The 72,089-nt window shown below is 37.0% G+C and overlaps 1 protein-coding gene and 1 long non-coding RNA gene across 2 annotated transcripts; one reads left to right on the top strand and one right to left on the bottom strand.

Annotated features, from left to right (window-relative positions):
- Positions 1-21,788: 21,788 nt before the first annotated feature.
- ASIC5 (acid sensing ion channel subunit family member 5) lies at positions 21,789-68,476 on the bottom strand. Its single transcript, XM_002745297.7, has 10 exons — positions 68,343-68,476; positions 65,342-65,648; positions 55,030-55,267; positions 53,157-53,282; positions 43,846-43,995; positions 34,303-34,450; positions 30,832-30,888; positions 29,221-29,389; positions 24,069-24,160; positions 21,789-22,567 (listed from the first exon to the last, which is right to left on the bottom strand). The coding sequence occupies exons 1-10, from the start codon at positions 68,380-68,382 to the stop codon at positions 22,380-22,382; spliced, it is 1,515 nt and encodes a 504-aa protein (XP_002745343.3). The 5' UTR covers positions 68,383-68,476; the 3' UTR covers positions 21,789-22,379.
- LOC128931548 (uncharacterized) lies at positions 44,883-51,704 on the top strand. Its single transcript, XR_008480022.2, has 2 exons — positions 44,883-45,395; positions 49,970-51,704. It is a non-coding gene; the product is annotated as an uncharacterized LOC128931548 (long non-coding RNA).
- Positions 68,477-72,089: the final 3,613 nt, after the last annotated feature.

Raw genomic sequence — 72,089 nt, 5'->3', positions numbered from 1 at the left:
ATGATATGTTCTATTTTCTTTGTCATTGAAGGGAAAACTGATTTGCTTACTTCCCTCACAGGGAAAAAACTTTTTTTTTTTTTTTTTTAACCTCCCTCACTAATGGCTTGTAGAACCTCTAGAGGGCAGCAGAGAACGTTGTTTGTAATTGAAGTCTAGAAAAGAAGTGAAAGGACATAGATTTTCTCAGGAGAGTTCATCTTTTTGTCTCCCAACTGTCGCTTCCTGTGTGCAACCTTAAATGCACTCCTTCCACTCTTCCTCAAGTTCAAAGGAATATAATAAAAATAGTTATTTCTACCCATTATGACCATTCGAATAGCATGAAATCTATCCACACGTATCTTGTTAAGAAATGTCACCCAAATATTTCCTGCGAATTCTGCAGGAAGCTAAAACATTTGCTATAACAAACCATTTGTAATAGGAACAGTTGTCTTGCACAATAATTTTAGAAGCAAGCTAAGTTGCATGTAGCTCATGTAGAAAGTTATTAAATACAGATAGGATACTATAAACTTATAAGGATAAAATTGGGAAAAACATCCAGTAATTTAATAATAAATGCATTTGTGATTCTTCCTTGCTACTTCTACCATATCAGAGAGGAGAAATATAGTGTGCTTTAACAAAACAAAATTTAACAAAAACCAAAACACTGAACAGAGAATCAAGAGCCTGAGTCCAGTTCTGGTAAGGAAATCTTGTGGTCTTTATAAGTCACTTAACTTTACAACTCAGTTACCCAGTCTGAAAAAAGGAGCTGGTTACAGTGATATTCAAAGTTAATTACTGCTCCAAATTTCTATCATTTTGTTGGTAACAATTCCAGAGTTTTGTCTCCAAGGCATTCTAACCAAAACGACTCCATCTTTATAGAGGCTGTGTAAAATGAGCCTGAGAGCTGCTGGACTGCATTCCCAGGAGGTTGGACATTCTTAGTCACAGAACGTCTGTAGTTAAGAGAATAGGTTAATAATGTTTACCAAACAGACCCAGGACTTAACAGACCCAGGAAATGTCCAGATGTCCAAATATCTTAGGAACAAAAGCATTCTTAAATTAAGAATACATTTTGCTTTAAAGATTCTTGTAGAAGACATTAGTTAAACAAAGATTCAGCTGATAAAACATCATGCAGTAAAGAAGTAAGCCAAAACCCACCAAAACCAAGATGGCAATGAAAGACACGTCTGGTCATCTTCACTGTTTGTTATATGTTAATTATAATAAATTAGTCTGTTAAAAGACATTCCTACTAGCACCATGGCAGTTTACAAACACCATGACAATATTGGAAGTTACTCTATATGGTCTGAAAAGGGGAGTAACTCTCAGTCCTGGGAATTCTCCTCTTCTTTCTTGGAAAATTCATGAATATTCCACCCATTGTTTAGCATTTAATCCAGAAATAACCGTAAGTTTACTCAGTCCAGCAGCCATGCCACTGCTTAATGGAGTAGCCATTCTTTTGCTCCTTTACTTTCTTAATAAACCTGTTTTCACTGTACTCTGTGGACTCACCCCAAATTCTTTCTTCAAGAACCCTCTCTTGCAGTCTAGATGAAGATCCTTTTCCAGTAACCCTTGTGCTAGGATTTTGGCCTGAACCTTTTGGGAACACAGTCCAAAGTTTTGACAACCTAGTCGTGTTGAGTAGATCAACTGAAAGACTGGAAAGCTGACTTCTACGAAATAAGCAAATCTGAGGCAAACACCTGGTGAGGGCTTTTAACTCCAAGCTAAAATCAAAATGACTGAGTCCTGATTAGTGTATAAGAGTATTAATGTATGTATTTCTACTAAAAATGTGCCCTATAATATTAAATTATATTAGCTAAATTTAAGTGTTTAATGAACAGTCAGATTTTTGATGACCTGAAAACAAGGAGAGAATATATGTCTCTATTTCAGTTATATGTCTTCACACAGTTGCTGTGGTACAGTCTATCCCAAATAGGGCTTAAATATAGGGGCCGTACGTGGTGGTTCACGCCTGTAAACAGAGTACTTTGGGAGGCCAAGGTGCAAATCACTTGAGGTTGGGGGTTTGAAACCAGCCTGGCCAACATGGTGCAAACCTGTCTCTACTAAATACAAAAATTATCCAGGTGCTGTGGTGGGCACCTGTGATCCCAGATACTCAGAAGGCTGAGGCAGGAGAATTACTTGAGCCTGGGAGGTGGAGGTTGCTGTGAGCCAAGATGACACCCCTGCACTCTAGCCTGTGCGTCAGAGCAAGTCTGTCTCAAAAACAAAAAAACTGAGGATAGGATGTGTCAGTGAGCATTATGCATAGATTAGGTTTTTTTTAAAATGTTATTCTTTTGAAATTTATTTCCTGATTGTGTAAAGTAGTGACCACAGTTGCTTAACAGTTTGAGATCATTAGGGAGAAAGGAGTCACATAAAAGTAAAGTCTTAACTTACAAAACACTTTTAACCTGTTATGAATACCGTCCCTTTTGTGATTTTCCACACCACATGAATAAATTTTAATATATTAATAATTTTTATATACCCGTAAATAGGATACCATCATATTGTTCTGAACAACAGCACCTAAATCTGACACTGTGACTACATATAATTTTGGACACATGAGAACAAATAGCATAATCAAAGAGATTTTGTTTATTTTTGTGTAAAAATCATTACAATCTAAGACAGGCAAGGGTGAAACCAGACCCTGAGTCCTCTGCTCCTGGGCAAGTGGGGCTCTGAAGAGGAGGGGACAGGGGAGTCCCTGAGGAGTTTGTGTCCTGGGATCCGAGATGAAGTGAGGGCAGGGCCTGAAGAAAAATACAAGTCTCAGGAAACATGTAGATTTCAAATTGATCTGACAAAAAAGCCTAGTGGCCTGTCCAAAGAAGCCGGTAGCTGGAAGCGTTAGAGGCAGGAACATTTCCGAGTTACGTGTGATTGGCGTTGGAAGCCTTTTGCACAGCGCTAGTTTGTGTGTGCAATGATAGTTTTGGCACCTGTTTAATAATTGTATATCTTCAATTGTAAGTATTGGACAGGATATTGAATAATGGGTGGTTGCAATTCCTTAATATATTTGCGTAACTATTTTTTCCTCTAAATCACAATGTTTTTAAGTCTGTTTAGAAAACTGCAAAGGTCTAATGAAAATACAATGTGAGGCCCAAACATAAGTCACATATGACATGGAGATTTTTAAATTTTAAAAATTTCTAGTAGCCACACTTCAAAAGTAGAAAGAAACCAGTAACATTGACTTTAATAATGTTTTATTTAACCCAGTATAAGCAAAATATTATCATTTTACAGGTAATACACTTGAAATCATTAATTAAATATTTTACATTCTTTATTTCATCCTAACTCTTTAAAATCGGTGTGTATTTTATATTTTGCAGCATATCTGACTTCAGACCAGCCACATTTCAAGTGCTCAGTGGTCTCATGAAGCTAGTACCTATCATATTGGACAGTGCAGGTCTAGATATACAGACTATTGACTGAATCTTTCATTCAAAACAATCATCTTAGATACTTGATTGTTGTGTTGCCTCCTTACCAGAAAATTAGATGAACCTTGCTATTTATAAAACCCACACAAGTAGCTGAATAGTTGAAGTGGTTATTAAATGAAGAAAAAAGAGTATATGCAGGTTTATACTTTTTATCTGATTTATAAGACGTAATTCTAAATAGAATGTTTCTTTTGAACTTTAATATTCTATATACTATGACATAATACAAATGGTGGTAAAAAGAGTAATAAAGGAAAATGAGTTCTACATGAGGTATTTCTCAAATAACATTTACGTAAAAGAAATTGTACTATCTTATAATTTGTTAACATTAGCAACTGCATGATTTGAGAAGATAAAGGATATTACATTTTCACCTGACAATTCTTTTGCTCTTCTGCAATCTTTTAATGAGAAGCAATTATAAAGCACTAAGAAGCACCTATTATCTTTTGACAAAGTTAAGACTCTTTATAAAGATCTAGTTCAGCAATCAGTTACCGCCCACCTCATATTTCTTTTTTTCATTTGTATTCCTGTTAAAGATTGTTCTTCCCCTGCCAACCTAACTTACTTTTTCGCACCTGCCATTAATATTACCAAAGTATTAACTGAAAAAGAATTATGCAAAAGGTGACTACGAAAAGATTTGTACCCTTGAATACACACGAACAATTTTTACTAGATGTGTGCTTGGTAAAGTATATTGGAATGATCAGAATCCTTCAGTCCTCAGGAGGAGCAAATGTTCCTATCATACTGACCATATGTTCTTTTGTAAATTTACCAAAAGTTCTTCCTGATTCATGAACATCTGAAATTCAGAACTCTTTGTATACAGCTTTCTGGATTTCTTGACATGTAAAGCATTTTTACAAAGAGTTTGTTTAAAGATAGTGTTAATACTATAATAAAAGTTATAAAACTTGCTTTTAAAATATATATTTCATTGAATATTGTGCTGTATTATAACTGACCATTAAACAATAGGCATGAGAGTTGAGATCCCTGGTGCCCCCCAGGGTCACAACTACCAGCGTGGTGATCAGGGAGCAATCCTAAAATTACTACAAGCTGAATGGTGATTTGAACATTTTACGTGTTTAATCCTTGCAGCAATTTTTTATGTATATACTCTTATTATCACCTCCATTTTACTTGTGAGGAAACTGGAGCACATAAAGTTTGGGGAACTGCCCAAATGTTAAACATAGAGTGAGTGGGTAAAGCCCATATCCATACCCAGACAAATGGATTCCAGAGCCCAAGCTTCCAACCAGGATGCTCTGATGTATCTCACAGCACATTAAGCAAGCAACTGGCAAGTGATATACATCTGATGGGGGTTTTAACATCAGATGAGTGTGTGTCAGGTACCAAAGTTCTAGTTAGGCAAGCAGGCAAGGAGTATGAAGAAGATATGGCAGGTGGTATTGACCCTAAACTTTACAACTAACTCTGAATAAAAGGATGTGGAAGCCTGGGGCACAAGCAGTGGGGGCTGAAGCATGGAAGGTGAACACACTCCCCTAAGGATGGATTATAAGACAGCATTTATGAAGGCTACACCAGGAGAACCCATTTGTTGTACAGGAGGAAAGACATCTTGCTACTAATTCGCCCCTCTATGTATAAAAGGCTTACATTCTTCTGCCTGAAACCCAGATTAGTTCTAGAGTTTTCAGATGTCGAGATTGATGAACTCCCAACAGCAAACCGTGATGGCTGCACAAGTAGGGAAAGGATGGCCTTGACCGTATCATTCCATTAAGACATCTGCTAAGAGAGCAGACCTGCTGGTTATGGAGGCAATCCTCCATGAAAGTAGTCAGCCTTACTCTTCCTCACCCTGCCACCATGACTAGCATTATAATCTTACTGTATGGGCTTCTGAGCAAGGGAATTCGGGGCAGGGAGGGGGCTGTTTCTAAGGCTTATAACAGGTTCTTCTAGAAACATAGAGGACATTTTTCAGCTTTCCCAATCTAAGTTGGTCTGTGTTTCCATAGTATCTGAGTATAAGACCATTGCTATTCTTCTCTCTGTTATAATTTTAATGATTTACATTAAATCATGAAAGAGAATTTAATGTAACAAGAATGTCTTCTTGTCAAATAGACTCTGGGAGAAGTCAGGTCAGAGACTGTACATCCACTCATGAGCCCCAGCAGCCAATTCCAGAGCCTTGCCACACAGAATTGTTCAGAATTGTCGGGTATGCTTCCTCCAAACACTGGAGAACAGTTGGTGAGGAAGAATGGCATTTTTACAATGTGTGAAGTATCTGTGTTTTTCACTTGATGGTTGTTCTTTGCACAGGATGCAGATTTATTTATTGGAATGGCCTTCCCATCACATACATGTGCACATCCATGGCTGATACCATGTTGTAGTTTTTAACAAAGCATTGTTGAATTCTGAAGGATAATATCAGAAGGGAATAGCTGTACAGAATATAAAACACTCGATTAAAAATTCTTCTGCCTGTAATCCCAGGACTTTGGGAGGCGGAGGCAGGCCAAGAGATCAAGACCACCCTGGCCATCATGGTGAAACCCCGTCTCTACTAAAACTACAAACATTAGCTGGGTGTGGTGGTGGATAGTTCCAACTACTCAGGAGGCTGAGGCAGGAGAATTGCTTGAACCCAGGAGGCCGAGGTTGCAATGAGCTGAGATCATGCTACTGCCCTCCAGTCTAGCAACAGAATGAGACTCGATTTCAAAAAGAAAGAAAAAATTGTTCTCAAGTTTCTAAATTCTCCTGGCTCTATTCAATCACATGGAGTCTCAGTGTCAGCCAAAAGACACCTCAGCGAGTCTTTTCTTTCTTTTTTTTTCTTTTTTTGAGATGGAGTTTCGCTCTTGTTACCCAGGCTGGAGTGCAATGGCGCGATCTCGGCTCACCGCAACCTCTGCCTCCTGGGCTCAAGCAATTCTCCTGCCTCAGCCTCCCAAGTAGCTGGGACTACAGGTGTGCACCACGACGCCCAGCTAATTTTTGTATTTTTAGTAGAGACGGGGTTTCACCTTGTTGACCAGGATGGTCTCGATCTCTTGACCTCGTGATAGACCTGCCTCGGCCTCCCAAAGTGCTGGGATTATAGACGTGAGTCACCGCGCCTGGCCGCAAGGAGTCTTTTCTATCTTCACTTTTCACCGAGTTCCATTACCTCTAAATCCCTCTTGGTCTACCTAGAGGTACCATCAGTTTTCTTGCATTATTGATGTCTAGAACATATCACAATTTATTACGAAGTTGAGGGAATCATTTTTAAATTGTTAGCAATTATCCTTACTATCAAATAATAAGACATTGTTGATATATTTCAAGACATCTCAGAATTCAAACACAATGTATGCACTTTCTTCTAAATGGTGCCATTAAAGAGAATGTGATTTGCATATGTTTGCCATAAGCAACAACCGCTCTAAGAGAAAAGGAAAAGTATCTTGCCCCCTGGTTTTCACGTAGTCTTTTAGGAATTACACAGTATTTATATGAGATTGTATGTTTATCCACATTTTAATGACTAGATTTAATTGATTTAAAATTACTATCAATATATTATGTTAATCATTAAAATATCATTACATTATTTAAAATCATTTAGAAAGTTTTGCTCCTTTTAAAACTAAAGCATGAATTAAGCTGAATAACAACAAAAAAGTATCAATATTTATTTTTTTTTTATTTTTTTTATTTTTTAATTTTTATTGGATTTTAGGTTTTGGGGTACATGAGCAGAGCATGCAAGACAGTTGCGTAGGTACACACATGGCAGTGTGCTTTGCTTTTCTTCTCCCCTTCACCCACATTTGGCATTTCTCCCCAGGCTATACCTCCCCTCCTCCCCCTCCCACTGGCCCTCCCCTTTTCCCCCCAATAGACCCCAGTGTTTAGTACTCCCCTTTCTGTGTCCATGTGTTCTCATTTTTCATCACCCACCTATGAGTGAGAATATGTGGTGTTTCATTTTCTGTTCTTGTGTCAGTTTGCTGAGGATGATGTTCTCCAGATTCATCCATGTCCCTACAAATGACACAAACTCATCATTTCTGATTGCTGCATAATATTCCATGGGGTATATGTGCCACATTTTTCCAATCCAGTCTATTATCAATGGGCATTTGGGTTGATTCCAGGTCTTTGCTATTGTATCAATATTTTACCATCACTGACATCATTGAATAATACTGTTTCCATAATCGAAAAGCATCATTTTCCCAAGTGTAAGTTATTTATGCTGCCAAGTTCTACTGAAAACAAATATCAAATGTCACCAAAATATAAAATCCTCATCCATTCTGCTATATCAGATTGCAAGAGAAGAAAGGACCTGATTCACTTGGTGATTCATCTAAATCTGACTTCAGCAGTAAAATTAAATAATGACCATATTGGATTATAACCCATATTATTAAGAAAATTTCCTGAACTCATACTTATGTAAGCAAATGACTGAAATGATAAATAAATGAGGGAGAAAGTTCAACTTTTCCTTACAGAATGATTTCAATAAAAGTAATTATGGACAGATTAGTACTTGTGGCGAGGGAAAGAGAAAATTTGGAGAGTTGGAGTAATGGATCTAAGATGGAGTGAAATTAACCAATAGGTACCTAGAACTAAACTATTCTATATCTTTGTGAGATTCCCTTTACCATAAAAAGTGGTTTGTGTACTTAAAAACAGTTCTTTGTTACACCATCCTTGGTATAATAGAAAAGTTTCTTTTTCTCAAAGTATTCTCAGGGAATAACCCCATGCTTGTAGCATGCTTGTAGTTACAGTTTTTTCCCCTGTTTATATTTTTGTGTAAAAGATCACACAATATTGAGTCCTCCTCTTTTTCACTCAATATCATAGTTCAGCATTTTTCCATGTATTAAGAATTTTCATAGAGTAAATGTATAATGTTCACATAAAATTTCATCCTGTAGGTGGACCATGATTTTCTCAACCATTTTAGCACAGCCAGACATCGACACTCAGAAGCTGAGGATGGATTGGCTAGGGAGACAGAGCCCATTTTTCTTGCGAGTTTTAGTTGCCTGGGTGGTACAGCCCTAATACACAAAAGCAAGACATACGTGGTCATTCAGCACATATTAATTGAGCTCCCACAGTGTGCCAGACTCTGAGCTGACAGCATGAGTCAGATTGATGGAAAATAAAAAATGCTCCTTGCCTTCAGAGGGCTTACTTTCTAGCAGAGAGAGACAGAAAATACACCATAAATTTATAAGGTTGGTGGTAAAGCAATTGGTTTCTTGCCATTAAAAGTAATTTGCACCAATCTAATAACATAAAAGTAAATTAAGTGATAGAGGATGATGCATTCTATGTAGAAGAAATTAAGAATAGAGGAAGGGAGATCAGGAGTGCAGGAATGGGGCGAGGCTAATTGCAATTTGGAAATTGGGAGCTGGGGCTGGCCTCGATGAAGGATGAAGGTGATGACTGAGCAAACACTGGAATGCTGTGAGGTAGGTACTGCAACTACTCGAAAGAAAAGCAACTAAGGGAAAACCTGCCAATATTTGGGCTCGACTCTCAGCATGTCATTCATAGGTTATGGTGTTCTCATGGTCATTCTGGTTGAAGAAAGACCATTTGATATTCTAGAGATGATGCATGCAAACATTTAAAACCTTTGAAGAATAAAGTGCACCAAGGAGACTATTAATATGACTTTCAGGAGGATGATACCAAGAGTTTAGAATATGTTCCTTATCCAGCATGCCTATAAACCAAACCCCCTACAATTAAGTACATTAAAGAGCAAGCCAGATGAAGCGTCTAAAAAAATATATATATATATATATTTGGGCTCATGACAGGTTCCAGTCACTTGTGTTCCAGAAACCAAAAGAAGAGTGTACAAGGAGCATCCAAGCCTTTTAGTACCTGCTAGCTTAGTTTTAAGAAAGAAAATGTATGTCCCAGAGAAACTGGCAATTCACAGTTGTCCCTCAATCCAATGCAGATATTTGAAATACTCTACATGCATTGCTATTCTCAGCCATAAAACTTTTTTATGCCTTTTGCAGTTGTCTGCTCCCTGTCTCCTGGTAATGGTTTTTGATGACTATGAATTATTTCATCATATGGCTTATCCACAACTTTTTAATAATGCTTCTTTTGTTGGATATTTGGATTAATTCTAATTTTTCATTACTATAAGCAATGCTACAATGATATGCTTGCTTATATAAATTATTTTTAAAGAATATGAAAATACTAAGAACTGGCCAGATGTGATGGCTCATGCCTGTAATCCCAGCAGTTTACAAGGCTGAGGCAGGAGGATTGCTTGAGTCAACAGGTTCAAGGCTGCAGTGAGCTATGATCACACCCCTGCACTCCAGCCTAGGTGACAGAGACTCTCAAAAAACCAAAAGCTGTATTTACAGTTAACAAGTTGACAACACAGGAAAATGGACATACTCCTAAACTACTAATTTGTCTTTAACTGTGTGAAGGGTAATGCGGAAATACATGAAAAACACATTAAACATTATCAAGATATCCTTGAAATGTATTCTCTGAAAATAATATAAAATGGGCAAAACATTTTGTGATTAAGAGTGTTCATTGCAGTATGATTTGCAATATTAAAAAATGAAAACAAATTTAACATAAAGATTGTTGAATAAATTAGTGCTATATCAACATATATTTTGAATTATATGGAAAAATTATCATAGGTAGTACATTGTGTGTACAATATTGTATACGTGTAGTATATATATTTTTGGCATATTTGTATTTTTTGGTGTCTGGTGGTGTGATGTTTGTTTTTATAAACACTTTAAAATACACTTGTAATAGAGATATAAGTATTCTGTTAATGTACTCAGTATTTTTTGTTCTTTTAGTTCCATTTCTTTTGTAATGTTTATTATGGCTAAGCATTTACTAATGAATTGGTGTCCAGGGGGGATTTTTCTTCTTGTCTTGTAGACTTTTTGACCACCTTTGACCAAATAGAGTCATATATTCTGTATATTAGAGATATTTGTGCAGGTAGTTCTTTGTCCCCAGCATGCCCGGGTCACTAAGCTTGATTTTTTTCTACACTCGTCTGTATCATACCTATAAGACCATGCATCATACAACTGTCTAGGTGCAACCAATAGGTACCTAGAACTAAACAACTATTTGCACCAATATATTCTGTATATTAGAGATATTTGTGCAGGGAAAGACAGTTGTCTTTCCCTTCTCCAAGTCATGTTAATAGTGCGTGCTTACAGACACTTTAAGAGAATCAAGCACAAGACAACAATCACATGATTTCCAAAGTAGGGGTAGCTACTTGGTTTTCTTCCTCCCTCTCTTTTTATTCTCTCTCTCTTTTTTTTCTGCTATCTTTCCCTTGTTTGCTATACATTTTTATATCTCTATGTTATTTTAATCTAAATGTTGTAGTTTAAAATAACATATTCATCTGGGCGCTGCTTCTGTTCTATATAGCCTTGGCTAGAGTCACTCATTCAGCTATATTTAGCTGGCAACTGTCCAAGAAGACTTCAGCCATTTGTTAAATATCTCAATACTCCCCCATATGACCTTTTTAACTGTATGTGACCTAAACATGGCAGCTGGATCCAAGTATTTCAAAGGGACAAGTCCTTAAATGCAAGCTCTTAATGAGCCCCTACATTACATTTGACCCACTTGGTCAAAACCAATCACAATGCCAAGCACAATGTGTAAGAGAACTACTGAAGGGTATGAATACTGGGAGGTATGGTTCATTGGGCATCACCAATGTAAAAGTCTACAAAATAATATTTCTTACTAATGGACCCCAGAATGTGCCCAGCTCCCAATGTTGTGACATACATGTCTCTTCATGTTTTTATGTGAGAATTCCTGCAAGAATGGCTAAAGTCTTCTTGGACAGGTGCCAGCTAAATATATTTGAATGTGTGACTCTAGCCAAGGCTATATGGAACAGAAGCACCTTTCTGACCACCTCATGCAAGAAACTGCTGTAACTCTTTCTTAATTTGTGGTAGGGTGAAGGTCTTGGATAAGAATTCAAAAATTCCTATAATCTGTTCATTCTCTTTTGATCCGAAAGGACCTCTGATTACTCAATTTAATTCCCCTTCCAATTCTTCTAAGCTAATCTTCTTGCTGTTTTGCAAACAAACTATGCAAATACAAACCTGCTGCTGCCAGCATTTGCTTTCAAGCTTCCTTCTCTTTATTTATCCAAGTTCTAACGATCCAGTCTACAGGATTCAACTGTGTTGAGAGACTCAAAATCTTTGGTAATTATTTCTCTTTTCTCTAAACTATTTTTTACAATAAACAGTCTGAAAATAAATCATGTATTGCCTTTCGTTTTATTTTCTTTCTTCTTTGTAAAAAAATTTTTAATGTGAGGGCTTGTTTCCCAAGTAGAAAGAAACAAGGATATAGTACCTTTCTGTTGTAAGCAATTACCCTTTGAATAAAGTGCATAGCAGGATAAGGACATAACCTGAAGGTGGCTTTGACTTGTTGTTAATGACAGAGAGAGGAGACAGCCAAGGATGCCCCAGCGAAACCTCCGCCTTCAAGCCTAAAACAGCCTAAAGGCTGAAAAAGCGGACTGCTGGCCTGCGCATTTACGACTGATTCTTTTTGAATAATACCCACCTGCACACTGGGAAGATCGGCTGGAGCGGCGGGACGTTTCAGCGCCTTTTGCAGAGGGGAGGAGCCTGGCTTCTCTGGTTCCTGGGTAGTGTCCTGGATTCAGTCTGTGAGATGAGGGTCTGCTAACTGGAAACCCTCTCGCTTTGCTGAGAGTCTTTTTTCCTTTTAGCCCAATTAATTTCATTCTCCCTTCATCCTTCAAAGTGTCTGCGTATCTAACTTTTCCTGGTCTTGTGACAAGGACTCGGTTTTTTCTACATTAATAAAGGCAGAAACTCTGCCAGCGATTTAGAAAAACATATGACTTTATTCAAGACATCTTAGTGGTAACTAACAGAAACATGTATAACCGAATTGTATGCTGTGGTTTGTTAGCCTATGAATTTATAAATGTCATTTAAAATTGACATTTGAATCATTTGAGTTATTTTTAAAATTTACTTACAGTCTTCTTTCTGCAGGTATTTAATTAGTGCAGATGTATAACTCTGATGAAATAATAGATTTGCATAAAAGTTGCTGGACACTATTATAGGAGTCATTACTGAACCAGTTTTGAAAATTGTTGTGCAACTTTAGCAGTGTTTAATGTTTTCTCTTACTTGTCCTTTACTCCTACTTCCAACTCGGGTAAAATTTATCTCAGTTGATTCTAATGAAAATTTTAGATGCAAATCTCTTCTCATCTGACTTCTGTTCCTCCCATTTCCTCTCCTTTACTCTGATTTTGGAAATAGGCATTCCATTGAGACCCTTTTAATTCTTGCTAAATCTTGAGACTTAAGGAAACTTCCTATCACTTAAAATCTAAAGGTAATGTCTTACATGTCAACATTCACTCTTTCTTCAGATGAACAGTGAAGCTCTACTAGGCTTTCAGAATGTTAGTAATGGATGACTTAGTAAGATAAGCAACAAAGTAGATTCAATAGTCCTTACATTAGGCATCTTTTCTAAAGCTGGCCATTTATTTCTTGCTCACTACATACATTTATTTGCTTTCTGAATTATTTCAAATATTTGTTCTTTTGTCTGTTCATTATAAAAAAAAGTTCATAAACCTCTGAGGATCACTATTCATAGAAAAATAGTTAAAACACAACTCATTCACCAACACTTATCTGGAATCTATTCTTATTTAGAACACTCTTTCCCCAGTATCTGTGACATTTGCTGTGATTACTCTTCTTACGCCACAACAAAACAAGCAATGTAAGAAGCTGGTCAATATCTGTATTAGGTAGATTGGCCAATATCGACCTGAAAGTCGTGCAATATACCCTCCATCATGTCACAGGGGAAAGAGTGACTGTCCATTCATCCTAATGACTCTTCTGGCATCACAATTTCTGTGGCAGGTTTACTATCCTCTGAATCCAGTCAGAATTACACAGATACCTGGTAATCTTTCAGCTGCAGCTTCTTCCTACTTTTTCATGACTTCCTCTTCTCTAAGACATCTCCAATTCCATCCTCCCCTTCAATGCCTACTGAGCTCTTAAAACAAAAAGTACAAACTAGTTTGGAAAAATTTTTAAAACTCTCACAAGATAATGAGGAATTTCTGAATTTCAATTTGACAATATGTAGTCAAGGTAAAGATGCATCTACCAAAAAATTTTATTAATTTCACTTCCAGGTAAATACCAAAAGGAAATGTATACAGAATTTTATTGCCTTATCTTTGTTATAAGTGGAAATTTGGAACTATGTAAATATACATTCACAGGAGAAAATCAATCAGTCAATCATGGTATATGTATGGACGTAATTTAATGCAACAATTTAATAAGCCAGATCTTTATTTGTTAACATGAATGCACTATAAACAGGTAAAAGTGAAAAGTAGGTTTCAGACTAATGTACATACCATGATTTCATACACATAAAATCAGATGGAAATATGCCAAAATATAATGCTGATTAAATTTGAATAGTGGTTATGTGGCTGTTCATTTCATTACTTTCTTAAATTTTCCAAATTAAAAAAAAAAGTTTAGTAACCAAAAAGAAAAAGTATTGATTGCATGTTTTCAATTTTCTGTTAATCTTTTAAAAAATGCATTCAATGATCTAATTTAACCTATTGACTTATTAATATTTTAATAATTTTCAGTAAAAATTTTAAGTACTACTCAAATGCTTTATTATGTTTACTCAGAAAAGAAATAGAGATTGAAGAAGCTGAGAGATAACAGGGAAGACATAAGCTTCAGCAATGGCAAACTATAGATATTTCCCTGAAAGGGAATAATATCACTGAACAAGGGGAGGAATTAGATGAAATACGGAGGAACGCATCATCATGGTAAGTTTGTGAAACAGAGAAAGAACTGGCTAAATAAGTGTATTGGGAAAGAAGTTTAAAAATGATGCTGGCTCTATAAAATACAGAGCTTATAAAAGATGATAAGAAATTAGTAAGTGTAAGGTGACTTGATTTAAGAGAAATGTCATGATTCAAGACATATTAAAGAAGCATTATTCTAGCACTATACTCCTATAAATTGTTGAGAAGTATATTGTTGAGGGGTGATGTGATTTTCTAAGACACTTGTTAAATTCCAGATATGAAGACACGGATTAAGATGGTCACAGTGAGAAAAGAGAGAAAATGTCCAAGGAGAAATGGCAGGGTTTTGTGGTTAGAGACAGAATACTCAGTCTCAGCAATGAAGAATCCACACCAAGGGCATAAGCGCTCTCATGACCACCATGAATAGCTTCTGATGTGCTAAGAACACTCTGCCCTCAGGACATGCAGTCATGAAAGACAGTACTTAATCCCTCAGTTCTGAGGTCTCTCCAGCTTTTCTCTGCTGCCGGCCGTAGGAAGCCTCAGAGTGCTTGACTTGGTCTTGTTTTTAGTGGAACTGTAGCTCAAATACTACACTGCTCAATAATTATTCTTAAAATGAAGATGCAGGTGCCTTCTACTATTCAGAGTCCTGGGTCTGATTCTTATTTGTCTTGATTCTGAGCTAAGTCTACTCCTGAAAGTTTCTGAGTTCTAGAGGCAATGTGTGCTCAAGGCTGGAGGCAAGGCTGAAGAATCCATTTTTAGCCTTTACCACTATCTCTCAGCTATATATTCTCTCGGCATTTCTTATAATTCTTGTTGTGGTAACTTCTACTATATTTCATGCACAGACATAGACATACTGAAACATGGAGGACTGCCAACTCTTGTATTATCTGATGAGGTGGAAGAATTTCCTCTCCAAAATATGCTAACCATGACCAAAAATTTCACAGGTCTTTTTGATAATTCTTTACCACTTAAACTACTTATTTCCTTCCTTTATCCATTTTTTGCCTGCCTTTGAGTAGGTTTTGGTAGGGGTATTTAACTGCAGATACAGCTTTTCCAAACTTAAATTTATTTTTTCCTTGGCCAATCACTGTCCATAGATATCCAGCAACAAGATTTTCAGGTACTTCTTTTCACAAACACATCTTCATTCTAGGATTATTGTCTACTCCTTTCACTCCTTTCATTTATATTTAGGTCTATAAATACAACCAGAACTCTTTTATTATAACACATAACTTCAGTGGAGAGATTAAATTTTTGCTTTATATACCACACCTCAGTTGATGCCATCATGTTATTTCCCAAACCTTCCGGCACAGATTTTCTGTATAAAATGCATTTCCTGCTACTATGATAGTTACCAGAGGCCACTGCTCATGAAACTTCAGGTTCCATCTGCAATAGGGGGAGCATAACCATAACTCAGCCTTCAAGAAAGAAATCTTTTCAACAACACAAGATTCTAGATGTATTGGTCCGTTATCACACTGCTGATAAAGACACACACGAGACTGGGGAAAAAAAGAGGTTTAACTGGACTTACAGTTCCATGTGGCCTCAGAAACATGGTGGGAGGCAAAAGGCACGTCTCTCTTTTTTTTTTTTTTTGAGACAGTATCGTGCCCTGTCGCCCATGCTGGAGTGTAGTGGCACAACCTCAGCTCACTACCATGCCTGGCTAATTTTTGTATTTTTGTTCAGACGTGGTTTTACCATATTGGCCAGGATGGTCTCGAACTCCTGACCTTGTAATCTGTCTGCCTCGGCCTCTCAAAGTGCTGGGATTACAGGTGTAAGCCACTCTGCCCGACCAAAAGACACTTCTTACATGGCCTCAGCAAGAGAAAAAATGAGGAAGATACAAAAGCGGCAATCCCTGATTAAACCATCAGATCACGTGAGACTTATTCACAACCACCAGAACACTATAGGGGAAACTGCCCCCATGATTCATATTATCTCCCATCAGGTCCCTCCCACAACACATGGGAATAATGGGAGTACAATTCAAGATGAGATTTGGGTGGGACACAGAACCAAATTATATTACCAGATATCCTTATGAAGCACTGACCATCTGCCTCCCAACCAATTGAACGTACAATGGGAAAAATTCCTCGTTCATTCTCAGCACTCTGACCAGGAAATACCAATGTTACATGAGTGTTCTTACCAGAGAATCACTGACATTGGTTTAGTCTGTACATAGTATTCCTACAAATGTACTCCTCTAGCCTGAGTCTCTATCATCTTGAACCACTCCCTCCCCACTTTTTTTTTCTTTTTCTTTTTGAGTTGGAGTCTCACTCTCTTTCTTGCCCAAGATGGAGGGCAATGGTACAATCCCGGCTCACTGCAACTTCTGCCTCCCAGATTGAAGCAATTATCCTGCCTCACCGTCCTGAGTAGCTGGAATTACAGGCACCCACACCACTTCTGGCTAATTTTTTTTATTTTTAGTAGACATAGGTTTTCACCATGGTGGCGAGGCTGGTCTGCAACTCCTGACCCCAGATGATCCACCGGCCTCGGCCTCCCAAAGTGTTGGGATTGTAGGCGTGAGTCACAGTGCCCAGCATAAATACACTTATAAAAGAAGTTTTAGGTTGACAAAAAAAAAAAGTGTGAAAAGTAGAAAGTTCCCTAAACCCCCCCAACACCCCTACCCCACAGTTTCCTCTATTATTAACATCCTGCATTAATGTGGCACTTTTGCTGCAATCAGTGAGCCAATATTGATACCTTATTACGAATTAAAATCCATAGTTTACATTAGGATTCACTCTTTGAGTTGTATATTCTATGGATTTTGACAAATGCATAATGACATGTATCTAACATCAGACTATCACACAGACTAGTTTCACTGCCCCTAGAATCCTTCGTGCTTCATCTATTCGTTTTTCTCTCCTTCCCTCAAGCTCCTGTCAATCACTGATGTTTCAAAATTCTTTATGGTTCCATAGTTTTGTCCTCCCTGGAATGCTATATCGTTGGAATCATATGGTATGTAGCCTTTTCAGGTTGGCATCTTTCACACAGCAATATGCCTTTAAGGATTGTTCACATCTTTTCATGGGTTGATAATTCATTTATTTTTATGTTGCTGCCCTTTCCTTACAATCAAGATATTATTACATCCTTCCTGGCTGAGGATACATGCTGTTTCCCAGGATGCTGGGAAGTGAATGCTCCATTAGTGCATTAGGGACATAGAAATATCTATTGTCCCTTGTATCTGTACATTATCTTCTCAGGCAGCTTCCCGTAATGCTGGGTTCTCTGGGGTCTTTATGAATACTCTGTGGGTGAATCACCAGTCTGGCTATACAGACATATGAATATGATCAGCATAACCTGAGGAAAAATACCCAAATGATGATTCCAATCTGCTTTTCTTTTAGGTGGGTCATCAAGGGATGCTGATTGATATAGTTTCTTCAAATAACTCAGAGTTGTTTCGTTAACAGTTTGCCTTCAGGTCACTTCTCCATTTCCAGGGTAAGCAAATCCAGGGTTTGTCTCAGCATGGATCCTGACCTATACCCCAACTTGAGAGAATTAAATGTCTTAATTATCTTGCTCTGAGGCACTCTCTCAGGAAAAGAAAAATAACATCCTTTCCCATTTGTCATTTATGGGCTCTCTTACTATCTCTCAGTTTCTCCCTTTCCATTTTCACCTGTCTTATCTCAGATTTGTCCTCTTCAGGTGAGACTTTTCTGGTTCAGTCATTCTATCATCTACAGGCAAGTAGCAGAAACAGCTGTCCTTGAACATCACCTTTTGTCCACTTTTAAGAAGGAGTACAGTTGGAAGGGTAAAGATTATAGAACTATTTACCAGAGGCAGTGGGCCAGCATTTCCAGCCTCTGTTAGCCACATGATGTGGAGACCTCAGTTGCTCTATCTGTTCCCTTAGGAATATTCATACTTTCTGAAGAATTGGTGTAATGTTTGCATGGTGATTCTTCCCAGGATGCAGGACACGCAGTGATCCCAGATCTGGTACAACTCGATGCAGTAAAATAAAAAGAATTTTTTTTTTTTTTTTTTTTTAGACAAGAGTTTTGCTCTTGTTGCTCAGGCTGAAGTGCAATGGTACAATCTTGGCTCACTGCAATTTCCGCCTCTCAGGTTTAAGTGATTCTCCTTACTCAGCCTCCTGAGTAGCTGAGACTACAGGCGCCCACTACCATGCCCAGCTAATTGTGTATTTTTAGTAGAGACAGGGTTTCTCCATATTAGTCAGGCTGGTCTTGAACTCCTGATCTCAGGTGATCCACCCGCCTCAGCCTCCCAAAGTGCTGGGATTACAGGCGTGAGCCATGGCATGCAGCCAAGAAGGATGTTTTTGAGGTGAGAAAGTCAGAGATTATCCTCAGACCTTTATCTTCATCCCCATATCCCAGAAACCTTTTCAAAGGTATTTCTCTGAGGGAATGTGTTCTCTTTCCGGGTCCATGAGGGAATGTAGTTTTAAGGGCAAGAATTTCCCAAAGCCATGCCCGCACTCCCATCTCTCTCCATCTGGGAGATTCAACAGTTTATGTTTGAATTTTGAGGGCACCGGAAGAAACTAAAAGTTAATCACTCCAGCAGAAGTTCTTTTTTTTTTTTTTTTTTTTTGAGATGGAGTTTCGCTCTTGTTACCCAGGCTGGAGTGCAATGGCGCGATCTCGGCTCACCGCTACCTCCGCCTCCTGGGTTCAGGCAATTCTCCTGCCTCAGCCTCCTGAGTAGCTGGGATTACAGGCACGCGCCACCATGCCCAGATAATTTTTCGTATTTTTAGTAGAGACGGGGTTTCACCATGTTGACCAGGATGGTCTCGATCTCTTGACCTCGTGATCCACCCTCCTCGGCCTCCCAAAGTGCTGGGATTACAGGCTTGAGTCACCGCGCCCAGTCTCCAGCAGAAGTTCTAAGGAACTCCTTTCATTGGCCCAGGGTGTTGGAGAAGGTGGGGGTTTCTCCCAGAATAAAAGTCCATGCTCCATCACCTGTGCAGGATTTCCAACTTTCTGGAATCCTGGGATTTCCCCTCTGGAATCCCCTTCCACACTCTTACTAGAAGCCTTTCTCTTCTCCTTTCCTTCTCTTTTCTCTACATAAATAAAATCACCTTTCTGCAACAGTTTTCTGGGTCCGATATTTTACTTTGCGAGCATAAGGTGCAGCTGAAGCGGCCCCACTGCTTATTCTTTAAGAGGTTGGAGGCCAAGAACCTACAACATTTGAGAAGAAACCCAGTTACACCTCCTTCACTGTCCCTCAAATTAGGATAAGGTATTTACTCAGGAGTCAGCTCAGTTCTTCATGTCTCTAGCACATCCATATTTTAGTAAAGGTGTTTTGATTCCAGTTTGAGGATGGTAGGCGATATATTAAGATACTTAATATTAAGCTTCTTACCTCATGTTGGTACATACTAATAGCAGTGGCATGTCACCTTATCAATAAAATGCAGTTGGTGGGAACCAAACTGATCGACAATCTGTTTTTCCAAACCTTTAAGGAGGCTTAAATTTTAATAATCTCCATTCTCAGCTAGATAGCTCTTCCATGACATCAACCCCATTTTATGTCTTTCAAACAAAATAGTTGCCCCTTGGACAATGTAGGTTTGAACTTTACTGCTCCACTTAAATAATGAATTTTCTTTTACCTCTACCACCCCTGAGATGGCGAGACCAATCCCTGCCCTGTCTCCTCCTCCCCAGCCTACTCAACATGAAGAAGACAGGATGGAGAGCTTCATAAAGATCCATGTCCACTTAATGAATAGTAAATGTGTTTTCTTCATGATTTTCTTAATAACGTTTTCTTTTCTCTAGCTCACTTTATTGTAAGAATACAGTGTATAATACATATAACATAGGAAGTATGTGTTAATTGACTGTTGGTGTTATTGGTAAGGCTTCCAGGCAACAGTAGGCTATTAGTTAAGTTTTGGGTGAGTCTATAATGATATGTGGACTTTCCACTGCACAAGGCTTGGTGCTCCTAATCATTGTATTGTTAAAGGGTCAACTGTACATGTATTTGTTGTTTTCTTAACACAGGAACATTGGAAGATAAATTAGTGAGCCATGTGTGATACTTAATGTTTCTTATAATATAGACTTCCTCAAGTTCAAAAAAATAGGAGTTTTCTCTATTATACTCTGTTCTTGACTCACTTCATGTTAGATACAATGAAATTTGTGGAGTCCTTTATGAATCACTGAAAATGCAAACTGCTTTAAGATTTTTCAATATATTGAATAAAAGGGGAAAGAATAGTATCTTCTAGTTTAGCTTATTAAGGGGTGTCCAACCTTTTGACTTCCCTGGACGACATTGAAAGAAGAGCTGTCTCGGGCCACACATAAAATACTCTAACACTAATGGTAACTGATGAGCTGGAAAAAAAAGATCCATGCATAATTTTCATGATCTCCACCACTACAGATAAGCAAGAAAGTTCTTACATTCAAAGGGTTGCACGTGGCTATAACTAGAATCAATATTTGGATAAGTAGGCCAGGCACGGAGGCTCATACCTGTAATTCCAGCTATGAAATTGGGTGGCTGAGGTGGGTGAATCACTTGAGGTCAGGAATTTGAGACCAGCCTGGCCAACACGGTGAAACCCCATTTCTACTAAAAATACAAAAATTAGCCATGTTTGTGGTGGGTGTCTGTAATCCCAGTTATTTGAGAGGCAGAGGTAGGAGAATTGCTTGAACCAAGAGGCAGATGTTGCAGCACAGGTTGTAATGGCTGAGATCACACCACTACACTTTATTCCAGGCAAAAGAGCAAGACTCCAACTCAAAAAAAAAGTGGGTAAGTAGAGGAATTGTAATAAAGTTGGAAGCTGCACACCACATCTGTGGGAGAATTTCTCCAGAATATTTACCCAAGATTGGGATTTCTGAGTCATGAGATATTCGTATTCCTAATGTTACTACCATCAAACTGTACTGGCCTCATTCCCATGGAACTAGCACTTGCTTATCTTTAAGCTGGAAAACAATATTAGGAGTTTTAGAAGTTATTCTTTTGTACCTGAAAGAAATTGCAATAGCACTGAAAATAAATTAGGAGATAGAATTCTTTCACTTGATTATTATTTTTTTGTTTTTATGACTTGATCATTATCTCTTAAATATGTTTGAGAAGTCCCCAAAAAGTCACCATTAATTGAATATTCTGAGAGACCAAAAGTAGGTCTACTACCTGAGGGAAAGGGAAAACACTGAAACTCTTAAATTTCCTCTCTGGACTAAATATGTAAATAGAAGTACTTGGGGAAAAAATGAGAAAACGTCATGTACTTTCAACATAATACAGATTTAATTTATTTTCAGTTATATTTATGTTAAGTACCACCTGCATGGGAAACATAAATTTCTGTCTCTCCAAAAGTCATTTACAATAGAAAACACCAGATAAAAGGAGGAAAAAAGTATGTTGAATCTTAGTGAAAATAAAAATTCTTTAAAACTCTATAAAGCATAAATTATACATATTATTTCTTGAATAAAGAAATATATTGTCTTTTCACATACAGTTTATTGGGTCTAGTTTACATAGTCATAAAGAATGTCTTTTTTTCACTACACTAATATTCATTCATTGAAAACAGTATGTAAGATGTCCGTTACATAATCTTGACTGTTCTAAGTGCAGGGAACACAAAGGTGAAAAAGATAGTGCCTATTTCCTTATTTCTAATATATGTATAAATATACATACATACAGAGACAAATAGAAAGGCAGAAATATTTATAAAAAGATATATATCATTAATGGCTTTTATTGAACTCTCAAAACTATAACAAAGTGACATAACAATGAATTAGTCATGATAAATCTGAAGGTATCATGAAGGGAAAAGCACATTATTTTAGCCTAAATGAATATCAGCACTCCTCTATCCTATTTTTATTTCCCAGATGCTGAGGTGGAGGAGTCCACTGGGTCATATCAGGTATCTTCAGTAAAAAGAAAATGCATATCCAGTAGAAACTGGTGACTATGTATTCAATAATTTCTATGATTGTGATCAGACTGGCCCCACAAAATAGACCCAGCTGACCACCAAGATCTGCTGTAATAAAACCAATTTAAAAAAATTAAATGTCATTATTTTTCATAAAAAGCAAATTGAACATTATTAGAAGTTAAATTAGTTGAAGCAAAACATAATCATAAATGATATGAAGAGAGATTAATGGTATTATTTTAACATTTGATATGAATAAGGCTATAGCAATTGATAAAATCGAAGTAATACTCATACAAATCATCATAAAAAGCAGAGAAGAAAAGCAAACATAAAATCTGATTCCAAACATATAACTCAAAGATTTTGGAGGATATAAAATTTAGGTAAATTCATTAGAGAGCCTAGATAATTACAAACTCGTTTCTAGGTGTTAAGTGAGGAGTAGAAACGTGCCATCCAGGTGGCACCACTGGATGATGATGCTTTCCAGAAAATTGATTTCCAGGCAAGTTGTGACACCAAGTGTCAAAACTTTATTTCTGTTTATGCATTCATATTTTTCCTTTATCCAAAATATATTAACACAGCATTGCTTTTTTTGATATTTTAAAATTTATATTTCCTGTTTGGGATTTTTTTATGGTGGTGAAATAGATATGACATAAAATTTACCATTTTAACCATTTTTAAGCATACAGTACTGTGGCATTAAATACATTCATGTTGTTATGCAGCCATTCCATTATCTTCATCTATTTCCACGACATTTTCATCTTCCCTAACTGAAAGTCTGTATGCATTAAACTCTAACTCCTCACTCTTCCTCTCCTTGGCCCATGACAACCACCATTTTACTTTCTGCCTCTGAATCTGACTACTCCTGCAGTGCTTTCATAAATAGATTAGATTATCAATATTATCTCATTGCCCTGGGCCATTCTTAGGACCATTCTGCCTTTGTAACATGTGATAATGAAGTATAGGCTTCTCCAAGAGCTTTGGTGAATTTGCATATTTCGTCCATATTCAGGGTCTCAGCTGCAATGTCTGACTGCTGTCACTTTTGTGTGAGTCTAAGGCCTTCTGTCTCCGACATGGAGGTGGCTTCCTCTAAGATGTGGTGAGATGTAGGAAATCGGCCATTTTATTTTTTAAGGTCTGTGTGGGGAAGGCAAATGAGCAGGCACTGCTTGTAAACAAAATGCCCAATTTTGCTTCCTCAGGTTCTTCTTTTTAAGCCACTCTGGGGTGGAGCCCTGTTTCGAGGTATGAGGTGGCTGAAACATTCTACAAGACTCACTTCGTGAGGGATCTGAAGGTAAAGTTTGATGTAAATGTGGGTATGAGATGAAACGCCACCAGCATTGTTTTAAATAAAAGTCCATGTGAGTTTGTGTAGTGTTTTCTAGGGAGTGGAAATCTGTCAGATTTAAATAGCAGCTGAATGAAGTTCAATTGATTTTCAGTGGTTTTAGCTTGTCAGTGGGACAAGAAGTTCAATTGATTCTTGTCCTTCACTGACAAGCTAAACTTTAAATGTGAAAGAAAAAAAAAAAACTGATGACATTTTTTTAAAAATAAAAAGCAATTAAATGACACTTACCAAGTAACTCAGACACACTCACTGCCTTTTGTTGCTGGGTTATCTTATAGTTTAGGTCACTATAATTAATTTCAATTTTTACAAGATTCTCCCTAGGGATAAAAAAGTAGTGTTAATACAGCTTAAGATTGTCAGCATTACTTTTAATTCCCATCAAATAAAAGTAATATTCATTTTGGTTTTAAATACTACTTAATGCTAAACTGGACACATAATTGTTTTTAATATTAATCACGATTAGCAGGATTTAGAAGGCATTTTTGTCATGTGGTTTTTAAGAAAAAGTAATTTTCCCCAATAATTTTTCTGCATCTCATTCCTGAGAAACTAGAAAAAGATATGAAATGTAAATATCTACTGAATAGACTAAAGTATTTACAAACATTTAAACATGTGTTTAATTTTCATTCAAATCTTGGTTCTGTCTTTTGTTATTTACAGGACCTTCAAGAAATCATGCTGGATTTTTTGAGCCCTGGTTTCCTCATGAGTAGTCAGGATTTTACAGTTGAGCTCATAGAGTTGTAGCGAGGTGAAATTAAATTATGTATATGCAAAATTGACACAAAATTGAGTGTTTGATGAATAATAATTATTAACTATATGTTATTAACATACTTAGGCAAAGACTCTATTTTCTTAATGTCTATTAGAAATTTTTATATGTGACCAGAGCAGGTGAACATCTTTTAAACACTAACAGCTCATTACACGGTCTTGGAAACCCTCAGTTTCTCTATCTCCAGCCCAGTCTCCTACCTTGAACTTCAATACTATATTCAGTTCATTCTTATGTTTCTACTTGGATGCCTAATACATGTTTCAACTTTCACATGTTCCAAGTCAAATGCTTCATATTTTCCCTATTTATACTGTAAATTTTCACATTCCATAGCCAATCCATCAGGAAATCCCATTTTTTTGTGTTACCTTCAAAATATATCGGGACTCCTATGACCTCTCACCCCATTCAATACTACCATCTTTGCCCAAGCCTTCATGACCTCTCACCTGGATTTTTGCAATAGTTTGTTAACTGGTCTTTCTGTTTCCTACTTTAATGCACCCCCACTTCAACAAGTAAACACCCTCTATTCTGCACATGGTAACCAAAATATATACATGCATCTTGTCAAACCATGTCACTTTTCTCCCAACTCCACTGCCCACTCCATGCAGAATTCTTAATATACTGTAAGTCAAACTCCTCCATGGAGTTTTGAGAGCCACTACTCTAGGTCTTTGCTCCACTGTCACCTTCTCAGGAAGGACTTTCCTGACCATAATCCACAACACTGAGAACAACCCTCCTTGACCCTGGCTTCCCCAGACTGCTTTTCTCTGCTGCTCTCCCACAGGGCTTAGCACCATCTGACATGACTGTATATAGTGATCACCCAGTTATATCCCAGTGGACAGAAGCCCAGCAAGGCAGAATTTTTGTCTTTTACACACGGATGCATCCCTAATGCCTAGAATACTCCTGAATCCTAACAAATAATAAGTTGCTCCTTAGATATATGTAAAATGGACAAATAAGGGAGCAAATTAAAGATGAAACCAATAAATGAATGAATCGATATTACCCTCACAGTAATATAAGCTGAAGCAGAAACCAAGCACCTCATGATTTTAAAACGGCAATAACGATTGCCATTAAGAATGAATACTATTAACAGAGTTTCCTGGAATTATGTAGTGGTCTTTAATACATCTAAGGAACATGGCTGTAAATCACTCTCCTTGTTGTTTACAGCCTTTGAAATCAATAATTCCAAGTATACTTAATTCAAAATACATCATTAGTATGTTTACTTAATTTCCATTGGTTTAACCCTGGGTAACAGGAGAATGTACATGTTGAAGTAGATAATCGTGGGGTATAGTAATATTTACAAGTGATAAAACAGTTGCCTAAGTAACAGAAATAATAAAGTTGTTTTGGAAGTCCAGACATTTTAGTAATATTCCAATCTCTTTGGCTTCCATTGTGCTCCTAATTTGCATGTACACTGATAATACTGTTTAATTTCCCAAGCACAACATTCATAATCATTTCCAAGCATTATCTGCCTGTGATTTTGAAACAGATAAATTCTTCCCCTGCAAAAATATTGTGCTATTTGCTCAACTTCTCTCAGGCGGTTGTTTTGTCCAGTCATTCAGGTCTCACTGAATCTGTGCTTCATGGCAATAGTGAAATTGTTCAGAATTCAAGAGAATTTAAGTCCAAAAATATTTGTGTCAAGAGAGGCACACTTACAAAATAAAAACTGAATTTTTAATTGTATCACAAAATATTTTTTAAAAAGCTTCCAGATGCGTGAACATTAGTGCTGCATTAGGGGAATGAGCTAATTTGGCATAGAGAAAATAATTTTAGGCTGGATGTGGTGGCTCACATCTGTAATCCAAGCATTTTGGAGGCCAAGGTGGGTAGATCACCTGAGGTCAGGAGTTCAGGATCAGCCTGAGCAACATGGTGAAATCCCGTCTTAAAAAAAAAAAAAGAAAGAAAACAATTTTACACAATTTTTGTTTCAAAATTTGTTAAGTTAAAACAGAACAATTTAAAAAATTTACTTGTTTTACTAATGAAGTTGCCCTAACTTCAGACACAATTTACCGCTATCTTCAAGGGTAAACTCCACACTGCCTGCTAGAGTTAAGCTAAGCCCCTCAACATTTTGGGGTCCAGCAGCTGCCACATGAGACCCTGGATTGGCCGTGGAGTAGCATTTATTTCTGTCCTAGGAAGTCACATGTACAGCTTCATGATGAAGTTAAAGGTTGCTTCTTTTTAAATGACTGCTGCTAGCATTTCACATTTGCCGTCCTGACAAACTGCATTTGTGTCTTCTGATTTACCACTCTCTGATTTCTCGTACCTTTGCACACACCAGTTTCTTGATTATATGTATGACTTCTAACTGTCTGTATGTAGGAGTTGGGCAACTCCTGAGTCCAGCCACCTTTGTTTAGCTGCCCACCTTAGTCTTCCTGGTAATGGCCTCCACTATTTAAAACCGTGTAAGGTCCTTACATGTATATTATGTGACAGGATTAATTGGAGAACTATTCATAATTATATGGACAGGAGACAGAAAAATACTGGGTAGAAGAGGGCGGTTTCCTGGCAAGGCCCTCCCTCAGCCCTGGATACCCCTGGCCCTAAATGACAACAGACATTTCTGTTTTTGCACCCAAAAAGTTTCCTTTTGGCCCACCACACCCCCTAATCTTCCCCCATATGAAACCCAAATCCCAAGATCCAGAAGAGACCAGCTGACCAGTAGATCTCCAAACAAGCAATGGCGAAACGATGAGGCAGAGAAAGAGAGGAGGAGGGAGATCTGAACGCCAAGGGGAGTTTGGCCAGGAGTGTTCAGAGAAGAGTCTAGCCATAAGCAGCTCAACTCCACAGAAAGATCACAATCCCACTCCACCCCCGCTTCTGGCTCCCCATCCATCTCACTGAGAGCCACCTCCAGCACTACCTAAAACCTTGCACTCATCCTTCAAGCCTGTGTGTAATCTGATTCTTCTGAGACACTGGGCAAGAGCTCGGGATACAGAAGGCTGTCACACTGGCCCTCTGCCCTTGCAATAAGGCAGAGGATCCATTGAGCTTATTAACAAGCCGTCTGTACACAGCAAAGATGAAAGAGCTTTGTAACACTGGGGCTGCAGGCACCCACCCCTAGACACTACAATGGGGTCTTCAGAGCCCAAAGCACTCCCCCTGGTCTCTGCACCTGCCAGTCTGCATGCTCCCCATAGGGGTTTGAGCTGCGGGGTTACTAAACAGGCCAGCAACACCCTTTTCCACATTCTGCAAGGGGAATCAGGGAACTCTTCCATTTCAAGAATATCTGAGTTTTGGAAACAAACAAACAACAGCAACAAAAATAAAATAGCATTCCTTAAGATCCTCTTGTTTCCTACATGGTTTTCTTTTCTGATTCACCAATATGTCTCCAAAATCATGCCTACTTTCTCTACATATTAAATAATTATGAAACTCAGGAAATTTCTATCAACTGAAAGACACAGGAAGTGCTCTTCTGAGTCATATTTAAATATATCAGGAACAATATGAAAAGCAAATAAGTTTCCCACATTAAAACAAAATATATAAATAGATGTCTGTGCTGGAGCCGGAAGTGTAAACAACACAGCTGTGAATTTTGCAGCAGTTTATCATTTTATCTGCTCTGTGAAATCACTCCATTAGTCCTGTTTTGATGAAAATACATTTTCTTTCTGATCTGTAAAGACCATTTTATTACCTTGGTGTTTACATGGGAATATCTTTTTTATTTTATTAAAGTAAGTGCAAGGCTAACATTGGAATTAAAGCATGCATTCCAAATTATGTATATGTCTGTGAAAATGTAAATCAACCTGAAGTTAGTCAATATTTTTACTTTAATAAATTTAACTACAGATACCAATACACTATATTGCTGCTTCATGTCCTAGTCCAAAAATACAAAGAAACAAACAGAAATGCTAAAGTTGCTTCCCTATTAAAAAAAGTAGTTCTTTATAAAGCTTGATTTGTAATTTTAAGAGGCAGTACAGTGTAGCAGAAAGAGAACTAATTTAATTCTCAGTTAATCAGGGCACTTGGAATCATGCGTCTGGGTTGCAAGTACATGGGGACCAGAGTCAAAGTTCTTGGGCATAACTTCTTTCCATGCTCCTATCTTCGCAGAACCATTTCCTAAAATACAATGTCCTTCAGTTTCCTCTTCTGTAAAATTAGAATATTAATTTTTTTCATCTACCTTGTACAGTTATTAGAAGACTCAAAGTGTATAATGTAAAGGTAAGGAGTTTTCATATTTTAAGGCATCCATTCATTGTTATCATTCAACATTATTATTTTCCCTAGTTTGGGCAATAAAGATTTGATCATGAGCAAATTACTCAAACAAGCATCATTTTCCTTTTCATACAATTAAAGTAAGGAGTTGAAAGATATGATTTTATCTACTTTAAAAATTCCATGCTTTCATTGTTAATTCAGTGACAAAAGCCATTGCCTCCCTTGATTGATTAGAATTTTATTTCCTGAGTCTATGAGATTTTTTAATAAAGAAAAATAATCTTTGTTAATTATCAATAATTTAAAAGACAGTAAGGTTACCTGATGTATTTCCGGCTTTGATTCAACTTCTTGGAAAGATAGTTTAAAGCTTTTTGACTTGGAAAAGAGGAATAAGAAATAGTGGCAGGGTATTCTGTTTCTTCACAAGAAACAGGGCAGCTAGAATTATGTGTTCCCACTGTACATAACTCCTTAAGTTCAATGTGGTCTGAAATGAAAACCAGGACAGGGGATTCAGAGAAAAGAAATATTTCATCATGGGTAGGATAGTCTTACAAAGTTTATCATTTCACTTTCAATGTTAAAAAAAGTGGTTACCAAGTCCTATCACTACCCTTTGGACCACCTCGCAGTGCCCATTTTCTCTGCTCCTTGCTCGTGGTAGATACTCAGGTTCTTGTTTTTCGTTTGCTTTTGATACTGAAACCCTTTGTTCTAATGAACCAGGTGTTTACTAAGACCTCCTGGTTACTCACAGACTTTGGGTGTGTTTCCTGGACGCTTCACTTTGACATCTCTAGGAGATAACTTTTGCGTCCATCTGCTAGTTTTTTAGCACTGCTGGTAATGACCACCACTCTTCCCCTACACTCACATGCACTCACACACTCCCATACACACATAGGCTCACATACACATACACACACACTCACATATATATACTCTCATATACATAATACTCTCTCTCACACACAAACACACACACTCTTCTGACCCCATTATCCCACAACAGTCCCTCCTGAACTGCATTTGTGGTATTTTTCCCCAACCTCTCTCTCCAGCCTCCAACAGGGATAAAAAATCAGAAGAAATCTGGCAACATCATTTCAAATCTATTTGTTAGTAATGTGGCTTTTGCCTGTGATCTATTTAATAAAAAAAAAAAAGATTCCTTCTATCTATAGCCATACCTTGACATATTTTAGAACCATTGAAAGGAAAGTTTTAAATCTATTCCTGCTATCCTGGAGATATTTCCACAATGGGTTATAAGAGCAAGTTTCATAGAATGGTATATACTGGAATTCCATCTTAATAAAACAACCAAATGACTTAAAGTGGAGGTATATATGTGGAGAAGGTTATGGTAGGATATACAAGAGTGTTAGCATCGGTTACACGTTAAGGTAAGAGTTATGAAAGCAAAGAAAGGGGGTGCTCTTTAATAAGAACTTGTCCCCAATAACTATAGCATGCACAATTATAATTCCATTAATGAAAAAATTTTATATGCCATGTACATGCAATGAAATGAATGAATGAAGGATTATTCCCAAACAATCAGAGAATTCTCAGTAATAAAACTTCTACTTACTTTTACATGATTTCTTTTCTATTCTATAGTAGTTGAACTATTCACAAGAAACACATTTTATTTGTGTAACAATAAAAAACAACTAGGATATTTTGATTATAAAAAAGATCAAAACTTAAAAGTTCAGATGTGTCTTAGTATCAGAGAGTTTTTGTTTGTTTGTGTGCAATGCCTGTGTTTGTTAGCTACTATTTAAAAACACTCTTAAAAAGATCTTCTCTTATATTCTATATTCTGTTTAATTTCCGGGCTATCTATAGTTTAACTTAATGTCCTGTATTACTTTGAGCAACTTTAACGTAAATCCTGAAAATAAAAATAAATTAAGAACTTACCAAGTGCAGGAGAAACACAGCTGTAGTACTTCTGTAGGTCACATTCTATTCCATTTCCTTAAAAACAATATAAAGACTTCATAAAATGGATGATCTGATGACAAAAATACCTTTCTTATCTACATCTATCCATCCATTCGTCCACCCACCCATTCATCTATATGAACAGTTATTCCTTCATAAGCAAAACTATGGAACCAAGTTAGTACCCAATGACAATATCTGTTGGGAGGAAGAATAATGCTTTTTTTTTTCTATACTTCTTTCTATCTGTCTCTATCATTCTAAAATCTTTAAGTGGGAATAATAATTTCAAAATTTAAGTAAATTTCAAATTTAAAATTACTTTCATAGTTCTCATTTCATTTGATGCTGTTCACAGTCCTGCGATATAAGAATCTTCATTTTATAGGTAAAGAAACTAAGGCTCAGAAAGTGGCTTGCTCAAGACCACACAGTTAGGGGGACCCTGGCATATTCTGTATATCTTCCATCCTGCTCCCTCTATCCATTTACACACACACACACACACACACACACACTCTCTCTCTCTCTCTCTCTCTTGCTCTCTCTCTCAATGGACGGCCATTCCAGAGGTAGGATGGGGGCAGGTAAGTACCAATATTTAAGCACCCATCATAGATTGTGAGATAAGTAGTAAAATCACTATGTATCAGAGCTGGGTTTACTCCTAGGGCTGATTCTATAGCCTTAATCTTTTAACCTTAATACAGTATTTGTCTATTGCTATAATCCATGTGGCTCAGCAGTTAGCCACAATGTTTAGTCAGTAATCCAGAAAATAACCAAAATAACCAAAGAAAATAACCAAACCAAAGGAAAATAACCAAAGTAAGGTTTGTCTAACTCTAAGGAAGTGCTCTTTATAAATAAACTGAAATAATTTTTAAAAAAAATCTGCTTTCAACACTGAGTTAGGAAAAAGCCTCATTTTTCTGGATTATTTCCTGCTCTGGCAATAATATTTCTTCCTTTATAAAGAACAATTCAGAAAACAAAACAAAAACAAAAATGGTAGTAGATGGAACACAGAAAAAAAAAGAAAACCAAACAAAAGAACAATAACATTTTGGAAATAACCGATATCTGAAAAGCTGTTTTAGAGATTGCTTCCTCCGTTAGTGGAATTACCTTAGCGAATTCATTTACTGCTTAAAAGCTTCCATTTCTTCATATATCAGTACACTTAAAAGGATATGTGAGAATCTAACGAAATAAGATCATATTCCAGAATACATTTGGTATATCCTAAAGTTTATGCAGATATCATTCTTTGTGTTTTATATAGCACCTTGCCTAGTTTCTGGTCCACTTTAGCCAATAGGTTTTTGTTTAATAATAATAAAATTTTAAATTATAAACATTATTCTGCATGAAACAATTCAGACTTCTTTCCAGTAACTTTGCCAGTAAAATTAGGAATGAGAAATTAGAGCCAGAGCCATCAGTTTTATACAGAGCAACAGTTTTTGGAGGGGCTAAGACCATTACTCTCGATATTAGAAAGAAGGAAGTGATGATTCTGGAAATCTGAAAAAATAATAAAACCACTTTTGCAAAGATTTATAATTGAGACAATTATTACAGTGAACGAGATTTGACCGAACTGACTCTATCTTGTTTCTAACCTCCACACTGTCCTTGTTCACTCCTGGGCGTAAGCTAAAGTAACTTTGGGAGGAACTTAGTTTATAGTTTAGTTCTGAAACAAAGACAATAACAGCCCTTTCTCAAAACAAACCCCCTTCCTGCCTGGGGAGTAGACTGCTTTTGTAGGGCTAACAGATTAGCCACAAGATTAAAAATTATCATGGAAGGAGTCATGCAGCCGGAGGCTGCAAGATTCTAAACCTCCCCAAATTGCTCCTGGTGATAACATCACTATTGTAAAAGCTAAGATTAGTGCTTGGGATATTTTGCACACCCTGTACTCCAGAGATCAGCTGACACCACCCAGATCAAAAAACTGACCCATCTGATTTTCTGACCCCCACCCAGGAACTGACTCAGCAAAAAAGTACAGCTTCAATTCCATATGATCTTATCTCTCATCTGACCAATCAGAACCCCTGATTCACTGGTCCCTGGCCCCCGACCCACCAAATTATCCTTAATAACTCTGATCCTAATACTCAGGGAGACTGATTTGAGTCATAATAAAACTCCAGTCTCTGTCACAGCCAGCTCTGCATGAATTACTTTTTCTCTATTGCAATTCTTCTGTCTTGATAAATCAGCTCTGCTAGGCAGCCAGCAAGGTGAACCCATTGGGCAGTTACAATAGTTTGGCAGGTAGATTGTGTAACAACCACGTCTCTTTCTAGATATGCTGTGGGAGGGGGTTGTAAGAGACCTGAATAAAAATATATGACATTTATACAGACTATATTCTGTGCCAGGCATTATTTGAATCACTTACATACTCCTTTCATTCTTACAACAACCCCATAAGATGGGATTATTATCCTCTCCTCCATTTGAAAGCAAGAGAGAGAGGTCAGGTCACTTGTTCAAGATCACCAGGGGGAGAAATTGTGGAGCTGGCTTGAGCAGCATGGGGTTATCACCAGGAGCAATTTGGGGAGGTTTAGAATCTTGCAGCCTCCAGCTGCATGACTCCTTCCATGATAATTTTTAATCTTGTGGCTAATCTGTTAGCCCTACAAAGGCAGTCTACTCCCCAGGCAGGAACCGGGTTTGTTTTGAGAAAGGCCTGTTATTGTCTTTGTTTCAGAACTAAACTATAAACCAGCTCTTATTCACGCTGCTCCATTGTTTCCTTGAATGCTTGCTTCTCACTCATTGTTCTGGAAAAATTGCAAATTGTATGCAAAGGAGGCCTGAAGTTCCTTTTACCTTCACAAAAAAAACAACTTTCCAACGGCGAAAACTTCAGGCTGGGTAAGACACATCCATGGCCGAATTTTTCTTTCAAAATTGCGAAAACCCTGATGTGCTGTTTTAGATACTTGAGACTATCAAATTTTAGCCTTTGAGAATAAGTATCGGGGCTCCACCCTGATAACACATTTTCTTTTCCAGAAATCTCTGCTATGATTTTATAATGTAAAATTTGTCAGCTGAAGTTGTACTTGGCAAATGAATGATCTTCCTGTGTAGAATTTCATAAGAATGGAAACCAATTTAGTGATATGTTGATTTTCTATGTTTCAAATTAGGTAAGTAGAAACATAAAATTCAAAAAAAAATTTAGGACTAAACTTCTGGTGACTTTGTCATTAGCTGTAATTTTAGGCTATAAAGAGAAGGAACAGGCTTAAGAATATATTAATTTTTTCTGTGAATGGGTCAGTTGCATTTGTAGTTACATTTAATAATATTTAATATTCCATTTGTATTTCAATACTCGATTTCTCCCTGACCTTTCATAACCCTCTAAGAAACACTTAACTACCTAGTTAAGTAAGGGGGCAGTTAGTCTTTATTTACCAGGAAGGAGAAAAGGCAAACATCCGCACTGTTTTTTTATGTGCTGGGCTTTGCATTCCTTCAAGCAACCGGAAGTGCTGTAGCTGCTGAAATTCTGCAGCTTGATGTTAGGATTGCATTCTCCCCAAGGGTATTCTTGATGAACTGTCTTAAGATAAAGATAAATACTTGGTTCAGGAGATTCGTTTACATCAGTCCACTCATTTTCCATTAAGAAGTTGATATACATATTTATTTCACCCTCAGAGCTCTTTGATTTTGTCTATTTTGCCTACTCTATTTGAGGAAGAAAATAAAATTAAAGACAGACTTGAAATGGAATAAGTAGCAGTTAACATTAGGGCTGGGTCATTAGTAAAGATCACAGTAAGCAAAAATAAGTAACCCCTCCCAGCTTAGCCCAACTAACTGCACCTGAAAACTTATCTCACAGCCCGCATTCCAGGCTAGTCATAAAACCTGTATTTAGAGAAAGTAGAGGCAAAGCAGACCTGGTCTCTCTACACAGACAGACCCTCTCTCTACATAGATAAGAGCACTAGAGCATATCTTTAGGTCTGCAGCCCACACATACTTCTGCAATTCCTGTTCTTCTGATCTCCTTGGGTGTTCTCCTCAACCTTTTGACCCTCTACCGTGTGAGACTAAGGGAGCCTCCTGACTAAGCATCACCCGAACATCCCGTAGAAGGACCCTGCTAGACCAGCCTGGGAGGAAACTGTGTAATTGTGCCTCATGAGGGTGGAGGAGGGAAGCAATAAACCAAAATGGGAAATGAGTCAAAACTTCCACCTACTCCTTTGGAGTGTATGCTGAACAATTTCAGAAAACGCTTTTCTGGGGAATATGGTGTAAAGTTGTTTCTTCAGAAGTTAAGGACTCTGTGAGCTGGAGCGGCCAGCCTTTGGAGTTGGTTGGCCACCAGAGGACACTTTTGACTGTAAAACGACTTTGAAATAGTAACAGGGGTGTCAGGCCAGTCCAGGCATCCAGATCAATTTCTGTACATTGACTCTTGGTTAAGTATTATCCAGACACGACTCAAGTGGCCTGCCCCATGCATGGCTGACTATTGTAAGACACTGGTCGCCCATGGAGGTCCAAAGGAAGTCAGAAAACCTGTAACACATGAGACCTCAAAGAAACAAAATTCCCAGGGAGCCAAGACAACCCCATTTTCCAAGCTCCCCCAGAGAAGAGACTTCTCCTCCCTGTGCCTCCATATCTCCATCCCTAGACAGGAAGAGGGGCAAATGTCTTTTGAGGAAACAAGTTCAGAAAGTAGCGGGGCTCAAGCATCGCCCCAGAGGGAGGAACTCTTGCTGTCCAAGTTCAAGGGGATAGGCTGGACAAAGAAACAGGGCATCTTCCATCTGGCCACACCTGTGCCCTGCAGATGCCAGAAAACTTGGGCTCAAGTTTATCTTGATGAACAGGGCCAGGTGAGAGGAGGGGAGCCAGTCTACTCCTACTTGACCTTCTCCACCACTGATCTCTTAAATTGGAAACATCACAACCCTTTGTACACAGAAAAGCCTTGGGTAGTAATTGATACAATAGGGTCAGTTTGTTTATAACTCTATTCAGTACAGAAGAAAGACATAGAGTGGTGCGAGCAGCTCTCCAGTGGTTGGAAAACAATGTGCCTGAAGGCACAAATGACCCACAGTACTATGTGGAAGCCCACTTCCCTGATGCTGACACAAATTGGGACCCTGATAACCCAATCAATATGAACATTTACAAAGATATAGGGAAGAACTTATAAATGGAATAGTCAGGAAGGAGATCGGCAATGAATATAGGGAAAATTTCGGAAGTCCTGCAAAAGATTGAGGAGAATCCTAGCCAGTTTTATGAAAGACTGTGAGGCTTACAGGCTTTATATTCCTTTTGACCCTGAGGCTGCTGATAATCAAAGACTGGTAAATGCTGCCTTTGTTAGTCAGTCACAGAACAACATCAGACAGAAGCTTCAGAAATTAGAAGGGGTTGATGGCAAGAATGCCACTGAGCTGATATCAATAGCTACTCAAGTGTTCATAAACCGTAATCAGGAAAAGGAAAAAAGGCAAAACGAAAACGAAAAGAAAAGGCTGAGGTAGTGGCTGCAGCACAGGCTAAAATACTAGTTGCTGCCCTAGCTAGCAGAGAAGGTAACTTTGGAAGAGGGCGAGGACACAGCTGTGGCCAAGACCAAGGGAGAGACTGAGTGAAGCAGGAGGCCAATTCAAACTAGGAAGAAACCAATGTGCAATTTGCAAGAAAGAAGGTCATTGGAAAAGAGACTGCCGTAATAAGGACAAAATCAATAGCCAAGCACAAGTGGGTAAAAGAGGGAGCGCAGTCCGTACATGTGCCGATGACTAATAGGCAAATGACGGACAGCCTCTGTGTCTTAGGAACTGATAGCCCTTGTGTTTTAAAGTCAGATAGCAACTTAATTGGTCTAGCCGGGATGGAAACTAATACAGACTGAAACAGACTCGGCTCCATTTCTTTGGGTCCCCAGGAGCCCATGCTCAAAATGATTGTAGGGGGCCAATAAGTAAATTTTATGGTAGACACAGGTGCTGAACATTCAGTAGTAACTCAGCCAATTGGGGCACTGACTGAAAACTAGGCTACAATTATTGGAGCCACTGGAATATCAGAAAGAAGACCCTTTTGTAGTTCCAAAAGATGTGCAATTGCTCATCGGGAAATTCAACGTGAATTCTTATACTAACCTGACTGCCCAGTGTCTCTCTTAGGTAAGGACCTATGAATTCTTATACTAACCTGACTGCCCAGTGTCTCTCTTAGGTAAGGACCTACTCTCAAAATTATAGGCACAAATCTTTACTCCCCAAGGAAATGTGATTTTAAGGCTAGGTTAACCCAAAGCTGTGCTACTGACTCTCACTCACCCAAAGGCTGAGCAATAGAGGCTATTCATGCCATCTAGACAGCTTCCCTTCCTGACTGGAGGGCACACAGCAAGTGAAGTAGATAGGCTGGTTATTAAATAACCCGGAGTCTGGGCGGAAGACAACCCTCCTGGGCCGGCAATTAACCAGGCACCAGTCTTTGTGGAGCTACTCCCAAGAGCTTCCCCAGTATAAGTTCACCAATACCCAATTTTTACAGATGCCATAATAGGCATCTGGGACATAGAGCGCGGCTTTATAAGCACGGAATTCTTGTAAGATGTAAGTCACCTTGGAATCACCTCTTCTACCAGCACGGAAGCCGTCTGGTGAATACAGGCCTGTACAGGACCTCCGTGCTGTTAACAAAGCTGTGGTCACAATTCACCCAGTAATACCTAACCCGTCCACCTTGTTTGGGCAGATTCCTGCCAGGGCTACCTAGTTTACATGCTTAGATCTAAAGGATGCCTTCTTTTGTCTTAGACTAGCTCTTGCGAGTCAACCCATTTTTGTCTTCCACTGGGGAGAAAGCCTGTATACGTGGACTTGACTTCCTCAAGGATTCAAAAATTCCTGTACCATTTTTGAGAAAGCCCTAGCCTCAGACCTCAGTGCTTTTGTTCCACCTAACAATGAGTGTGTTCTTTAGTACGTAGATGACCTTTTATTTGCAGCCCCTACGAAACAGAGCTGCCTAAGAGGCACAGAAAATCTCCTTTACCTTTTGTGGGAGGCCGGATATAAAGTTTCAAAGGAAAAGGCTGGCATTTGTTTACAAAGGCTTAGGTATTTAGGTTTTATAATATGCCAGGGTAAAAGAGAACTTGGCCGTGAACGAAAACAAGCAGGGTTTATCGGTATATGCTAGTGTTCGTTTTTACCTACTCTGGGTGGGTAGAAGCTTTCCCCACTCAAACTAAAAAGGCCAGGGAGGTAACTAGAGCATTATTATTATCTTTTTGAGATGGAGTCTCACCCTGTAGCCCAGGCTGGAGTGCATTGGCATGATCTCGGCTCACTGCAACCTCCACCTGGCAGGTCCCAGTTCAGGCAATTCTCCTACCTCAGCCTCCCAAGAAGCTGGGATTACAGGCACAAGCCATCATGCCCAACTAATTTTTGTATTTTTTTGGTAGAGACAGGGTTTCACCATGTTGGCCAGTCTGGTCTTGAACTCCTGACCTCATGATCCATCTGCCTCGGCCTCCCAAAACTCTGGGATTATAGGCATGAGCCACTGTGCCCCACCACTAGAGCATTATTAAAAGACATTATTCCTAGATTTGGGCTGCCCATGACTCTTGGGTCTGACAGTGGGCCAGCATTTATAGCCAAAATTGTCCAGAGTCTTTCTTGATTACTAAAAATTTATTGGAAATTACACACTGCCTACTGCCCGCAGAGCTCAGGGAAGGTAAAGCAGATGAATAGGACATTAAAATAGCTGGTAAAGGAATTCTGCCAAGAGACTCATTTACACTGGGATCAGGTTTTGCCCATGTTTCTACTCTGAGTCAGGTGCACCCCAACAGACAAGCTGGCTTTTCAGTTTATGAAATTCTGTTCAAGAGACCACCTCCCCTTATTACCCAAATAAAGGGTGACCTCAAAGAGATAGGGGAATTAACATAAAAAAAACAAATACAAGCATTAGGTGTGGCCATGAACCAGGTGCAGAGCTGGGTGCAAGAAAGAATACCTCATTTAAACCAGAAGGCTGTTTGGGTTAAGAAATGGAACCCAACCACACTCGGACCCACGTAAGACGGGCCCTTTATTGTAATCCCGTCTACCCTTACTGTTGTTAAGGTTGCTGAAGTTACGCCCTGGATCGATCACAGCTGATTAAAGCCAGCGACAGCCCAAGACAAGTGGACTAGCAGACCAGATCCAGAGCACCCCACCAGGCTGACTTTGAGGCACAATGTCAACAAAAACCAGGACCAAGACCAACCCAGTTCCGTTTCAAATGTGACGAATCTGAGGACTCATCAAGCCCTGCTCTAGTCACACAACTGGAAGCTGACTAGTCAACACATGGCCGAAGCTTGAGGAGTCTTTATTGGATAAGTAAATGTGGACTGAAATCTTAACACTTGATACTATGCTAGCAATATTTGCTGTTCTGCTGTCATGCTGTCATTGCTGCTGTTCCTTGAAGGACATTCCTTGCCCATGCCTAGTGTAAAAATGTTGCTTTCTGTTTTGCTCATGTTAGCCTTTATGGCAAACTTAGTAAGGGGGGATGTTTTGAATGAATGCCCTGTGTGCACCCATACTACATGGATAGGGAGCACACACGTTAAAACTGTTATATAGCAAACCCATTATGAGTGTACAGGGACCCACCCTAGAAACCTGCATATAGAGTAAAACTACCTATTCAATTTGTGACTCTGGTGAGGAACAGCCTTATGTATGCTATGATCCTAAACTTCTATCCAGAACTTGGTTTGAGCTCCATGGAGGATCAAAAAATGGAATCCCCTATGACATACCTTGGGTATCCCCTTCTCACCAAGGAAGCATATCCTCATACTTAGATGCTTGTCAAATAATGCAAACACTTCTTAAAAATCAGAAGATAGTTGTAGCCCAATCTTGTTAACCCCAAATTTTAGAAAAATCATAGGTGCATTTTGGATTAGGAATGCCATACCCTGGTATGATTATGACAACTGTGAAGTCGGAGATGAAGGGAAAATCTACAATCACGTAAATTTCACTATTTTAGACCCAAACTCGCGTATTTGGACCACAGGCATTGAGGAACCAGTTGGGTATAGCAATTTTTCTAAGGTAGATAAGAAAATGCTGAAAAAAAGAAGGTTAAACCTTATATATCTTAATGAATGGGCACAAGAAGGTATTGTTTTTCTATATTGTCAAAAAGACCTGAGCTCATCAATCCCAACGGCAATTTTGAGTTTTTAAGTCACTTAATGAACATTTTAAACAAGCAATTCCTGAGCCACCCTCTGCTACTAAAAACCTATTAGTTAGCTGAAAATATAGCAGGAAATCTGGGGTTTACCTCATATTACCTATGTGGAGAAACTAACATGGGGAACCAGTGGTCTTGGGAGGCAAAGGAATTGCTACCCCAAGATAATTACAGCTTAACCCTTCCTGCCTCAAACTCTACAGAGCTGTCATCTACCAAGTCCAGTACCTGGCTTCTAAAGGCTTCCATCATGGGAAGGTACTGTGTTGCCCATTGGGGAGCCATCTACACTAGCCCAGTAGGGGGACTAGCATGTCTAGGATAGCAGTATTACAATGAAACTATAGGGAAGACCCTATGACAGAGAGAAACAAACAGGGTAAGCGCAGTTCCAAACCACCTAGATTTAACCCATTTTCCAGGTTTCCATCTTTGAACCATTCCTGCTACCAACTAGAGGCACCAAATGCTTGGCAGGCACTCGTGGGCCTTTATTGGATTTGTGGTCAACGGGCTTATCAGCAGCTGCCAGAAAAATGGACAGGAGCTTGTGTGTTGCGAATTATTAGGCCGTCATTTTTCTTGCTCCCCCTAAAACACAAAGAAGTTTTAGGATACCCCATTTATGATGAATTCAAAAATAGAAGTAAGTGGGCAGTAAGCTCAAAAATGGATATACAAATTGGGAACTGGAAAGACACAGACTGGCCCCCAGAAAGAATAATTGATTATTATGGTCCAGCTACTTGGGCACAGGATGGAATGTGGGGATATCACACTCCCGTCTATATGATAAACCACATGATTAGGTTACAGGCAGTCATAACCAATGAATCATCCAGAGTTTTAGACTTTAGACTTGCTAGTCATACAGAGATGAGAAATGCAATACACTGGAATAGGCTAGCACTAGACTATCTCCTGGCCTCAGAAGGAGGAGTTTGTCAAAGTTTAACCTCACTAACTGCTATTTAGAAATTGATAGCGAGGACAGGAAATCACCGCTAGGATACAAATACTAGACCATATCTTAGTCCAAACCTGGAAAGGATGGTCTCTGGACTCTCTTTTTGGTGAATGATTTTCATCTTTCAGTGGCTTTAAAAACCCTTATAGGAAGTGTGGCTCTTATATTGAATGGATGCTTCATACTTCCTTGTCTCTTACTCTTTTATTTAGAAGTATATGATCAGCCATTGAGGCAGTAGTGCCTAGGCACACTACCACCCAAATAATGGCTTTAACTAAATATCAGCCCTTGTCCTCAGAAGAAGAGAACTGACATGGTGAAGAGACAGGTGACTATAGTACCAATGTAAAACTCCTCTAAGGGTATTTTCCTTCCTCATACTCTGCCTTCTTTTGTTCTGTTTCTGAATCATATGAGGTCCAGATGCACAGGTAAAGAGCTTTAGGCCAAATCATTAAGTTTAACCATTAAGTGTTGTAACCTAATGAAGCAGCTTGTTAAAGTATAACCCAGCTCCAGTCTTGTCTTCCACACTAAGCAAAAGCCTTCAACAATAATACTATGCGCCCTTAAGGCCCCAGATGGATGGCTGGTTAGTCAATGCCAGGTAAGACCCCCCAGAAAGGGGGGTGACCTAGGACAGACACAGCCGCAGAGAGACCAACAGGAGACAAAGGAGTTTGCCTATTCCCGCAGTCAGGATGTCCAAAAACAGATGACAGCAGGAGAAGGTACACTGGCAAGCTAGCTTTGCACTGGAGCAAATGAACAGTAACACCTCAATGACAGGCTGACCGCTTCATCCTGTCATCGTGTGAATTGTAAAGAAAGTCTCAAAAAAAAAAAAAAAGAACAGAAAAAGAGAAAAGCTTTCTAGTAATAAAATCCTTTTGAAGAAAGCTTTGAAGGGGAAAATAAAATTAAAGACAGACTTGCAATTGAATAAGTAATAGTTAACATTAGGACTAGGTCATTAGGAAAAATCATAGTAAGCAAAAATAAGTAACCCCTTCCAGCTTAGCCCAACTAAGAGACCCTCTCTCTGCATAGATAAGAGCACCAGAGCATATCTTTAGGGCGCCTGCACATACTTCTGCAATTCTGTTGTTCGGAACTCCTTGGGTGTTCTCCTCAACCTTTTGACCCCCTACCTTTGCTGCAAGGCTATAGAGTTAAATAACCCCCAAAGCCCAAGGTAGTAAAACCTGATTAACTGTCTATGTCAGAAACATGTTTCCTGCCTTGTTTTCTCATGCCTCAAATTGCATAAAAGTAATGCGTTCTCTTTGTTCAAGGCTGGCGGCCATTACAGGCAGTGAGGCCACCGTCAGCCGGAGCTCCAATAAAGATCATGCCTGTAATCCAAGCACTTTGGAGGCCAAGGCGGGCGGATCACCTGAAGTTGGGAGTTCAAGACCAGCCTGACCAACATGGTGAAACCCCGTCTTTATATATAAAAGAAAAAAAAAAAGAAATGTTCTTGTGTCTCTTGGTCTCTCTGCATTTCTCAGCTTGAATTCCTGCAACATATTGACCTGAAATTCCCCGAAGCTAAGTATAATAGTGGTCCTTAAATATATATTCTAAATGTGAATTAATAAAGTCAGACACACTGAGTATGCTAAAAATCAACTAATATAAGGAAAAGAATGATCATTTATGTAAATGTTATATTAGTGTAGTAATCAGCTCACCTACAAAACAGCAACCAAAATCACATTTTTAAAACATCCTTGAATGAGCAACTGTTATGTGCCGGGTGACATATAGTATTGCAGAACTTTCTCCTTAGTTCAGCTAAAACAGGGTCCTTGTCACACGACCAGAAAAGATGAGGCTCGTGGACACACAGAAGGGTGAGTAAAATGGAATTTATTGGGTGAAATGGAAAAAGGAAAAATAACTCTCAGCTAAGTAAGAGAGAGTCCTGCTGGTAGGTTTCCCACCTCACCGATGGAATCTCAGGTCACCACACAGGAACAGGAGAAGGCAGGCTTCTCCCCACTGCAAACGGTGCAAACTTCCCAAGCCTCCACCCCTTCCTCCCAGTGTGCAGGTGGGCATTATTCAGAAAAAATCAGTCGGGAAAGGGCAGGCTTCATCTGGGACAAACAGTCCAGTCTGTCAGGCTTCAAGCTGTTTCAGGCTTGAAGGCGGGATTTCACCGGGGACCTTTGGCTGTCTCCTGTGTCTATCAATGGTAAGTGCTTTCTTTATGGTACTTCACTTAAACTTCATTACTATGAAAGGAAAACATTACCCCTGCCCCGTTTGTGCAGTGAGGAGATGCAAATTCAGGAAGCTAATCAAAGAAGTTACTGAGCAAATAAGTGGCCGGCAAACAGAAACGGGCCAGTCTCACCTGACTCCAAGTTTCCTGCTTTTCCCACTAATTTTCTCCTTCCCAGATAGTCTCATTGAAGAATCACAGCTCAGCAACTTAGGTGCCTCTTTATACTTACAGACCCTTTCCACTTCTGCTAAAACGTACAGTTACTTTGATTTGATAGGCTTCCCAGCTTTCACTTACATAGTTTGTTTCTACTGAACATGTACCTTCAGATAAAGGAAAATAATCTGAAATACAATTTTGGAATTTCAGTGGTGCTCTACAGGCATGGGAGAGTGGAATTTCTAGTGAAAAGTATTATTTATATGTTTCATGCATTCACCACCCCACCTAATTCCCTCAGGCTCAATTTCTCTGGAGTATTTACCTTCACTTGGCGGATAGTTACCCTTGTGTGCATTCCCACAGGTGACAACAAGCCTAATCCATCAAATTGTGGCACCTTCCTTGGTGAGTGGATAACAAAGATGATCCCAGCATCAACGAAACCAAGAGCTGGGCTATCAGTGAATGCCTCCTGAAACAAAAATACATTTTTGTTCAAATTGCAAATTGACCATATCAGTTCTATACAAGTTTAGGATTTCGTTTTATCATCTTATGATAGCATTAGACTAATCCTAAATATTTTATGTCATATTTCAATCTCTTTTTGTGTAAAGTATATGAGAATTAAATATCTAAGACATACTTCACTAGTTGAATCTGCTAAAGGAAAATATTTTGGGTCCCTTCAAGCTGGGAACTGCTCAGGGCAGTCCTGAAATAATTGAGACCTGTCTCATCATTTTTCTCAATTGACATCTGGTCACTACGAAGGGATCCTGAGTAAAGGGGACCTGACCTGCAGCAGCTAGCCTATGGGTGCTTCGTACCAGCTTGGGCACCTTATAGCCCAAACCAGTTGGATGATTGCTGAAGTCCAGGACCTCTTTCCTCCAGGGATCCCTGATCTTCCAGCGTTTTTCAGCTGGGGGTCTGAGGTTCATTCACTGTTAAAAAAAACTCTTTTTTTTGTGAGAGTTGCCACTTGCTTCCATCAAGGAAGACAAGCCTGCCTGCTTCTGCATCGGCAGAGAGCAGTTTTCAGCTTTGGCCCCATCACTAGGTAAGAAAACTGTTTTGGGATTCTGTCTTGCGAATTCTTTTCAAACAACTAAAGTTAGCATTAACAACCAGCTGGTGTTAATTACTGCTTACACTTAGCGCACTCAGAAATCATAAAATTTGTGTGATCGTTGTTAATTCTGCTTAACAGTTTCATTGTTTGTTTCTATCTTGTTGGGTTTGTGTGTGTGTTTTGGCTCTTTCCCTCATTGGATGTGACCAACTCAGAACACTCTAGCGCAAGAGTATGGAATTTTCCACTCCAAAGAAATAGAGCACCTTGCTCCCTTAAGCCTTCTGGAGCATTTTCAGGCAACTGAGAATCATATGAGGGTGTTTGGAAGGAACGCTCCCTAAGACATGAAGTGGCTGTAAATAAGTATCCACCTCAGAGGAACATACTGATGGGCTAATATCAGTTGGTAGGTGCATATTAGGAGCTGACTCCTCCTGCACTTGAGCCCCTGACACACTGTGCCAGGTAGCTGCAACACAGGTGAACTAGACTCGTTCAGGGATAACAGCTTTGAAACGGTAGGTCTGCTAGCAGCACATTTCGGGTCTGACAGACGTCCCGACTTGGTCAAATCCAAATGGGAACTGGAAATGTTGGAGAACAAGGCCTCTGAAGTGGGAAGAAAACAGCCATCAAACGGAAAAAAGAAAAGAAAAGAAAAGAAAGATATTTGATTTTGACTACAAAGGGATTTTATTTACATAACAAAGCCAACTTTTTGCCAGCCAGATCAAAAGTGAAAGAGCAACGACTGTACTTCTGAAATAGCAGCATTTTGTCCTAGCTGAAATATGGTAAGGAGATCTAAAAATACATTTTTTTAAAGGAGCTCAATGGTTCAAAGTCGACTTAATTAAAAGGCTAACATCCAAGATGTGTCTTGTTTATGCATACATGTGTGCATGTTTATATTTAAAAGACCTTCAGGTTTTGGGGATTTTTGTTTGTTTTCTCTCCTAAGATTTTGTTGTGGTTTTTTTTTTGAGCAAAAAAAAATTTTTTTTCTTCAGTTGACTGAATTCTGTTTTCCCCTGATTTTTTGATTCAAATAGTTATTGCAACAGAGACTACTCTTGGGTTTTTAAGGAATAGTGTAGTTTAGACACCCAGAAATGTCTTGGTTAAAAAAAAAATTTTAAGTGCACTGTAAAAGCATCACGTGATCTAACTTCAAAATAATTCTACTTTTTTTTGGAGACCCAGGATTCAATGTGAGCTCTGCCCAGAGCTTAGAGATCCAGTTAAAATGTAAATAGTTTCTATCTAAATAGAATCGGTCTCCTTATACAATACTATGATATATTTCTATAATTTTAGGTTAGATTTGGCTTAAAGTTAAATAAAAGCATCTCTCTCTAGCACCACCATACTTTTTCTCTCTGTACCTTATGATATAAATTTTGCTGTTTTATTTTCACCTGAGTTGTTTCCTTTAATACGCAAATTTAAGACTATTTAGCTAACTACTAGTACCTAGGGTTGTAAAACAGGTTATTGAGAATCTAAAAGTCTAAGACAGGAAACAAAAATAACAAAAGGATCTTTCTTCGTGAATCTATAAAATGTACTTCCATCTGCATACCTAATATGTCTATGTATTTATATGTTGTGTACACAATGTTTCACTACTGAAAATACATAAAAAAGCTCTAATTAATTGGCTTAAAGAAAAATAAAAGCGTTTAAATCAAATCTTTTATCAGGAAAAATGAAAAACTAGTCAAATGCTTTTTCAAGTTTATGTAACTTAAGTAAAATCTTTAATAAAAAAAAAGCTAGCTTGAAAATTACTGGTAAAGTAATATCGGAAATGTCTTAAGAATTGCCAACATACTTTTTTTTATATTTATTAATCAGACAATCTCAAACTTATCCCTGCCAAATGCTATAATGTTTCAAAATTGACATAGGGGTTACAAAACTATAAACCCAGACTCAAACAGAATGATCACTGCTTGTATAATTTTTAATAAATAAGACATTGATATTGGTTTAATAAAAATAGCTGCATCTTAAATTTTGTAAGATTACCATAACTTCTAATCCTGTGGCTTTAGGCAGTCTAGTCTACAGGGAGTAAGGAGGTTTGTTTGGGAATAGACTGTTACTGTCATGGTTTCAAAGCCAAACTATAAATTAGCTCCTCCCAAAGTCCAGGAATGGACAAGGACAGCTTGGAGGTTAGAAACAAGATGGAGTCAGTTAGGTGATATCTTTTTCACTGCCTCACATATACTTTTGCAATGGCAGTTTCACAATTTTAAATCATGACTATCACAGTTTTCATAAATAACCAGATGAACAATTAAAATTAAATAATTAGGTAAGGGATAAATACTTGTAGACAAACTTGTCATAATTTAGAATATAACATTATATTTAATAGTAGATATTTCATTGTTTGGATATTTTTTCAATAAATATATATTATAGAAAAACGTTCTTGCTAAAAAAGTGTGTCCTTTCTTTAAAAAGGTAAATAAATTTTGTCTAATTCAAAGCTTATTTAAAGGTTATGTATAAAACAAGGTAAAGAGAACAGGACAATAAAAAAAGATGTAAAGAAAGTTACAAGAATAAAGAGGGTTTTTTTGTGGTAAAGCAGCTTAAAGAGAAATAAGTTTATATGAGAAAGAATCTTGTATGGTAGATTTATTCCTAAAATAAAATGACTGGTTATTTATGAAACAGAATATGTGGCCAGGAGCAGTGGCTCACACCTATAATCCCAGCATTGTGGGCGGCAAACGCAGACAGATCACCTGAGGTCAGGAGTTTGAGACCAGCCTGACCAACATGGCAACATTCCATCTCTACTAAAAATACAAAAAATTAGATGGGTGTGGTGATGAGCACCTTTAATCCCAACTACTTGGGAGGCTGAACTGGGAGAATGGTTCAAACCCAGGAGGCAGAGGTTGCAGTGAACTGAGATCACACCATTGTGCTCCAGCCTGGGTGAGAGAGTGAGTCTCTGTCTCAAAAAAAAAAAAAAGAAATAAATAAAGAGAATATGTTCAGGACAAACCAGAGTCCAAAGCATGTCATGAATAATTGGTGTAAGTCACAGTAAGAATTTATTTAAAAAAAACTTTAGGCCGGGCATGGTGGCTCACGCCTGTAATCCAAGTACTTTGGAGGCCAAGGCGGGTAGATCACCTGAGGTCGGGAGTTTATGACCAGCCTGACCAACATGGTGAAACCCTATCTTTATAAATAATAATAATAAACTTTAATATGATCAAGTTGTCATATTATTATTAAGTTTTGGTTTGTTTAGAAAAAAACAGATAAAAAATGTTTGTTTTAAAATTAAAGTTATTACATTCATGTATCTTTCTGTATGTGCTTTTAAAGTCTTTGTGACATTAAGTTACAGGGCTTTGACTTCTGGTTCTAAAAAGGGCACTAAGTCCTACTAAATCTTAAACACTGACAGCAATTAAAGACTTATCTTCAGGCCCCAGAGAAGATGCCAATCAAAATAAAATGCATTCCTGGCCAGGCACAGGAACTCATGCCTATAATTCCAGGATTTTGGGAGGCTGAGGTGGGTGGATCACCTAAGGTCAGGAGTTTGAGATCAGCCTGGCCAACGTGGTGAAACCCATCTTTACTAAAAATAAAAAAAAATTAGCTGGTGTCGTGGGATACGCCTGTAGTTCCAGCTACTTGGGAGGCTGAAGCATGAGAATCACTTGAACCTGGGCAGCGGAGGTTGCAGTGAGCTGAGATCATGCCACTGCACTCCAGTCTGAGTGACAGACTGAAACTCCATCTCGATTAAAAAAAAAATGAATGAAATAAAGGAAAGAAAGAAAGAAAGAAAGAAAGAAAGAAAGAAAGAAAATTCTGTTATTTTCAACAGTAGTCCCCAACATTTTTGGTACCAGGGACAGGTTTGGCAGGGGAGGGGTGAAAGGGGAGGGGATGGTTTGGGAATGATTCAAGTACATTACATTTATTGTGCACTTTATTTCTATGACTATTACATTGTATTATATGATAAAGTAATTATACAACTCAAAAGAAAAAAAAGAAACAAAATAAAATAAAAATAAAATGCATTCTTGAGACATAGGGCTAGAAATTAAAGGCCATTCAACTCCTCAAGGCCTAGGGACTATTGAGGAAGAGATGAGTATGTGCAATTGTAATGGCTGATTTTAAGAGACAAAATAAATTCAGTTTCTCTATAAATTAATCATGAATGTCAAAGGCACACTAATGCAAAACCAGCATATGGACTCCTGTGTCAGATTAACAAGATTTTCTTGAAGCATTAACCAACTCCTTAATTAAAGGTCAGAGAGATTATAAAAAGGCTTATGGAACTTATATTTTATGATAAATATTAAATTTTATAGATTTACAAAATTCTGAATAACTAATATAATTGGCTTTATGCTGTTTTTAGTAGGGCTTCTTATTTGGAAAATTAAGTCTCCTCTCTCAAAGAATGAAGGTGTTCCTTTTTTTTTTTAATTCTTGAGTTATCACTTTTGTTAAATGAATGACTTTATAATGATCCTTAATCCTATTTCATAATATCAAATGTTTTAAACCTTTGATATTTGACAGTCTTTCTGAAATCAAATTATCAATTATGTCTTCTTCTAACCTAATTAATCCTTTAAGATATTAGCTTTCCTAAAGTCCAAAAATGACATAATTTGGCTTATTTGGTATAAAAATTATACAGGAAGGATTATCAAATATGAAATGGTGTTTGGTTTTCTTTGGGCTGTATTTTTATAAATATGCTATTGGTATGTGCTTCAGAATTATGGGAAACGCCTTAATTCTGATATGACAGTGTACATTATCAATAATAATAATAATTTTTATATTAAAATTATTGTATGCCATCAAGGTAACACATTTCCTTGTCAATTGTGCCTTTGACTATGGCTGCCCTAAAATTTATTATCATCCATGGACAATTGTTGTCATGTTTTGGTCCTCTTTAGAAGGTGGTTTTATAATCAGCTATAAAATTATAACAGGTGCTCTTAAATGCAGGCTTTGATAACTTTAGAGATGGTAACAAAGAGGAAAAACTTCATGACTCATGGTGAGCTAAAATGTTCATGAGTATTAAGCAGAACGGGAATTAACTGCATGTACTGAACTCATCTTTTTGACTTTTTACTTAAAATGCTTGCTGTTCCTTTGTTTTGTTTTTCAGAGTCTTATTTTGTCTCTTGAGCTACTGATAGCTTTTAACGATTTAGTATACTTTTATGAACAAAACGTAGAGCATATTTTATTTCTCTGCCTGATTTCTCCAGAATTTGGAAACTATTTATGAGTATTCTTAATTTATGGAAAATACAATTATAATAAAAATCTGTTTTCCAATGGCCAGATGCAGTGGCTCACGCCGGTAATCCCAGTACTTCGGGAGGCCTAGGTGAGCGGATCAGGAAGTCAGGAGTTCAAGACCAGCCTGATCAACATGGTGAAACCTCATCTCTACTAAAAATACAAAAATTAGCCACCTGGGGAGGTGCATGCTTGTAATCCCAGCTACTCAGGAGGCTGAGGCTGGCTACTCAGGAGGATGAAAGCTTGAACCCAGGAGGCGGAGGTTGTGGTGAGCCAAGATTTTGTCACTGAACTCTCAGCCTGGACGATAGAGTGAGACTCCATCTTAAAAAAAAATCGGCTTTCATTTTTAACAGAGCACAGTTGGAGAAACTGGTTATCTTACCAATGCTTTGACTGAAATGGTGTGCTTTCCTTTAAGGAATCAAACTTGACTTATGAAACCAACAATTTCCTTGGAAAAACTGACCTCATATTTTATGTATGGAGTCCCTGTTCAGGGTTTCTGCCCTGCGGTATGTAAAAGATATCACTTTCCGAAAGGCCCAGAAGCTCCAGGTTTATCTTGAAACCTCAAGTGGAGAGGAAATTTATCCATCATAGATATTTGATGGCACAAATCCATTTTTTTAAAGCTCAGCTTTAAAAATCTTATCTGAGATTTCTTCTATGGAACAAGTTTCCACCAAAGACAATTTAAAAGCCTGTGTTAAAAATAACTTCTCACTGCATTGTATACAAATAATTTGACGAAGTAAAATAAGGCAAAATAGTCCTACCATAATTTGTATTTGGCAAAAATGGGAAAGTGAAGAGAGAAAAATTATGTTTCAAAAAGTATAGTACATGCGTTGTTAGATTATAGTCTTGACCAGTGTTTTTCAATTTTTATTTTCTATACTTTGGACCAAATTCTAATTTTTCTTGGCTACAAGTCTTCAAAAAAATGTTTTTAATTTTTTCTTTCTTTATTCACCCATTGTTCCTAATTTGGATCTCTAAAATCTAAGCTGTGCTTTCTTAAAGCCCTGCAAACTGAAGTCAGACAACTTAAACTTCAGATGAAAGTAATAGCAACTTTTTTTCATACATCAGCCACTTTTCATACCTGCCTACTGATTTATGGACTTCAAAGTAATATAGCCTTTATTAATTTTTCCAGGATTGTTCTTTTGTTTCTTGCTGTTTTTCTCCCTTTCTCTTCCTAATTTCTCTTCATAGAGCATGGAAGACTTCGCAATCTGCCAACAATTAGCTTTTGGGACCTACCCATCTAGTAATAAACCGTCCTAACCATGAGAAATCGGAAGAAACCTGAAACCAGAGACTCATGTTCTCCTAAAATGCTTTCTCCTAAAGATTTTTTAAAAAGGGAAGGGGGAATGTGAAAGGGAATTATTTTGGGCCCCTTCAAACTGGGAACTGCTCAGGGCAAACCTGTCTCTCATTCTATTCAAAGTCATTTCTCTGCTCTCTGAGATAGATGCACATTGATTGCCTCTTTTGGAAAGGCCTATCAGGAACTAAAAAAAAAAAAATGCAACCATTTGTCTTCCACTTATATGAGACCTTTAAGCCCCCTCTCTGCCTCAAGTTGTCCCCACCTTTCTGGATAGAACCAATGCACTTCTTAGATATTATTAATTGGTATCTCATGTCTTCCCAAAACGCATAAAACCCACTGTGCCCTGACTACCTTGGACTCCCTCAAGACTTCCTGAGGTTGTATCATGGGCACTCGTCCTTAACTTTGGCAAATAAACCTCCTAAAATGATTGAGACTTGTCTCATTGTTTTTCTAAATTGACAAATCATAGTTCAAGACCTCTATAGTTTTCCATAGATCACATTTCATCTTAGATAGGTTCAGGTAAGTATTTACAATTACTGTTAGTTGTCTTGTTTCCTCTGGCCTTCTTTTCACCTAGTTGCCTTATAGTCGCTTCCTTCTTGGCTGTTTTCTTTGACTCATTTGCTTAGAAAATCATTTTACCCTCTTCATTTTGCAATTAAAACCCCTGACCTTATGTAAAATTCAAATCTCTGTTTCTCCTGGCCCTTTTATAACCCTTTAAGAAACACTTAACTGTCTAGTCTGGAGAAATATATCAGTGTTACTTACTTATGGAACATTGCATTGAATTTGTAGATTTTCATTGCATTCTAAAAATATTTGGAAAATTCTAGTTTGTAAAAAATTTGATAATAACGTTTGAACTGACCATATGGCTAATACTTGAATGAGTCAAAAGTATTAATCAAATATATTACAAGTATGAGTAGGTATATTCATTAACGTTGGCAGTGTTACGTTTGGACAGAAAGAAAAATCTTGAATGGGATACAAAAGGAAGCTATGAAGAGTGCCTTACTGAAAATTCTTTAAAAGTAGCCAATGGCATCATTCACTTGGATTGGCAGGTGAGCATAGGTACACCAAGTTTATTTTTCATTTTTGTCATTAATTGTATGATTTTTGGATACTTGATTCATCAGCATTTCAGAATCCTCATTTATAAAACCATGATAGTAAAGTAGAATGCCTCTAAATGTGTAATATTAGAAGTGGTTATGCAAGACAGAAGGTCAGAATTAACCTAGGGTGGGAGCTATACCAGGAACCCTTGAAGATAACACCACTGCATTGCTTAGTTGTTTGAACATCTGCCTCCCAAGGCTAGACACTTAGAACTTATTAGGTCAATTACAGCTTTCCAAAAGCTAGGGTAGGACAGTCTATTTATATTATATTCTTTGTATAACAACTAGATTTTCTATCACTTTTCCAGATATACATTTTATGGTTTGTCATATATATATGTAGAGTTTTTTTCTAAAACACATTGTCATATTTACATAAACATAGTTCTAAAATTATTGTTAAATGCATAGAGTTTTCTTAAAATATCTATATACATTGCAACTTAGGATCTCTGGTTTTCCTTATTTTGTGGCATAAACATTTCCTGGAGTCATAGTAATTTAAGTAAGTAGGATAGCTAAAAATCTGCAGTTTATGCTTTCAAATTTTGTCTGTTTAATTTCTAAGTTAATAATTATATAAAATCCATATGAATCTAGACTAAATTAACAAAAATTGAAAAATATCCAATGTGTGGGAGCTATCGGAGCTATCTGACATGGCAAAATAGTCTGATCAAATTTGTTGAAACCCCCACCCGTTCTTGCTTGTCTTGAATCTGGCTAGGTTGAAGCAAATTCAGTACCTGATTCACATTGAAGAGCAGGCTCAAGCCTCTTCCAGAGACACTCACTTTTCTCTTTGTTTGGATAGTTTCACCATGATTAAAAGTAAAACAATTTCCATATTCAGTGAAGACATGTGCAAAATCCTCCAATATATAAATAAACCAAAAAAAAAAAACCATCAATTTGATAGTTTTGTCACTTCTAAAGTTTAATTACTATAACATTTTCTTCAAAAGTACAAATATCTAACAAGACTGCAGAAATATCAGAGAGATAGTCTGATTTATATGTATATACAATGATAGTTTTCTTTTTTCTGGTAATACGCATTTGTCAACTTGCATGTGATTATTTAAAGGAGACATTTACACATAAAATTAAGAACGTATTTCACAACATTTTAAAAAAATTACTTGTTTTATATTTTCCTAAAGATGTATGGAAACATGTTTTTCCCTGAAGTAGTGGAGCACTACTTCAGCATCCTTTCTTGGAGGGGCTATGCCTTCTGCAACCTGCATGTTCAGTGTGGCAGTCAATCACATAACTCCATTCCCTTGACCCTCCTTTTCCAGCCACTACAAAGGCATGCATGGGACACAAGTTGGGCCAAGCTTAAACCTCACCTTCTTGACTCTGTGGTTGGTTCAAGAATTGATATGTGTCCCAAGTAGAGCTGATCAGATTCTTTGATGAGATTATTAAGTGGATACTGGAGTGATAAACTCTGATAATGAAAGTCTAGGGGGAATCAGCAGCCATTCTGGCGAAGTGTAGGGAGAACTCATACAGAAAGAAGCCAACCAGAATTATGAGATGGAAACAAAGTCAGAATCTTAAAGATAGTCTTGGAGTCCATTGGCTTAGCATTTTCTGAAGCCAGACCTACTCTTGGAGTTCCCGCTTAATAAAGCTGACTCATTACTTTTACATTTCAGTTTACTGTAACAGAAATGGGATTCTGTAATATGCAACTGAAAAAGTCATCCCTAAAATGAAATTTCTTGGTGGTAAGTTAAACATGTTGGTAAATAAAAACAGCATAGGAAAGCTTATTTTCCAAATTAAGAGTTTAGACCAGAACCTCACCTCTGTGAAGTGTCTCTCAGGCATTACTTTACTGCTTACTGTGTGCTAAGATGGCCTACCAAAAAGATAAGAAATTGTAACCCAGAACCAAGAATTTCTGAAGTTCCTTAGACTCCCTTAACAACCCAGGCTACAGAATTGCTGATACAAGAAATATGGCATCAAATTGCCTACATACTTCCTTGTTGATAGATTACAGATATATCTAGTACTTTATCTTAAATGTAGATTCATTTTATAAATAATAACATAATTTTGTATTTGTTATGCATTTGTGTTGTATTTGTACTTGTTATGAGTGAATGTATATTATATATAATTATGTTATTATATATAATATATAATTAAAGTGTATATAATGTTCATAGTTAAATGCTGGAGTCCTCTTGTTTTCTATAGCCTCTAATGCAATACCGAAAGAATAAAAGCAGAGTGATGGATACTTGGTGATTATAAAAATGCTATGTTGGAATAGATTGTTTGTTGATAAGTGAAAAAAATTAAAATACCCTTTTGTGTTAAATTGTTTTTATTTTGGAAGGACTATACTACAAGAAAGGCAATAAAGTTTTCTCTTTTCTTTCTTTTCTTATCTAAATGCTTGAAAGAGGAAATTTGTCTCATGTATTCCATACCCCCGATATCATCCCGATATCATAAGGCTGAGCTAGTGAAATAGAATCTTTAAGCAAATTTGGATTGATTCACCATGGGAGTAAATGCTGTGGGAGCTCAATGTGAAACAGTACAGTAAAATAATTTATTACTTTAATTGTAGTTGAAGAAATAGCAACTCGTTACCTTTGGGCTACACGGCTTTCCAAAAAAATCACAGTCCAACAAAGTGCTATTGTTGAGATAAAAACCTTTGTTCCTGATAAATTCTGCAATGCTGAAGTTTTGGTGACTTGCAACAAAATCAGTAGCTTCTCTAGAGTCAGTGGAATTGGCAGTAATTTCTCGAAGATGGAGGACTTTGGATACAATGTGCCATAAGAAAATAATAACACCAAATTTGGCTACAGCATCTGTTTGGAACCTATTAGCAGGAATGAAGGCAATAGTTAGAATAATGAAAACTTGTAATTTTCTAGAAGACAGAGACCAACATCTAGATTCTATTAGCTTCTTCTTATCTTCTATACTCTCCCTTATTTGCAAGACATTTAAGCAAAATCTGATTCCTTAGAGGTCTTTGACCCATTTGCAATTAATCTTGGATTTGAACATGTGGTTTTTTTTTTTTTTAAAGAAAGGAAGAAGAAGAAAGAATGAAATAGAGAAAGAAAGAAAAAGAGAAAGAGGGAGAGAGAATGGGAATCTTGCTCTATTGCCCAGGCTAGAATGTAGTCTAAAAATGGGTATTAAAAACCTCTTTTATGCCAAAAATGTACTTAATAATGGAGAAAGAAGGAATAAGGGAGGAAAATAACAAATAAGCAGCCAACCAATATTTTATTTAAACCTGTGAAATGCTATGCAATTGTTGAGGAGTGATTTACTTCCAATTGTGTGGTCACTTTTAGAATAGGTGTGATGTGATACTGAGAAAAATGTATATTTTGTGGATTTGGGGTGGAGAGTTCTGTAAATGTTTATTAAATTTACTTTTTCCAGGTCTGAGTTCAAATCCTGGATATCCTTGTTAATTTTCTGTCTCATTGATCTGTCTAGTATTGACAATGTAGTGTTAAAGTCTCCCACTATTATTGTGTGGGAGTCTTAAGTCTCTGAACATGTGGTTTCATTTATCTAGACTATTCCCCAGACCTTGATCTGGATGTCACCTAATGGAGCTTCAAGATTCAATTTAAAGGAAGAGGTGGAATTGTTAAGAGTGCATTTAGGAGTCAAATTTCCTGTATGTGGCCGTGTCCTGTGTTGGCTTAGCTAAATTCGAACTACATTTCCCAGCATTCCCATCTTGTATATATGTGAATTTCACTGTTGTGCAGGAGCTGTGGTAGCTCACACACATCCATCTACTGACTCAACTTGCTGTTATCAGGCAGCAGCTGGGACCACAGCTCTTCCAGCTCTTTTGTGACCTATTTCTTCAGCTTCTTCAAATACTGGGTTAGGTAAAAGTGCAACCTGGTAAAGATGACAGCTATCCTACAGGTCACCCACACTATAAAGATTGGAGGTAGTGAAAAAGAGACTTACATTTCTAGATTGTATGTTTCCCCCGCTTCATATCTATTTTCTCTTATAACTGCTGGCCCTTCTGACTTCAGTCCCAGCACTAGAAACAGGCGAAAAACTTAGACTGCTTAACCAGCTAGTACAACAAAGTGGGGCTTAATCCCTAGAAAAAAGCCCTTTATTCTGTCATTCACCGTGATTCTGTTTCTCCAGTTAGGTTCTAATTGTTACAACCACTTACTGGTATAACTTAACAAATTTTTTAAATTTCCCTGTGACTTAAGTTTCTTCTCTTGCAAAATCTGTATATATTAATATAACCCACCTCAAAGTGTTATTTTAATGATAACATTAATTGTTTTTCTTAACATTTTTAGACAGCTGCCTGAAATATAGTGAGTGTTAGGTAAGTATTTATTAAAGAAATGACTCATTCTGGCAACCAAAGCAGAAGTAATCTATGTAACTTGATGACTGTATCATTTTCTGATTCTCTTATCTTGTGGGTAATTTTGCCTTGCATTCCATATGGTTCTTTATTTGCATGCCTTCCATTCCTTTACAAACGTGATCAGGCCTTTCATATTTTGGATATTATACATTTTGAAACTGAACAAATGTTCTCTACTTGAATTGACTGCTAAAAGCATAGAACAGAAAGTATATTCCACTCTTGGTAAGTATATGGGATATGTGGTTTGTGTGTCATGCCTGAACCTCTTTTGTGTCGCAGATTTTGTTTTCATTTTCCTTTATATTATCTTATCTTGTTTAATATATAAATATATATGTATATATATGTGTGTGTGTATATATATGTATACATATATAGAGAGAGGGAGAGAGAGAGAAGGAAATAAAAATATTTACTCTAAAATATATTTTTTTGACATATTTGGAAATGGCTGCCACAGGGTCCATAACAGAAGAGGACTTGCAGAGGCGTCTTTTAGGTCTATATGTCTTTTATGAGGAAAATTTGCATCTGTAGAATACGTCCATTAATGCAGCCAGGCCTCCTATTGCTAGACATTTGCTAGGTGTAGGAGAGATTGAGATTCCAATACCTTTAAAAGTCTAAAAAAAAACATTTGCCATCTCTCCTTTCTGAAGAAGTCTTCTCTATAGCAAGGTCACCTTTGCCAGTCAAGCCTCTTCCTTTCTCCCTTCTATAACCTGTATAACCTGTCTTGTCATTAAAACCTACTTTTGGCAATTCTCTGAGCCTGCATTCTTTCTATAATATCAAGATGGTAAATAAGCCTCTGTATCTGTTTGGCATGTTGGGCTTCATTCTGAAGGCTCATGTGTATACACATTAAATATCATTATAAGCCTTTTCTTCTGTTAATCAATCTGCCTCGTGTCACTGACTTCTCAGCAAATCTTTAGGGGGCCAATATCCATCGCCCTCACAATATATACATATCATTTTTCTTTCAAATTCAAGTCATATTAAATCCTTTCTCAATCAAGGTAGGACATACACAAAAATAGAGAAACAACCTCAAGCCAACATTACATACCCTATAAAAAATGAAAAACTGTTTACATAGTCAACATCTAATATTATAGCTTACTTAACTGACTCTGATCTTTGCAAAGCCAGTCCAGACGCTAAAACTCTATATATGTATATAGCCACCTCTGACTTCCTGATTCCAAGGCTCTCTTAGTTGTCTGTCATGGTGGTATTCTGTCTAACTACAGTACATCTAATAACCTTGCTTTCCTTGGTCAAAAATATTTCTTGGATCTTTAAGGAATTAAGAGTTTACATCAGCAAAAGATTTTGGCAGAAGCACAGTGTAAACCCTATATACCTTAAAGCTACTTCGGGTTTCCAACTCCCCTTAACTGACAGGTTCCCAAAAATCTGCTCCTACAACTGTGAAACCTTGCACAGGCGGAGCCAGTACTCCCTGACACATGTTCATTGGATTATATTCAAAATGATTATGCAGAGAAATAAAGGAATTACTATACATGTGGGAGGAATGAATACAATCTACAAAAAGGTTAAATAGGAGGGCATCTTAAAATATTGTTAAGCTTTTTAAAATTTTACTAATAATATTTGAGATCATGAGAGTAATTTATATACATGAATTAAATGTAATAAAGCCTAACAATACTGGGACCAAGGAAGAAAATTTTTCTTTTGAGAGATATTGTTTTGCATAAAACAAAAGTATTTTGCACTGTGTTTATTTTCAATTTTATTTTATTTTTTGAGACAGGATCTCAATTTGTTGCCCAGGTTGGAGTGCATTGGCATGAACATGGCTTATTGCAGTATTGAACATCTGGGCTCAAGTCATCCTCCCACCTCAGCCCCCAACATAGCTGGGACTACAGGTGTGCACTGTCATGCCGAGCTAATTTTTGTATTTTTTGTAAAGACAGAGTTTTACCATGTTGCCTAGCCCGGTTTCAAATTCCTGAGCTCAACAAATCTGTCTGCCTTGGCCTCCCAACGTGCTGGGACTACAGGCATTAGCCACTGCATCTGGCTTATTTTCAATTTTAATTTGAACTTCAAAACTCAGAATTCTAAGTTCTCCTTTCAAAAACCTTGCTTAGCTAGAATTTGCCTTACTCTTTAACCCACCAGTTACAAGCCTAGTAGAATAAAATAACAGTAAAAATATATTAATTTGTTTAAACAATTTAACATCTGGTAACCCATTATCATATCTGTCCTTATGCATAATAATGGTTCTAAATGTGCTTCCCTAAATTATATGACCAAAATGAGTAAGTTTTCTCTAAAATCCAAGTTGATGCCTGACTCAGGCCTTATGTGAGTCCTGCTGAAACAGATCCATTTCTCATATTTATAAGAAATGTACATTTTACAGATAATTTTGTGGAGAAGAAAAATGAGGAACACTGTCTGCCTTTTGTATTCTTCTTTGAACAAATGTTAACGTCTTACTATTCTCTAACTAATAAAACCTTTAATATGTCTTTATATTTATATGAGAAACAATGATTTTTACCTTCAGTTGAAAGCCCTGAACAATTTTTTTCTTGCATCAAACAAATTTGAAATAAACAAAAAAAAAAAAATCACAGTGATTATAAACATGAAGACCCAGTACCTGAGTTACTCATAAACGAGGGATCAAACAGCATCAGTAATCACTATATTCAGTCATTATTTCTGATTTTAGTGGAAGAAATTAAATTCTGAAGTTTTTTCATCAAATGAATAAAAATTTTTGATGTATTTTGTGATAAAGATATTTTAGTGAAAATTTCAGGCACAAAGACATTTGAAAAGTGCTAGAATGATACCAAAAAATCAAGTCACAAAACATTATTACAATTTCTGGAATTTTTTGTGAAATGTGACTTTTTATGAATTTTTGCCAGTGGTATTCTTAGGGGCTTGTCTTTCTGTTTGTATAACCATTGCTTCATGTGAAAAGAACCTTTTAAAAACTAAAATTAATAAGTATTCTTTAATCAACTACAAGTAAGACTAATCAGGCTGTGCTATGGAACATGAATACATGGATAAAGTTAATTTTGATGAAGTTGTTGACAAATATTCATAAAGAAAGGCTAAAAATGGAAACACAATGCTATTATTTACTTCTGTGTAGAACCAAAGAAAATGACTGAGGTGAGCCTCAATCATTTTAGAGGTTTATTTTGCCAAGGTTGAGGATGAGCCTAGGGAAAAGAAACAAAATCAGAGAAATATCTGTGATTCATGCTTTTTCCAAAAAGGGTTTGGGGACAAAATATTTAAAGAGAAAAGAGTGGGCAGTAGGGGGAAAAGGAAGAACAGAAAGGGGAAGGTAAATAATAGGAGCAAGCAGTTGCATGCTTTTGAAGCTTTGATCAATTTCACTAAATTTACATTTTACCTGTGAAAGGAGTGGGTGGAGGAATAGTTAACTATTGTTTGCCTAGTGCTTAGTGAATCTTTATTTCTATATAAGATTAAGTAAACACAGAGTAGAGGAAGAAGTCAAACATGCATTTCCCTTAGGCGAGTGGAGGGATGACTTCTAGTTCTGCCTTTGTCCTGCACCTGTGAAGATAAGCTGTTGATTTGTTTTCTCAGGGTGAAATTCAATAGAACTCCATTTTAAGGTAAGGATGTTGGGGCTCACAAGAGATTTCCTATGAGAAAATTGTAAGAGGGGCCCTCTGAGATGGTATGTACCTTCTATCTTTGTGGTTATCTATTCCAGAACAAAATGGGAAGCAGTCGTGTGAGACTCAGTCCCCATGCTTAACTTTTCCCTTTGGCGTAGTGAGTGGGGGTCCTGAGATTTTATTTTACTTTCATGACTGGAACAGATTTAAAAAGCTTTTTCTGGTTTTTTAAAAAAATACATTAGTGCCCAGAAAGTATTAATGCATTACTTTTTCTTATTTTTTATATTATTTTATTTTTTAACATTTGTATTGACATGAATATACATAGGCCATTTTTATTATTTGTGTGATTTCATGACTATTTCCAAAACTAATTTTGTTGTATAGAGGAGGGGGTTATTAAAAAACGATCTCTGACATACACTGGGTATAGGCTCCTGTACTGATTGTGAAAAGTGAACCCATTCTGATAACCCAAAGTCACTTGGCAAAGTTTCCTCATCTTAGGTGTCCGTTTTCTACTCACAAAGTGGTTTAACAAGAAGAGTATAGAAATTGGGATCTATCAGCAGACCTCTTTCCAGTTTCTAACTTATTAAACTCTAAGTAAATTACAGTGCTAAGCTTTATTTTTTTTTCAAGTGAATTGGAGACAATGCAACTTAAAACAATGGTCTTCAAACTAGAATGTGCATATGTCTGAGTGTTCTCCTGCACAGAGAATTTTACAGAAATACATTTTCCCATCCTCTTTCCACAGTGGTTCTTCTCCCATATATAAAAAAGTGTTAACCTGTTACCCATCACAAATCTTACCATAGAATGTATACTGGTATATAACAACCTCAGGGCTCCTAACATAGGCATACAAATTATATATTGCTTAAGACTCCTTTAAGAATTAATCAAAGCTCCTAAAATCTCATCTTGCCCTGCCATACACATATTCATAGCTAGGGTAAAGTTTGGTGTTAGATAGAAAGTATTCGGCCCTTGCTTAAGAGTGAATTGACAAAGTCTTAAGTAGAATAATAAAACTTGTTATTTTAAATGTAACTGAACTATTTGTTAGGACTTCCAGATTTTTGGTTATTTAAATACAGTCCACAGATGAAAATTTTAAATGATTTCTACAGGTGTATTTTAGTCAATAAAGTAGTTAAAATTTTATGTAAATATATGAAATATTTATTCCTATTACAGTAAATCCTTATCCTGTTTCATCTCATAAATATGATAATATGTAATATGTTTGTGATAATATAATTTGATATAAAATGTAACATTTTTCATCTCCTAAATATAATAAATATACTTAGGATTATGGCTAACAATGTAGACATATGCAAGTTGCATATAAAAGTTGTATATATAAAATATACAGCTTTTCAAATTTTGTTTAGATAGCATGTTAACTAAAATGTTTGAAGATCATTGGCTCTAAGAACTAGAAAATATCTTGAGTTATTTTCCTGATGTGTCATTAATTTGCTGAGTAATGCTGAGTATTACGTTTACATTGGGAATCCAAATTATCTATCTATTAAATTTGACTTTGGGAGTTGGAGATATCTCTAATGCCTATACACTGATATTGTCTTAGTTCTTTGTTCCCAAGGAAGAATAATTTTCTTTTCTTTTTTTTTTTTTTGAGACGGAGTTTTGCTCTTGTTACCCAGGCTGGAGTGCAATGGCGTGATCTCAGCTTACCGCAACCTCCGCCTCCTGGGTTCAGGCAATTCTCCTGTCTCAGCCTCCTGAGTAGCTTGGATTACAGGCATGCGCCACCATGCCCAGCTAATTTTTTGTATTTTTAGTAGAGACGGGGTTTCACCAGGTTGACCAAGATGGTCTCGATCTTTTGACCTCGTGATCCACCTGCCTCGACCTCCCAAAGTGCTGGGATTACAGGCTTGAGCCATCGTGCCCGGCCGAATAATTTTCTTATAATTAAGAATTTTCCTGTTCTACCATTATAGCCTCTAAAATATTAAATCTTTTTTTTTTGTTGTTGGTCCAGGTACTTGTTATATCTGATTTAGGATATACTATCATTTTTTAAAAATGTCATCTAACACAAAAGTTGTAATCATTGATTTGAGATTTGAGTTACGCAAAATGGATTAGGTTTTCATACCAAAAGTTATAGAAGTACTTAGATCATAGGCTATTAGAGATTTTTGAACATCTTTTTGTTTTTAATTTAGCTGTTTACAGTTACTACTTTCCCTGTAAGCACTGGTTTAGCTGCATCCTATAAGTTTAGTGTGTTGTGTCTTCATTTTCATTCATCTGAAAGTATTTTCTAATTTTCTTTGTGATTTCTTCTTTGACTTGTTTGTTATTTAGGTGTGCATCGATTAATATATACACATTTGTGAATATCCCAATTTTATTTTCATTATTGACCTCTAATTTCATTCTATTGTGATTGATAAATGAATAATTTAAAATATTTTAACCTATTTTATTTTGTATGTGGTCTTGAAAATGTGCACATGAGAAGAATGCATATTTTGCTGTTGTCCAGTAGAGCGTTCAAAAGATATTTGCAAAGTCTAGTAGGTTTACAAGGATATTTAAGTCTTTTGTGTCTTCTATTTCCTTGTTTATTCTCTCTCAATTTATTCTATTGATTACTGAAAGTGGGGTATTGAAAAATCTAACTACGTAGGTTAACATATCTTCCTAATAGACTGATCACTTATGCAACATAAAATGACCATTTTTTTAAATGTCAAGTAACGTAGATTGCTTTAAAGTCTATCTTGTCTGAGATTAGGATATCTACTCCAGCTTTCTGATGGTTGACACACCTTTTTCCATTCTTTTACTTTTTACCTATTTGCATCTTCAAATCTAAATTGTGTCTTCTATACACAGCATATAGTTGGATCTTTCTAAAATAATCTATTCTGATAACCTCTGCCTTTTGATTGGATTGTCTAATCCATTCCAATTTAATTATTAATATAGTTAGATTTGCATCTACCATTTTACTTTTTGTTTTCTCTGTGTCTTAAATATATTTAGGACAACATTTTGTCCTAAATATACCTTGGCTTGTGGCAGGATTATATCAATCTCTACTTCTATTTCACATGGCCTTTTTCTGCTGTATCTCTGTGTGTTCTCACCTCTCCTTATAAGAACTTTAGTCTTTGGATTTAGGGCTCATCCTAAAGCAGTATAACCTCAACTTATCTAATTATATTCTTAATGACCCAATTTTTAAATATGATCACTCTGAGATTCCAGTAGACTTGAATTTGAGGAGATCCTCTATAAACTTTTGCTTTTTAAAAGAAAAGTTTATGTTTTAAAATAAATATTTTTCCACAGGGTTGGTTTTGGATCACTCTGAGGTTCCAGAAGACTTGAATTTGAAGATATACTATTTAAATGTTTGCATTTTTAAAGAAAAGTTTGCTTCTTAAAATAAATACTTTTTCACCAGTTATGATTAGTTTTGGAGGAGATAGAGTGTATGGACTTCCTCACTTTGCCATTCTGGAAGTAATGTCTACATTCTCTTTCAATCAAGGATAACTGCAACCTATCGTTGTTTTTGTTAGAACACATGCTACTTAAAATAGTGAGGCAATAGTATTGAAAATGATTTTTTTGGGGGAAAAGATTGATTTGTTTTGACTTTTTAGGACCTTAATACATGTCTTGAGTTCTTGAAATACTGACAATCATACCAATGGGCTGTATGTAACATCTACAATATATTGAGCACCGGTTCTAGAAGTCCCCATAGGAATGAAACACAATAGAGTACTTATCACCTTTTCTGATGTAACAACAAATGTATAAAGTAGATGATATTATCTCATTTTCTAAATAGAAAAATCAACACTAAGAAGGCTGAGTGACTTGCCTAATTAAGTAATGTGTCTTAAGAAGGCTTCCCTTCCCAGCAAAAATCCTGTGTGTGATCTTTTAGGCTTCACCACAGGCAATTACAAAGCTTTGCCTGAAGCCTAGTGGTGAACAGTTGCTCTCATCTAAGAAGACTTGTTGTACAGTCAATGGACTACAGTTTTCTGGAATGAGTTGCAGTCAAGGACTCAAGACAGTGGCAGTAGATCATTGAATCAAATGTAACTCTCTTCTGAGCTCAGGGCTCTGTGCAACTGCACTGATCACAGACCCATGGAGTTAGCCTTGCCTCTGCTATGTTAAATAGCTCATCATGTACGCTAGAAAATTTTGTATCTTCATGTGTTTGTACAGGAGTTCTCTCTTCCAGTTCTTCAAGCCACATAGAAAGCTCTAGTCATCTTTTAATTCCCAGATTTCCATAACATCCAAGATGTAGACTATTAATCTGATCTGTGGGATTTCAGAGCCCTTGCACATTGTTTTATTTTATTATGTAATTACCATATTGCACTGTGATTGTTGATGTTTCTCTTTTCTGCTAATTAATGAACTTCTAATGTGTAGGGATCAAGACGTTTACATTGGTCCAGGCGCAGTGGGCTCATATCTATAATTTCAGCACTATGGGAGGCCAAGGAGAGTGGGTTGATTGAGCCCAGGAGTTTGAGAACAGTCTGGGCAATGTAGTGAAACCCCACCTCTTTTACATCTATCTAATGACAGGATTTGGAATGTTACCTAGAATACAATTGTGGAAGGGAGAAAGAAAAGACAGAAAATAAGTGAAAGAAGAAATTAATAAACATCTTTGCTCCCTTAAATTTGTACTCTTAAGTGCAATTTAAGAACTCCAGTGGTTTTACTATGTTAATTTCCACATGAGCAAAATTTTTATCAGTCATCCAAGAAAGATTATGCTAGTAAATTGATACAAACAAATTATTTTTTAAAAAGTACTTTTTACCTGTTCAAATTACAAAATGTTACAGCTGGGAACTCCATCTTTTCCACATACTGAACCTCAATAGATGTTGTGGTTGGCCATGTGAAGTAGTTGACCAAGCGACTGTAGATCTGCCATATCACAAGTGAGACTGAGCCCAGGACCACCACCAACCAGAGCACCTTGCGAATTTTGCTCCGGTTCTGAACAATATTGTGTACCCCATGAAAGGAAGTGGAGATGGCAAAGTCATGGTCAAACTTCTTTCGGTCAGTGGGAGATGGCAGCGGTTTCTTTGAAAGGCAAAGCTTTATCTTTTCTAAGAATCCTTAAGGTTTTGCCCATAAAATAATTAAACAAAAAAAGTAATTAGTCACAAAACCTTAATGCTATCTGTAGAAAAAAAAACACAACTTACATAAATTTAAACAGGCGATTCTTTTTATGTCTAATTCATAGAAACTAAATATTCATCTTTTGTTGCATGATTTATTCAGGAATGAAGAAGTGTAAGTGTTGGCTACATGAGTTTATAGAGAAGATGCTAATGCTATTCATAGAATGCCTATTATTAATTTAAATGTGTTAGTAGCATGATATTAATATTTGACTTCCAGCTTTAAAAATCAATCTACCTTCAATGGGTTGGTTACAACAACTCATAAACTTTAAATATTAACTCTTATTTTTAAAATGCTCTTTCTCTCTGAAAGTCCTCTAGAAGTCATGAACAAAATCAGGTTGATTCCTCTGATAGTCATAAATGTGGCTAAAAGTAATCTGTTCTTAACTAATGATTGTCCTATGATGGTATAATGTATGGTAAATGTAAATTTCATTCTTGTGTTCTTTAATGTACAATTATTTTAGTTCTTGTTCCTCATTTAGTCAGAATGTTTAGTATTCAGTTCTAGTATTAGTTAAGCAAACTATTTTCAACCTCTTCAGGGAATGAATTCATCCTTTCAAGTCTATCAGGAATCAATCAATAATATTTATTGATATTCATTGGTAAGAACCAGGGAAGGTAACACTATATTTTTTGGCAATATATAATATGTTCAAATTTTCTTTTGATTAAATTTCTTTCCATTCATTCATAGAAGAAGAGGCAAAGAATCCCTCTGTTGAGGGAAAGGTGCAATACAGTTAAAAGCATGAGATGGGCTTCACAATGGAAGATCACGCTTCTGACCCATTCCTTTCCTCTTATAACCTGCACAATTTTAGCCAGGTTTCTTAGTCTTATACCTTTTCTGTCAAATGGCAGCAATGGTATCTGGCTTATGAGTTTGTAGTATTAAATATGAAAATATCTGGAGAGAGCATAGTACATTATTTAGATCATGATAAGTACTTAAGGATATTAGATATTTTTATTATTCTGCTAATTTAGTGTGATGTGGTAAATAGTAAAATATTCAGGAATTTTAAAATACTTTAAAAGAATCTTAAAAATTAGTTATTCAATGAGAACTCATGGACACAGGGAGGGGAACATCACACACTGGGGACAGTTGAGGGTGGGGTTTAGGGAGAGGGATACCATTAGGAGAAACACCTAATGTAGATGATGGGTTGATGGGTGCAGCAAACCACCATGGCATGTGTATACCTGTGTAACAAACTTGCACATTCTGTATGTGTACCCCAGAGCTTAAAGTATAATAAAAAAATTAGTACTTCATGGCTTTATATATGTTCATAACTAGGTGAATTAACTTTTATATCCTTTGCCAAAAATAATACTTTTTGAATACCTATATTCAATACTACTATTGAATATAGGACCTATATTCAAAATAATACTACTTGAATACCTATATTCAAAAAGTGTTATTACTCATAAGAAGTTTCAATCTCCACTTATTTTTCAAACATTAATACAACATAAATAACCAATTAGCTAAGCTTTTTATTTAGTTATAGGACATATGCTGTAAAAAGGTGTCTATTAATATTTTCTAAGGAATATTTCATTCACTCACAAATTATATTTTGATTATTTTTACAAATTATATTATGATTATTATTCACTCAGCAAGAGAGCTTGTATCATTATGATTAGCTGGACATTAGACTAAAATCTTAGAATAGCACCCTCATTAATTTTTTTAGTATAAAATTAATGAACATGTATCAAGTAACTGGCATAATCCCAGAGAAAAATCAGAAACAAGAAAAAAGTTATTGTTAGTAATTAGCAAAATATAATTAAATATGCTCATTTGTATATTTGGTCATGAATTGCAAACACATGTGAAGAATTTATTCTGATAAAAGAATAACTCAGTCTCTGGATAACTTGTCCCTTCCTACAATAGGGATCAAAGCCATTAGAAGGGAAAGACTAATCTAGTGACTAGTTACAGACAAGCAAAGTATGGCTGGTTGCAAGCATTACCCAAAAATAAATAACTTTCAAGTTTGTCTGTCAAAAATCAGCCCATATAATATAGAGCTAATCCTTGACAATTGGTTTGGAGTTGCTGGAATATTATCTGCTATTTTCTAGTGTTTTAAGAGAGCTTTTTTTGTGTTAATGTTTTAGGTGAATGTATGGCTGTTAGGAAGATTAGAATTGGTTTAATAAGTGGTCCTCTAGTTTGCAAAGCAGAAACTTCTTACTTTCCTGACTGACGTACATACAGTGTAATTATCACAAGTAGAGCTTGCTGATCAACATAGAAGCACTTGAGGAACATTGAACAAGTTTTATTTTATTTTAAAAATAGAACCTGCAGACCCATGATAAATAGAAACCAAAAGAAACAAAACAAACGAAAGCAGATTCTTGCATATAGTGGTATTTAAAAACCATTTTGAGTCCCTCATACAAACTACTTTTTCCTAAGTAACTAACACTATTTATTTTTTAAACTTATATTACTTGTATTGTGTTAAATTAATACTGGAAATCAAAGTTCCCAAATGAAGAAAAAAAATCCCTTTCTCTTTTTTTTATTTCTGGCCTCTAGAAATGAAAATTATTACTGCTCTGAGGAGTTCACTCTTTACTCACCTTTCTCAGCATATACTTTTGATTTTTCCGTCTGCTCCATTTGTGATTTCAGTTAAGTGAGAGTCCTCAAGGTAATCCAATTTTCATCAATAACAATATTCATTTTGTGGCCTTTATATAAAATACAGCAGTTGAGGTTGTAAAACATGAAGGCAATTAAAATGTTTGTGTTGCTATGTTTTGCCTCATAAAGCACATAGTCTGAAAACCAGAAACGTTGACAGAACCAGGTATGGGCATTTGTGGACTGATGAGAAGCTAACCCAGAGTGAAAAGCAAAAGTGTCATTAGGAATCCATTTTCTCACAGTTAAAGTAACAATTCCTATCAAATATCTGTAGTTTAACAGGGGCCCCTGACCACGCTAGTTGACACTCGGATGACTCACCTAGGACAATCTTTGTAGCTTTTCTTTTTACCTTTGTCTTTATTCAACTTTGAATTAAAACGCAGCTGGAATACATTTTTTGTGTGGGAAAGGTGTCTTCCCTTGTTGATGTCTCTTTCTGAGTAACAAGCTGTTTCTATTAGAAATAGCCAATAAATATAACAAAATAAAACACCGAAAAATATCTACTTAGAAAGAAATGATTACTAAAAGCAAACAACTTACTAAAACATGCAGGCGAATTATTTTTTATATAAACACTTTTGGAAACTTGTTAAAATTTATTATATCAAATAATAAACTGAAGAATGTGCATTATTGTGCATAAATGGCACCATCTCTTGATGGAACACAGTGATTGCATGTATCTCTACTTAATGGAGCTTGTTAGAGTCACCATTTTATAAGCATCTAACCATTAATCATTAATATAGTTACATATATTTGAAAACTTGTAAATTCAACACTATAAGTACAAACTAGTCTTATATGGAGGCAAAATAATTCCAAGTGATGTAAGTAAAGAACCTGGCTAGAGGTCCCCATTCATTACAGTAAAGATTTCAGGAATAGGATTAATTTCATGATATATAAATTTCTCCATTAAAGAGCTCTTCTTTGAGGTTAAATTTATATATCAGTCTATTCTCACACTGCTGATAAAGACATACTGTAGATTGGATAATTTCTAAAGAAGTTTAATTGACTCACAGTTCCACATAGCTGGGAAGGCTGCACAATCACAGTGGAAGGTGAAAGAGGAGCAAAGTTACATCTAACATGGTGGCAGGCAAGAGGGTTTGTGTAAGGGAACTTCCTTTCATTAAACTATCAGATCTCATGAGACTTTTTCATTATCATGAGAACAGCATGGGAAAGACCTGCCCCCATAATTCAATTAACTCCCACTAGTTCTCTCCCACAGCACATGGGAATTATGGGAGCTATAATTAAAGATGAGATTTGGGTGGGGACACAGCCAAACCATTTCATTCTGCCCCTACCCACTGCCAGAGCTCATGTCCTCACACTGTTCAAAACGAATCATGCCTTCCCAAAAGTGCTTCAAGTCTTAATTCATTTCAGCATTAACTCAAAATTTCACAGTCCAAAGGCTTATCTGAGACAAGACAAATCCTTTCTGTCTAGGAGTGTGTAAAATCAAAAGCAAGCTAGTTACTCCCTAAGTACAAGGAGGTACAGGTATTAGGTAAATACACCCATTTCCAAATGAGAGAAATTGGCAAAATCAAAGGACTACCAGGCCCATGCAAATCTAAAATCCAATAGGGCAGGCATTAAACCTTAAAGTTCCAAAATGATCCCCTTCTACTCCATGTTTCACATCTAGGTCATGCTGATGCCAGAGGTGGGCTCCCATGGCCTTGGGTAACTCCCTCCTGGCTGCTTTCATAGGCTGGCATTGAGTGCCTGTGGCTTTTCCAGGTGCATGGTGCAAGCTGTTGGTAGATGTAACATTTTGGGGTCTGGAGGACAGTGGCCCTCTTCTTACAACTCCACTAGGGAATGTCCCAGTGGGGACTCTGTGTGGGGGCTCCAACCCCACATTTTCCTTCTGCAATGCTGTAGCAGAAGTTCTCCATGATGGCCCTGCCCCTGCAGCAAACTTCTTCCTGGACATCCAGACGTTTCCATACATTCTCTGAAATCTAGGCAGAGATTCCCAAATCTCAATTCTTGACATCTGTGCACCTCAGGCTCAACACGTAGAAGCTGCCAAGGATTTTTGAATTGCACCCTCTGAAGCCGTGACCTGAGCTGTGCCTTGGCCCCTTTTAGCCATGGTTGAAACAACTGGGACACAGGACACCAAGACCCTAGGCTGCACATAGCAGGGGTATCCTGGTCCCAGCCCACAAAACTTTTTTTTTCTCCTAGGCTTCTGGGCCTGTGATGGGAGGGACTGACATGTTCTGAATATATTTTCCCCATTGTCTTGGTGATTAACAAATAATAAAATGAAAGAAAGCTTCTTCTTAATTTTATTTCCTCAAATTTGTCCCTATCTTCTATAATATTAAAAAAAATTATTTGCTCTTTCTCACACAAACCAGTAACTCCTAATCTCTATATTACTTTAAAATGAACTTTTAAACACCTTTCTCCTTTTCTCTTTAGCTTTGAAAGTACTTCATTCTCACTTCTACCTTATTACTGATTTTGGTAAATTTAAATATCATTTTCTTGTTGAGTTCAGAAATCTTCCATTTTCCCTCATCTCCCTTATTTGAAATCAACCCCAGTATCCTCTTCACAGTTATACCTTGCTTCTCTTTTGCAACCTCAAGTTTCTTAACTTTCTAAGCTAGCTCATTAAAAACAAATATAGAAATGCCCACTTTTCTTCTTTCTAATTTCTTCTGACTATTAAAATTGTTCTGACTAACAAATGTGTTTGACAGAGGCAGATTTTCATTGCGAGGGACTTGTATAAAAATAATAAGAAAAAGGCCGAGCGCGGTGGCTCAAGCCTGTAATCCCAGCACTTTGGGAGGCCGAGGCAGGTGGATCATGAGGTCAAGAGATTGAGACCATCATTGTCAACATGGTGAAACCGCGTCTCTACTAAAAATACAAAAAATTAGCTGGGCATGGTGGCGCGTGCCTGTAATCCCAGCTACTCAGGAGGCTGAGGCAGGAGAATTGCCTGAACCCAGGAGGCGGAGGTTGCGGTGAGCCAAGATCACGCCATTGCACTACAGCCTGGGTAACAAGAGCGAAACTCTGTCTCAAAAAAAAAAAAAAAATAATAATAATAATAAAAATATTTTAAACAGGTAGATTTTAAATTTTCTTTCCTCTCCACACCACCCGAATACCTACACACATAAAGTTAGGTAATTAAATGACAAAACCAAACCCAGTGAAAATCTAGACAGTTCTGGATAATTATCCACTACTTCTAAACAGGTAGCATCTACCTATTAGTGTTAATAAATGCAAATGATTAAATTAAAAAACATGCATAGAAAAACAGAGCAACTAACCTTTTATCTGACTGAATTTGAAATTAGAGCGTAAGCAACATTAAGAATCAATATACAGTGTCTAGAGAAGTATATTCTTTCCGACCCATTACCAGTTATAAAGAAATATAAATGTGTGTTATTCAATTATTTTCTGTTAATGCTACTTTTTAAAAATTCTCATGTACTTTAATTTTGAGTCTGTTAAATTGGCATATATCTAAAAGTATACAAAAAACCTTACTATTTTAAAATTAAGATTTTATATTTTATTTTCTGTTGGGGGCAATACACGGCCCTTAATAATGCTAAATTACTCTTTTTAGATTTAGACAGACAAGGTAGAGCCTACACGTCCTGCAAACAAAGACA

Source organism: Callithrix jacchus, chromosome 3 (genome assembly GCF_049354715.1).
Source record: "Callithrix jacchus isolate 240 chromosome 3, calJac240_pri, whole genome shotgun sequence".
Taxonomy (NCBI): Eukaryota; Metazoa; Chordata; class Mammalia; order Primates; family Cebidae; genus Callithrix; species Callithrix jacchus.
This window is presented reverse-complemented; position numbering and strand designations above follow the sequence as displayed.

Excerpts from the sequence above, each read along its gene's own strand:
- ASIC5 (XM_002745297.7), bottom strand. The coding sequence starts at position 68,382 with ATGGAGCAGACGGAAAAATCAAAAGTATATGCTGAGAAAG. Across the intron at positions 65,649-68,342 it reads AAAAGTATATGCTGAGAAAG|GATTCTTAGAAAAGATAAAG; the intron begins GTGAGTAAAGAG and ends CAAAACCTTAAG. Across the intron at positions 34,451-43,845 it reads TAACTATCCGCCAAGTGAAG|ACAGTTCATCAAGAATACCC; the intron begins GTAAATACTCCA and ends CTTTATCTTAAG.